This window comes from Lynx rufus, unplaced genomic scaffold (assembly GCF_022079265.1).
Source record: "Lynx rufus isolate CCGP_SWC_20201006 ecotype Redwood Valley unplaced genomic scaffold, mLynRuf1.p SCAF_1, whole genome shotgun sequence".
Classification (NCBI taxonomy): Eukaryota; Metazoa; Chordata; class Mammalia; order Carnivora; family Felidae; genus Lynx; species Lynx rufus.
The window spans coordinates 239,299,209-239,357,800 of NW_025814823.1; the positions used below are offsets into that span (position 1 = coordinate 239,299,209).

Here is a 58,592-nt window from a genome sequence, read left to right on the forward strand (position 1 = left end):
AGAGGGAGGTGGAGAGATAAGGAGTGGAAGGAAAAAGGAAAAGCAGATTATTCACAAATGGTATCATCATAGAAATTAGGGGAAAATGAACAGGATAAAGAATCAATAATAAAGACAAGACATAAAGGATAACGTGGAAACCCGGAAGCATTGTGCACACGTTACCAGAGGAAATAGCATGTAGCAAGTATGTTGGATGCAAATACGACGTACAGAATCGGCTACATCTCTGTGTCCCAGAACAAACACATGAAAACCTGTACAAATCTAACAACAGATGCGAACTTCGTGGAGACGCTGAGAAGGCTCTAGCTTCTCGGCACCACCGCACTGACGGAGCGTGAGCCTGGGCGGCTGGCGAAGACGGTGCCCGTAAGGACCAGTCAGCGCCCATGCGGTTTTGCTGCAGGACGCGGCAAGCTGCTGCAAATTCGCGGGGACGCTCGCGGCACGGGACAGCCAGACGGAGCGGGTGGGGAGCTGTCCCCGTCGGAGCCGAGACGGAGGCGCTGGTGCAGGACAGACCGGCCGACAAGGGGCGGGCGGGGAGCGAGGACAGACGCGTGATCCGACACGCAGGGACGCCGCAGAGGGCCTTCTCGGTGGACGTCTCGGGAAAATCAGCCATGGCTTAAGAAAAGAGTCTCGCGTCCGGGCAGAAATGCTGGGTAGAAGACGTACAGGAGCAAGCACCTAGGTCCCTAGGGGAGCAGGGCTTTCTGAAACAAGCCAGAAAAGGCAGAAAGCGTCAAGGCAGAGGCTGGCCGTGAACTGAAGAATGCGCACTCATCGAGACACACGCAGGCTGCAGAGACCAGGCGTGGGGCCGGGACGAAGCGCTCACGTTCAGATGACGTCAAGGACGCCGAGCCGTCAATGAGGAAAACACCAAGGGCCCGGGAGCACGCGCCGTTGAGCCTCATCGGTAACGACGGCCCCCAGGAGCAAGTCAGGACACAGGCAGTGTCACTCCCTACGGAGACCGAAGTCAGCAAAAACCAAGCGACTTCTTGCTCGGGGTCGTGGTACGAACAGCGGTATCGTCAGAGGGAGAGGGAGGAGCGGACCAGACCGAGGCTCGGCGGGAGCTGCCCCTCGAGCTGCCGGGGCACTTTCTTCCAGACCCTGAAGAACCAGCAGAGCCTCGCGTGGACCAGCGTGGCTTCCGCCTCCTGTAGTGAAGTCACCTCCCTGCGGTGCGTACCCACAAGTGCGGAACCGGACCCGTGGCCCCAGAAAACCGTTTCTCTTCCTTCTCGGTTAGGCCCGTCCTCGGGAAGAGTAAGGTACCGTCCCCAGACTCCATTCCTGCCCCTCTGACTACACACGGGCTGCCCGCAGGGCCCTCGGAGGCCGGAGTCCGGAGCCGCCTGTGCTCCCAGCGCCCCCAGTGGAGAGACCCAGCGCGGGTTGTGAGAACTGTACCCCTTACCTCCTGATACCCTCGGCCGGCCTCTGCAGCCTGCGTGTGTCACCGGCCCCCGGTTGACCGTGGAGAGATGGGGCTACTTCCTTGTGGATCGGAGCGTCCCCTTCTCTGTGGGGCAAGTCGCGGGGAGGTGGATCTTAGGGTGGTGGGCACCCCAGCGGGCCGGGGCCTCGGGTGCTCCTGGGGAGCAGGCAGTGGACCACTCGCTGGGTGGGGCCGGGCCAGGGGGGCCGGGCGCTCTCCCATCTCCCCCCTGCACCGTGGGGCTGGGCTCATCGCGGTCCCTAAGGCCCGAGCCCTCCGACGGGCTAAGGCCGCGCGTCGTCAGGACAGAGGAAACAAACACGCCAGCCCACGTGCTCCTCCCTCCACCCGTGTCTACACGGCGGCCTGCCCTGCCCCCACTGCACCCCAGCACGGCCTCGCGCAGCCAGGCCTGCACCGCTCCGGCCCCCGGAGCCACCCGGCAGAGGCCCCAGCCGCCGGCACCCTCCCAGGCAGCCGGCAGGGCAGCCCCCACTAGGGCCCGTGGCACACCATGCCAAGCCGCCTCCGGATGGGCGGTGGCTGTGCTCACTGCCGTCTGCCCCCCCTCCCCTCCCCCCAGCGCAGGTAGCTCCGCCGGGGCCTGGCCCTGAGCAGCTGTACGAGTCCAGGAGGGAGTGCGGCCAGCCTCTCCTCTCTGCGAGGAGCACCGGTCTGGGGGTCTGGCCTTGCCTGCTCCCCTCACTCCACGGATCCAGCTAACCGTCAGGAGCAGGTTAGTTTGAGTCCGTTTGCTGTGCGGTTGGTGTTTCTGTCTTAGACGTACTCTGGAGAGGTGGGCCTCTGCTCCTTGCACAAGAGTGTTTCTTTATTTTTTTAAAGTTTATTTGTTTTGAGAGAGAGAGAGAGTGTGTGTGTGGGAGGGGGGAGAGAGAGAGCACAAGCGCACACAGCAGGGGAGGGGCAGAGGGAGAGACAGAACCCCAAGCAGGCCCCGTGCCGTCAGCACAGAGCCCAACGTGGGGCTCGATCTCACAACCATGAGATCGTGACCTGAACTGATATCAAGGGTTGGACGCTTAGCCGACTGAGCCACCCAGGTGCCCCAAAAAGTATGCTTTTTGATGCCCGGGTCTGCCGCACCACGTGCGAAGCCACGAACACAAACCCGTGAGCCGGCAAGACGGGCGCGCTGCTCTCCGGGACCTGCCAGCCTTCACCCAACAGGGTGCCCCTCAAGGGCGGCCCTCAGGGCCTCCAGGGCTGACAGCCTGTCCAGTGCCCATCTTCCTAGAGCCTCGGGAGGGGACCCCCTAGTGGGGCCGTGGGCCTTCTCCCCCACCCACCGCAAGCGGCGTGCAGGGCTTGGGGGCGGCCCCTGGCCACGGGGTCGGCTCTCGGGGAGGCCTCACTGTGTCTCCGCAGCGTGGACCCTCCACTTCTCTGCCTGCACCTGGACGTGTGTGCGCGTGTCCGTCCACCTGTGGGCCAAGGCTGCCTGTATGTGCAACTTCTTACCTAAGACTGTAATGTTTATTATTTAGTGAACTGGTACCATGAGCCTTTCCAGGCAGGACCACAAAATTAGCAAAGTCCTTTGCATTATCTTCCTCCAAAAACTTTATTCATAAATCAAAGGCGCAAGGATTCATCACCCAGATGGTTCTGTCAGGACTAGCCCATCCAAGAGAATGCACCGCAAGACATATATAAAACTGGATTTTCTAATAGTCACATAAAAACAAAAACAAAAACAAAAACAAAAACAAAAACAAAAACGAGCGCCTGGGTGGCTCGGTTGAGTGTCCGACTTCAGCTCAGGTCATGATCTCATGGTCCAGGAGTTCAAGACCCACGTTGGGCTCTGTGCTGACAGGTCAGAGCCCGGAGCCTGCTTCTCATTCTGTGTCTCCCTCTCTCTCTCTGCCCCTCCCCTGCTGGCGCTCTGTCTCCCTCTCTTTCTCTCAAAAATAAACATAAAAATAAATAAAAGCCCAAAAAGAAACAGATGTCGTTAACTTTAATAATATGTCATTTAAGCCAACGTACCCCAAATATAATTTTGGCCAAAATGTAACCGAAATGTAAAGTTGTTGCCAAGATGCTCTGCGTCCCTTGCCCTGCGCTGTGACCTTCCACATGTCTGTGGAGGGCAGGTTTCAGGGGCCCCACAGGCCCGGCGGTTGGCGGCCACCAGCTGGACACCCAGGCCCAGACTTGCCATGTCACAGTCAGGTGCTGCCTTGCCCAAGTCAGCCCACGTCTGTCCTATATGGCCCTGGGTTGCAGGATGTGTGGGGTCCAGGGGCAGGGGGGTATTGGGAGAGGGAAGGACACCTCAGGTCCCTGCACGTCTCCTGGGGGCCGAGTCCCTGACGTGCCTGAAAACCCGTGTGCCCTCCAGCCCCACCTGCAGTTGGAGGGGAAGCCGTGAGGGGGACAGGAGGTAGAAGGGTCACCACAGGATAGGGCGGGCACAGAAGGTAGGACCAGCCTGTCCTTCGGGAGCAAAGTCTCTGGCCCCCAGGTAACGGCAGAACCACCCCGGCTTCTCCCCAGACAGGGGTGGTGGGGGGGGTCCCGCGTCCTGGACCCTGTGAGGATGGTCCTCACACTGTCCTCGTCCACACCAGAGGACTGAGGTCACAGGGAAACAGCCACTTTGAGTCTACGGAGACAGAGGGTCACTGGCACCCAGAAACTGGCAGAAACACCTGACGGTCATTTTCACGAGTTGACGAAGGCTGAGCAAGGACAGACTCCACATCTTCACGGTTTTGCCTCCAGGAACCACACCAGGTTCTCCTGGTGAGGATGCAAACACCTCCACCTGAGAGGAGGGCTCGGTCCCCACGGTGACTGGTCCCCATCAGGGCAGGCCTGGGCTGAGTGTGGGACGCTGTGCCCTGGAGGAAAGGTCCCAGACGCTCCGTCCCGCACGTGTGGCCGCCTGCAGACACAGGGACGCCCAGAGCCAGAAGGGGAGACGACACGGCCTCTGAGCCCTGGTGCCGAGGCCACCAGCAAGCGCAGCCTGTCTCTGGCCAAAAGAACACAAAGCCCATCAGAAAGGCCTGCGTCGCTCATGCCACTTACCCCGCACAAGTGTCCGGCTTTCAACGTGAGCCACAAGACACACCGCCGTCTGGGAAACGCCATCACCAGAAGAGACTCTACGAGACACAGCAGGGATTTTAGAATTTGGGGACTGGGATTTACTTTTTGTTACTTTCAGTTTTTAACAGTTTGGCAGAGAGAGGGAGAGAGAGAGAATCCCAAGCAGGCTCCGATCTGTCAGTGCAGAGCCCTGCTCGGGGATCCATCCCGCGAACCGTGAGATCGTGACCCGAGCCAGAATCAAGAGCCGGACATTGAACTGATGGAGCCACCCAGGTGCCCCTGGGGCCTGGGATTTAAGATGCCAGTGATGAGCGTGTGAGGGGCTCCAGTGGGAAAAGTAGACGGAATCGGTGGCCTGGAGCAGGGAAGCCCCGGGACACCATGGACCCACACACGTGCAGCTAGGAATTCCAGGAGGAGGAGGGAGGAAGGGAGAGGACCCATTTGCCGTGAAAGTGCCTGGAATCTTCCAGAGTTAATGAGACTCAAACCACAAACCAGGAAGCTCGGGGCACCACCAGCAGAATGAACCCCCCCAGACAGACACCTCAGCAAATCCTACTCCAGCTGGAGAACGGGAGGCGGGGAGGACGCGTGCGGAGCCGTCGGACGAACATGCCAGCTTCCCTCCAGAAGCCAGGGTGGGGACCCTGGCTCACCTCCCGAGCCCGTGGCTCCAGGCCTTCACGGAGGGACCTCGCACACGTCCCAGAGCCCTCCTTGAGGACAACGGGGTCGGGAAACCACGACCAGAGGAGCCTGGGGAGACATGGCAGTAGGCCTGTGTCTGTTCGTGTGTGTCCGTCAGTCTGTCCGTGTCTCTGTGTCCGTTTCTACGTGCGTCTGTCCGTGCCTGTATCTGTCTGTGTGTCTGTCCACGTCCACGTCCACGTCCGTGTGCGAGCCTCCCAGGAGGTGGAGGGCGTCTAGTCTGAAGGGCCCTCTTGCAGCCTTGGTTCAGAGGTTCAATTGTATGTTCAATTGTATGTAAGACCATACAATTGACGCAGGAACCATTTCCATTAAAACAATTTCCACGATACGTGGACAGAGCAAGGTCACGTCCAGGGTCATGCGGAGGCGCGCTCAGGTGCACGCGCTCCCGGTCGGGTCTGTGTCTGCTGTGCTTATGGCCTCCAAACAGCGTGTCTCCCCAAGCGAGCACTGGTGCTAAGTAGGCGAGGTGGGTGCGTGCACTGGCCGCTTACCCCCGCTCCCCCTTCAGGTGCCCTCCCCCCCACCGCTCCCCCTTCAGGCGCCCCCCTTCCCCCCCCCCCCCGCAGGCATCCTCCTCACTGCACAGGAGAGCGCTGGAGTGCCACCGGAGGCGCTCCCTGTGGTTGCACTTGACTTAAAGCTCCGAGTCGGTCTGCCCGGTCTCTCCCTGCGATGAATCACTGAATCACGGGCCGCCAGACACAGTCACACCCGCCCTGACAGCCCCATGTGGAAGCAGGCCTGGGGCCAAGTGGCTTAATGCTTAACGTCTGGGCTCCGATGCAGCCTTGCAGGCGAGCGGTCTTGCCGGTGGCCTGGGGCGCTCGGGCGGGACCGGGCCCACCCCACTTCCCTGCAGGCTGATGAGGCTACGTGGCCCACGTCCTCAGATGACCCCTGCCTCAGCCACCAGCCGTGCTGTCCTCCCTCCCCCGCCCCCCGACCACTTTCTGGCCTCAAATCCCTGAGGGGCATCTTGGTGATGGATAGATGGAGGCGTCATGACCTCAGCACGAGCAGCAGAGAAAACCCTAAGCAGGCGAATGAACCTGAACAAACGGAGACTTCGAACAAAAGGCAAAAGTGTCTGGACTCCAGGAGGTGTCACCCCCAAGCGGCCGCTGGAGCACTTGTCCGAGGGGAGCTTCCAAGCTGACGATTAAGAGCGTGATGAGGACAGTAACCAAGCTCCGAGACGAGGGAGAGTGGCTACGGAGAACGAGTGGGACACATAGGGAGAAAACAAAACACACGGTGGCTGGAATACAGAGTGCGACGCGGGCCAGGGCCACCTGGAGGCCGTGGAGGCGGCGCCTGGGAGGGACGGGGGCCCAGGGGAGCACTCACAGCCATGGGGTGTGTGGGGGCGAGTCGGCGCCCACACCTGGGGCCACGGGACAGAGCAGACCAGCAAATGGAAAACAAGTTCAGAGTTTCCAGAATTACAGAATGACGAGACCGTCCCTGCCTGCGGCCACCATCCTAAAGTCTGAGGCCACAGACCAGCGAGGAGGTCCAGATGACCAGGAGGGGTGCTCAGGCGGCCATGTCTCTGAGCCCCACGTTCGGGGTCACAGAGCCCCTGTCTGAGAGCGCGTGGTGGGAGGGGGCGCAGGCGGTGACAAGTTCAGAGTCGGCAGGAAGAGTCAGGGCAACAGGAAGGACAAAGAACTTGCAGACCAGCCCACGGAAATGCACTCGAGGCAGGGGACAGCACAGAGACGAAGGGAGGAAAGACACAGGGACACGTGTGGAAGTGGAAGGCGGAGCAGACACTGGACTTGGACACGGAGTAGGGCTGCACACCTCCTCCGGGGGCGGTTTTAGACACGTCTGCCAGGAGAGGGGACAGGAAAGGGTGCCGCTCCTTCCGTTGTCGCTCAAAACTCCTCAGCGCAAGGGACACTGGAAACGCTGGCTGGGAACCGGAGGTTTCGAGGGTCGCGGCCAGAGGGTGGCTGGCATGGGCAAAGAGGCGCCGCTCCGTGGGCTGCGCCCCCCACTGGCCTGAGACCCTCGCTGGGTCACTCCGTGTCTGTCACTCACTAGCAAGAGATGACACGGAGGTATGTGAGTGGGGTTTGTGTGGGGAATAAAAGGACACAAAGAGAGGACATGGTCGGCAAGGAGCCCATGTTAGGGTGTTCTTTCTGAAATATCCCATTGTGACCATCCTCGAGGCCACTGTCCCCTCGTTTGGATGATGCATTTGGGCTCAGCCACAGGAACAGAGACTCGCCGCACCAGCCAGAGGGGGGCCAGATGGGGCCATACAGGGGTCAGACATGGGTCAGATGGGGGTCAGGCGGAGACCAGACAGGGGTCAGGTAGGGGCCATCCGGGGGCTGGTGGGGGTCAGACAGGGGTTAAGCAGGCGCCAGATAGGGGCCATGCAGAGGCTGGTGGGGGTGAGACGGGGGCTGAGGGATCGAGTGGGGGCCAGGTGGGGGTCAGATGGGGACAGGGGTCAGACAGGGGCCAGATGGGGGCCAGACGGGCTGGTGGGGGTGAGACGGGGGTCAGACTAGGCCGGACCGTCGGGATGTGCACAGATCCCAGGACCCTTGGTCTGTCCCTGAGGGTCTGGGAGCACTGACTGCCTAAGGTTCTAGGCGACTAACGGGCTTGTGCCGAGCAAACCAGGCGTCAACTCCAATTTCTCACGGTGACGAGACAGGGTCGTTACCCACACACGACCGACAGCTCGTCACCCGCTGAGGTTGAAGTGGCGGGTGCCATACTTACTTGTCACACTAAATAAATGTGCAGCCACCGGTTTCCCAACAGAGGAAACTGGAAAAAACACCAACCCTGGGTTGATTTTGGAACAAAAAGAGGGCCGGACCCGGTGTCGTGCTCCACTGTTCCTGCTAAAAGTCCGTCTCTTCGATCAGAATGTGGGCATAGTTTCCCCATCTGTGCATCCCACTTAAGCAACAGGTCCTCCCTCCCTTTCATTCCAAAAATTAGGCCAAATAAAAACTAGCCAGAGTATGGGGCGCCTGGGTGGCGCAGTCGGCTGAGCGTCCGACTTCAGCCAGGTCACGATCTCGCGGTCCGCGGGTTCGAGCCCCGCGTCGGGCTCTGGGCTGACGGCTCTGGGCTGATGGCTCTGGGCTGACGGCTCGGAGCCTGGAGCCTGTTTCCGATTCTGTGTCTGCCTCTCTCTCTGCCCCTCCCCCGTTCATGCTCTGCCTCTCTCTGTCCCAAAAACAAATAAAAAACGTTGAAAAAAAATTAAAAAACAAAAAAACAAAACTAGCCAGAGTGCCAGTTGTTCTCCAAAAGGGAAATAAAAGAAGTCATGTGTCAGCAGAAAATATAATAAATAATATATAAATATAATATAATATATATAATATACAATATGTAAATATAATAAATAATACATAAAATATAATAACTGTTATAGGCCAGTGGGTGGGGCAGGATCCCACCCCTACATCGTGTCCCACACCCAAGGTGTTAGCGGCAGGTGCCCAAAGCCCAGGGTAAGACAAACTAGGCCCTAGGGCCCTGGGTGGCTCAGGGGTTCGGCATCCCACTTCAGCTCAGGTCACGATCTCTCTGTTTGTGAGTTTAAGCCCCACGTCGGGCTCGCTGCTGTCAGTGCGGGGCCCACTTCAGATCTTCTGTCCCCTCTCTCTCTGCCCCTCCCCTACTCGCTCGCTCTCGCGAAAATAAACAAAAAACTAGGCCCTGCCAGGTGCTCGGCTTTAGCTCACTTTGTTGCAGCCACTTAAAGAACGTGTTCCTTCCCCAATCCCAGGTGGACGTGCTCACAGGTGAGTAAGACCACGGGTGGATACAGCTATCGATGGAAGTGCTCACAGGGGAGGGTCTGTGTCGTCCGGCTCCCTGGGCACCGGGAGGAAGCGTGATGTGCAGACATGAAATTGGGGTGGCCTTGACGAGAGTGAGCACCCGCGGATGAAACAAACGCAAGCTCCAACTCCACACGCAGAGCTAACTCAGGATGTCGCTGATATTCGTCTCTTTCTAGCCCCAAACACAGATGGTTCTGCTGACATGGGCATAAATTACATGGGTCAGGATGGCAGGAGAAATTAAGATAGCCCAAAGCAGGTGCTTGGCTTAAGCACAGGCCTTTAAAATTCAAATCAATGTAAAATAACGTCCGCTTTGAAAGACTCACCATGGTGGCTAAACCAGGCCAGCTCCGGGAGAAGTGAGGCTCCAGCTCCGGGAAAGGAAACACGGGGGAGGGGACACCGCAGGGACAGAAGTGGGGGAGAGGCGGACACCGGCAGCACCACCTGAGAGCCAGTGAGGGCTGCTCTGTGCCTGAGGCCACGCTGTCCCCGGTTCCCCGGGCTCTGTGGCCACACCAGAGGGAGGCGGGGGAGGGAGTGGGTGGCCGCGGGGTCGACGGCTGGCATCCCCTCCAGATGTCCCTCGCCTTCGTCATGGAGTCGCGTGCAGCGGCCAAGGCCAGAGACCAGGGGCAGCGCGCCGGCACACGCTGCCTCTTCGAGCACAGGTGCGTCCTCTCCCTGGGCCTCGGTGGCCCCCCAGCCGGGCGAAGGGCCAAGCCAACACCCGTCTCAGGGAACCGAATCCAGCATGCCTTTTGCAGGCGGTTCCAAGTGAAGGTGTCACCTAATTTCCATTCCAGGTGCCAGCAGCCTGGTTTTGCCTTTCACAGGGCTGCTTAGCGGCTCCGGGCAACTGGGAGCGAACGGGTCAGCCCGGCCGCCAGGACTCCCTGAGTCAGGATCACAGGCCTACGTGTGGACGAGGAGCTGCTGGCCTACGCGGTCTCTCGGGGACCGGCCGGCGACGCCGCAGCAGGGTCCTTGTGCTGCTGGGCTTGTCTCCCCGCCACCCCTCCGCCAGCACAGGGAGAGCGAGGGGTCACACGTGCCCAGGACCCGGGCCGAGTGGAGCGGCGGCGTCCAGCTGTAGGCACCTCGGCAAGCCGACAGCAAGCGCCAGCCAATGGCCCTCATTTTCTGAAAAGCTCAAAAAGAACAAAAAACAAAACTACCTTAGAGCAATTGCTAATCCCAACCCCAGCGGTTGAAAGCAGGCCTCCTTTCCTGTACCGTCTCGGGGAGACTAAAGAAATCTCTGGAACAAGTCCGACTCGGCGGCACAACCGAGCAACATCTCGCACAGCCCTCTGCCAGTCTGGCGGGGAAACGCTCACAGTGATCTTCCCGGGTGACTGCAAAGAAAAGTGAAGCGGGAAAGACAAGTCTGTGCCTCAAACCAGCAACAGAGACTAGGTCAGGACCCGCGGATTCACAGATGCCATCCCACACGCTCTCTTTCCCAGGAAACCACCGCCGAGTGAAGAAAACCACTAAGAAGAAAACAAGGTGTGCAGGACAGAGGCTCTGGGACACAGGTGTGCACAAAGCAGAACTTAGGACGTAGAAGACGGGTTCCAACCGTCAGTGGCAAGTCAGGGGGCACAGGAGTACTTTCTTCCACGTGCGCCATGTCAGGTGACAGGGAAGGACCGTTCCTGATGTGTGTGAAAACACGGGTGACGAAAGAGATCGCTGGTTGCACATGGTGACTCGGTAGATAAGGAAGGGACACTTCCAGTCAGAAATACCTCAGATGGTCGAGAAGGATAGTTCATGGTTACAAATGGTAATGAAAGTAACAGAGAAGGACTTTCTGGTCATAAATTGTGATCCAGGTGACAGGAAAGGCTCCAGTGGTAAGTGGTAAATCGGTGGACAGAGAAAGATTCCTAGTCATTAACGACAGCTTGGGGGTTAGAGAAAGATGGTTTCCGTTCATAAGTACCAACACACGTGATAGAATAATACTGTTCCAGCGATAAATGGTGGCTCAGCCAGCAGGGAGAGAAGGTTCTGGTCAAAAATGATCATTCAGTTTTGATAGAGAAAGAATGATTTCAGTCATAAATAACTCAGGTGACACAGACAGACGTTCCCAGGGATAAAGCTTCAAGGCTTTCAGCCCCAGATTAGAAGTCAGATAACGGACGGTGAGTGTTTCCAGGGACAAACCACTGGTAAGTGGCAGGTAAGTGATCAGAGGTGACGGAGTCAGAAAGACTTCCTGTCAAACATGAGAGCACAGGCGACAGGTATTGAAATTTTCCTGTCATAAGCCGTAATCCACACAACAGCAAAAGGTTTCAAGCGGTAAGTCCCGTGATGGAGAAAGTTTCTGGTCATAACCGATCATTCAGATGACAGAGGAAGGCTTCTAGTGCAAAGTAATAACTCAGCAGAGGCAAATCCGGCTTCCAGTCATCAAGTATGCCTCAAGGTGGTGACAAGAAAGACCGCCAGTCACGAGGGATAACTCGCATGACAGGGAAGGAAAGGCTTCCAGTTGTAGATGATGCGCGAGGGGTACGGGAAGGAGCCCAGGCGCTAGTCATGGCTCGGGTGGCGGAGAAACACTGACTTCATCGTAAGTGATAACTCACGTAGGGGAGAAGTGCATTGTCAACCCGAACTGTAAATTCAGCAGATACACAACGGTATTCAGGTGACAGAGAATGAGGATTTCCAGGCATAGCTGATAAATCACGGAGGAAAAAAAGGTGTCTGATCGTAAAGGATAAGCCAGGTGGTAAAGACAGATGGCAGCCAGTCATGGATCATAACTCACGCAATACTGAGAGAGGACATTCAGCCAAAAACGCCTCCCGAAGAGAGAAAAAAGTTTCCAGAAATAAACGTTCAATAAGTTGACAGGGAGGGACATGTTCCATTGTAAATGGTGACTCAAAATGGTAGACGAGGGTGGGTTTCAGTCATAAACTATAACTTAGGGGACACAGAAAGAATCCAATCTTAAATCCAATCCGAGAGCAACGGAGTTTCGCCGTAAGGGATAATTAGGAGACACAGAAGGAAGAATTCCACTCAAAAATGACAACCAGGGTCACGGAAAGTTCTCCAGTCTTAAATGGTAGTTCAGAGGGCAGCGAAGAAGGGAAGGGTTTGCGATGGTAACTGACAGCTCCCGCGATCAGCCACGAACGTTTCCCGCCGCAGGTGGTCAGTCCGGGTGCCGATATGTTTAGGAGACAGGGCGGGAGGTCCGCTGTCACAAATGACGACATACAGACACAATGCGATCCATTACTGACAACTCGTGTGGTAGAAGAGGAAGAATCCCAGTCAAAAAATAACTCACGTGACAGAGGAAACAGGTTTCTGCGAATGGTAACTCATCTAATAGAGAAAGGTTTCCAGTCCTAAGTGAGAACTCACATGATAGAGATTACATTCGTGGGAAGTTGGGTCTGGGTGTCTGTGGGGTGCAGGGACAAGAAGCACGAGGGAACGTGGCGCTCACGCCGCTCACTGTGCAGAGATGCCCTCTGCCTCTGCTTGAGTTTCCCGCCAGCATCCACGAAACGTGTCTGCTCTTAACTGACCCCTGGAATGCTTCGAGGGACCAGTCCTTTCTCCCGACAGGGGGCTCCACCAATAGGCCGTCTTTGCTCCAGTGGCCTGGTTGGCTGATAGAGTCCAAACTGTTGGGTCTGCTCGGCCCTCTGAAGGCTCCCAGGCCCAATCCTGCTTCCTCTCTGGTTGGGGCCCCTACCGCCTGGCGGGGAAGGTGCTCAGGCGGCAGGGACCGAGGAGGCTGACCGTCACTGCACCCGAGCTGTGGGGGTGTGCCGGCCAGAGAGGTACGTGAAGTGCTCGGGGGAATGACAAATGCAAGGACGGTGGCACTGGGTGGTTGTTACTATGATGTGAGGACGTCCTGCAGAAAAGGAAAAGCTGAGGCCAGCGGACGATGCGTGGAGAGGAGCGTGAGGGCCAGAGAGGCTCCAGACACTCAGAGAAACACAGCTGATGCAGCAGAAAAGCGGAGAGTTCGGTGGTCCAGCACCCGGACACAAGGTGGTCGAGTGCCCCCAGGGGATCCCGGACCACAACCCAGGCATAGGACACCTGTGTGAATGGGTCGCGAATCTAACTCCCCAGACCCGCTGGACCTTCTGAACCCGCAGCAGTGGCCCCCGAACTAGGGCTAAATAGCACAACCTACCTGGGGGCCTGCCGGGTCCCCAGGACTGAGCTGTAGAGGGAACACCAGGGCCACACCCCAGGGTGTCACCGAGGGAGCTGGAGGGGAAGATCTGTGAGCGTTCAGGACTTCGGGCGCTTTCTTGGGACACGGGGTCAGATTTCCCGGCCAAGACCCAAGGGATGAGTAAACTGGCCACTCAGGGGCCCTTGGAGGCCTAAAGACAGATGTGGCCACGTGGGGCCATGGCAGCCAAGGAAGGGGTGGCTGGGTCGGCAGGCCTGTGACGGCAGGGGCCAGGCAGCCGTGGGGGAGAGCTCACCAGAGCCACCTGCTTTTCCCTGCTGTGTGCGTTGGGAATGAAGCAACACGCTTAACATCGGGTCCCTGCCTAGTGGTGAGAGCAGGGGGCAATCTTGGAACTGACCCCCCATGACGGTTTCCCCAAACCAACACCAGGTGGGAAAGGGTTCAGGGGTGTGCCCTTCCCACCTCTGCTCACTCTCCGCCTGGTCCCGTGGAAACCGGGACGCAGTGATGACCGTGGGCTCCCTCAGACATGGCTCAGAGGTGGCCCTCCTGGCCCTGGTCCCCACACCTCTGCTGCTGAGGCACGGTCTCGTGGCTACAGCGGTCCGTGGCTCATGCCCGCTGATTTGGAGGACTCAGAAAAGGGGCCCAGAAGGCGGTCACACACACACACTGCCCTGCCTACAGGTGACCTCTCTCTCAGTTTCATCTCACGGCCCCTCCGGGCTTCCGGGGACAGCGCTCGGCGTTTCGCCCATGAGGAGTGGGCTGCCCACCCCAGGAACGCAGCTCTGCTTGCCCCTCGGACCCGCCCCTTGTGGGCAGGACGGCCCTGAGCCAGCGGGGTGTCTAGCGATGCCCGGCGACGTGCACCTGGGAGGTTTTGGCTGCTACCCACACAGTGCCCCTGACACAGCCCGTACCAGGGGACGAGCCCAGGACCTGTGTCCTCTGTCTCGGGGCCCATGTATGACCCCCTCCTCACACTTTGGCCCCCCCATCTCCAGCAGGCCCCTCCGGATGGCCAAGTGGGTGCGATGGCCCACGTCCTTTCTCCTGCACACGCCTAGTGAACTAGGTTCGGAGGAGGAATGAGAAGCTGGGAACACTCACGCCCCGCCGCCCCCTCCCCTGCACGAAGTTCATACTCACGCACAGCCCCAGGCTCAGACATGCACATGGACACATGCGGCACGTGGGGAAGACAGAAGGGACCGCAGAGCCTAAGAGGGACACGTGGCAGGGTTGGTGGCCTTCGCTGACCACGCTGTCCACCCCAGGGTGCCGGCTGAGCCCCGGCACCCCCTCCTGTGCCACCACCCGGGGCAGCGCCACCCTCCAGGGGCCCTTGGGTGGATGCATCAGATGCACCCACAGAACCTCTGGAACCCACCTTCTGGGAAACGGGTCTTGGTCTGGTGGCCTCCAGCGCTTAGATCTCGTTTTCTGCCCGCAGGGTCTGGCTCTGGAGCCCCCGCCCCTGCCCCTGCCGTCCCCAGTCCCTCGGGCTTCCCTTCCCCCTGCCTGTCTCCCTTACCCTGTCTTTCCCCCCATCTGCCCCAGCCCAGCCCCTGTCTCCTTCCTTCCATCCAGGCACCTGGACACCAGGCATTTCAGCAAAGTCGAGATGAAGTTGTCTCAGGGTCCCCCACTCCTGGAGCACGGTGCGCCCCTCTTCTGACCCCGGTGCCCACAGACACTGCCTTTACCCCCACTTCAGGGCTCGAGGAGGCCAGAGCCAGGCTCCAGGTTCCAGATGTGGCTCTTGGTGTCATTCCCATAAATGGTCACAGTCCCTTTTGACACCTCAAGGCACGAAACAGGCTAATAGCTACATAGTCACGGGAATGTCTCAATAGAATCCACATCGTCGGAGTGGAGACTCAACATGAAAAGTTCTGGTGGAATACGCTTTAATACTTAAAAAGCTCTGTAACAAAAGCCAACGTGGTCTTCAAAACGTGTACAAAACATGAGCGTGAAATTGATTTGAGCGTCGGGTAAGCGCAAAGCACATCCTGTGAGGTGCGCCAAGTTCCAGCCAGCTTGCCGTACGCGGGTGACGTGCCACCGCGCGCAGCCGCAACGCTGCTGCAAAACGACGGGCGGGAAACCGTGCGACGCCGCCTGTCCTGGGGCCGAGCTGCGTGGCACACACTCACCCGATCCCCAAACTGCACCTTTCTCACAAATAGCACCTTTGTGCGAAGCCCACTCTTCCAGAATTGTTTTCTCCATTTCTAGAACATAGGAATAGGTTTTTTTTTTTACTCATTAGTCTCTGAACCGATTGCACCAAATAAATGAGGCTCAGGTCAGAGAGCAAAGGCCACGTCATATTTCAGTGACCCAGATGTTTTTAACGCTGGGATTACATTCTTATTTAAGACAACGTAGTTTTTTCTTTTGCTTCTTAAAGCCTGTGTTCATGGCCTATTTTAAACCAATTTTGTCAGCATTTTGCATCTGACTGTCTAGAGGCAGGATGGAGTGAGGACACCTAGACGGCAGAACTTGAATCATCTTTTGAAACAGTGAAAATGACAGGCCGATTCGTCTTAAAAACACGTCACATACGACACACTTCTTTGAACACCACTCAGCCTTGTGGGCTTCCGGCCCGGGCAGAGCGTTCGGAGACTTCTGGGCAGCGACGTCACCTGCCGACTGTGCCCACGATCACGGCGGGGTCCGGATCAGACGCAAGACGAGAGCTGCTTCTTCTCTTCGAACTGCTTGTCCACTGCCAGAGACAGGGCTCGAAGGAAGCCCTCGATGGTGACAGTGGGGGCCTGGAAACAGACACGGGTATATGGGCCGGTCATGTCCCTGGTGGGGCTGCTGGCCGGCACCCCCAGTATGGGGCAGGGCGGGGGACTCCGAGGCCCTGCTCCGCGCGAGTCCATGGAGGGCCCAGTGTGAGCAGAGGTGTGTGAGACGCCCGCAGGCCACCTCCTCGCTTCAGAGGCACCGAGGCCCTCCCGCCCAGAAGCCCATCGCTTAGGCATGGAGGTGAGTCAGATCCGTAACGGTGTTATGTGCAACTCCCCGCGAGGCCAGGCCCCGCCACACAGAGTGGTGGTGGGGGGCACACAGTGGCAGTGGGGGGCACAGAGCACTCAGAGGCAGGGGTGGCCATGGCGGACTCACCTGGACATACAGCGCATGAGCCAGAAAAGGGAGCTTTCTCAGGACGCGGCCGCTGAGACCCTCGCTCTTCCTGTGAACAGAACCGCGCTTGGGGACGGTTTCCCTCATCTCCGAAAGTCCCCTCCCCTATAGCTGGCCTCAAGGTGGGCTGGTGGCCCCCGGTCCTCAGCTCCTGCCCCAGGCGGGACAGGATGCTTGCCGCCCTGAGCTGTTAGCTGCCCAGGAGAGGCACACACGACATGGTGGGCACGCGGCCAGTGGCACGGATCCCGAGGAAACCAGGCTGGTCCCCATCAACTATTTTTGTCCAAGTGTCAGAACTGCCCTCTTCTGCCTCATCTTGACCAGTTTCGATTTCTTCAAGAGATAACCCGAAATGTAGTTTCTTCAGGCTATCCCTTTGTTCAAAAGCTTCCACAAGCCTCACGGCTTCAGGATGAAGTTCAGACTCTGGTCACGACGTGGCCTCTGGGCCGCCAGCACCACCACCCGATCTCTGCCGTACAGCTCGCCGCAAGTCCCCCACGGCCTTCCCCAGTTCTCTCCAGTTTGTCCAAATTCTAACTGTCCTTCACTCCACTGCAACTGTGCTCCACTCCATCTCCCCACCTTCCCTTCCTGCCACCCCTGGTCACAGAGCCATGTGGGAGGTCGACCACGCTGCCAGCCACAGGCCCCCAGCACGTGTGCAGCCACTGGCGCTCAGGGGCCGAGCGCTCCCTCCTGACGCCTAGGGCTGCCGGGCCGCGTGCTTTCTCTGACTTCCCGAAGCACCAAACACAGACCCCTGCCGCTGTGTCCTCTGCTTACTCAGACAGAAGCTTCCACTTTTTCCTTCTCATCGATTTGTAAAAATTTAACAAATGCCGTTTTTTAAGAAATCAGGACTACGTCACGAGAGCCTCATCTGGATATCTATCTTTTCAGAGACAAACACAGCACTGCTTTTTACTTTCTAACGGTGCCTGTGGGAGGGTGGCGGACCTCTACGCTCTGGCCCAGGCGCCTGGGGCCAGGGCGGTCGGGTGCTCTCAAAGCTCTCCCAGCGCCTGTGTGACAGACGCCTCGGGGTCCCAGTCCCTGTCCTCTGACCCCAAACCACGACCCCAGGCTGCTGCAGTCAGCTACAACCGCCCATGACCACAACAAATGCACTTTTCTAGGTTATAAAGATGGAGGCAATGCACACCTTGAAATTTCACTCAAAAGGAGACTCAACCTTGACACGTTGTTTTCAATGAAGCCAATCATCTCCAGCTCCCGGAGGGTCAGCAGCTGCTGGCGAGGGTATATGATCTGACACTGGAGACAGACACAGGGCGTCACGGCGCGGTTCACGGGCAGAGTGCACACTGTCGGCCACGGGACAGCAGCCCGTTTCTCAGAAACATCGCCTCCCCCAGAAAGGCAAGCACGGCCACGCCAGGACGCAGGCCGCTCCCCTCTCGCTCACACGCACGTCCCCGCTCCTTCAAACGCAGGTGAGAATACGGGTGACGGGACACGTCTCGGAGACTAGCGGGGACCCAGCCTCTTCTGTGCTTTTGATCAAGACGTGTCTTCACTACGTGTCAGGGCAGAGAGGGACTCGGAGGGGCTGAGGCCAGCCCGGTAGTGGGTTTCAAAGGCGTATCACAACCCAGGGAAGCAGAGTCGAGCTCAGGAGTCAGGACTTGGCCTGCCTTTCAAGGAGGGTCTCCATTTTTTTTTTTTTTAGTTATTTATTTGAGGGAGAGGGAGAGGGAGAGGGAGAGGGAGAGGGAGAGGGAGAGGGAGAGGGAGAGAGAGAGGGAGAGGGAGAGAGAGAGACAGACAGACACACAGAATCCAAAGGAGGCTCCGGGCTCCAAGCTGACGGCATAGAGCCCGACGCGGGGCTCAAACCCACAAACCATGAGATCATGACCTGAGCCGCGCAGGCGCCCCTTCATTTGTTGTTTTTAAGACAAGACCGTTGCGTGGCAGGTGGCACAGCCTGACCCTGGATCTGGACTTCATTCCCTTGTGAGCCACGTGGCTGTACACGGGAGGCACTCTGCCAAGAAGCGGCACCTGACAGGGCGCCCAGGGACCAGCACTGAACAACTTCTAACGTGAACTGCTCTGACTTGGGGACCAGGAGAGAACGGAGAACAAACAGCTTTGTCCGCACGTTTTGGCGGTCTGGTGAAGGCTGTGAGTAAATTTAAGCAACAGGGTTTATGCCAGGAGTGTTCTCACCTTCCTGAGCCTCCCTGGGTCCCTGAAGCCTCCCCGGGACTGCCCCCCGCTGCCCCTCCAGGTGCACGCGACAACCGCGGGCTCCTGACGGAGTGGGCCAGGCACAGGCCAACAGCCTTCAGGACTGGCCAAATTTCCACTCCGTCATCGGAATGGCTTAACTTCCTGCAAACCGGTTGAGAACCCCTGTCCCACATGCTCAGCTTCTAGAAAAGTTCGTACGTTAACTGGCGAAACATCTCCCGGATACGCAGCACAAGTAGGAGCGTGACCACTGTCGGGATCCCATCACGCTGACTTCTCGGCACCAACACTTTCCAGAGCTCACCTGGGACCTCAGGTCAAGGCTCCCCGGGGCCGCCACTTTCTCCGTGCCGCAGCAAAGTGGGACAGGGTGCACACGCCAGACCAGCCCTCCCATCCCTGTCAGGGGCTGTGTGATCCCCGCCGAAGCTCTGTGGCGCCGGGCTGGGGGTCGATCCCACCCCCGCCATCCTGTTACGACAACGTCATGCCAACGATCACCACGTAAATCCCCGTCCGTCGGTTGGCTCGGTTACTGCGTATCTCCCAGAATCAGGGTTCAGGAACGCCCCCCTGGGGGAAGGGACTGCCTGCCTCGGGCCTGCTGTGCCCAGTGCCCTGGACTCCTAGCACCCAGGTTCTGCCTAGAGTGGTTTACACCAGGCCCACTGGGAGCGCGCTACCTCGCCCACTGCTGTTGTGCTCACTGCTCGCTAGAACACGGGACTGAAGGGACATTAATGCCGTAGCTAATGATACACTGTGAACGGCAACCCAGTCAGATGACCCTTCTGTGAACTGTGACCTCCAGTCAGATGACAGCCCTGTGACCTGTGGCCTCCAGTCAGGTCTCCCTATGAACTAGGACATGTCTGGCAGGTTTCCACGCCCCTCCCGGCAGATCGATAGATCACATGATCATAATCATCATTTTGCGCTAAAAGAGCAAAAATATAAAGTCGGTGGCCATAATTTCTTTTTTTTTTAATTTTTTTTTTACATTTATTTATTTTTGAGAAACAGAGACAAAGCGTGAGAGGAGGAGGGGCAGAGAGAGAAGGAGACACAGAATCTGAAGCAGGCTCCAGGCTCTGAGCAAGCAGTCAGCACAGAGCCTGATGCGGGGCTCGAACCCACGAACCGTGAGATCATGACCTGAGCCCAAGTCAGACGCTCAACCGACTGAGCCACCCAGGCACCCCAATAATTTCAACTATCAGCTCAACCTACGAAACACACCAACTGCAGTTTTCGACCTAAGATGGTTAACACCACGTTCAAGTAACTCATCCCATCTCGGAATTGGCGACTTTAACCTGTGTCAGGGAACTAAGGACACACGAGAAGCCCGGTTGGAAGCAAAAACGCCCCGTACCTTCATCAGTTCTTCCAGACAGGAGAGGTAGATTTTGAAGATGGCTGCTGCAGAGGGCGGTCCGATGTACTGCCTGATGTCAGCCCTGTCCACGAAGGCCACGTCGATCCTCTCCGTGATGTTGGAAGTGGTCAGAATCACCACGTTGCAGTGCCTGGAGGCAGAGGAGTGAGCGCCAGTCGGCCGGCGCCTCAGTGATTCCATCACACCCCCCCACCCCCGTCCTCGAAGGTTCAGAATTCAGCCAGCGTCTCAGCCGCCTGCACCCCACGTCCCAAACCCGGCCTAGGAGGCCTCCTGAGGCCCACACCTGAGTGCCTGCCGGGCCCCCAACTCCCACCAGGCTCTCTTGGCTGCAACACAGTGCGCTAAGGAGGTGTTGCTCCTGTCTTCCAGCAAGTTGTCTCAGACCCCCACTTGACTGTTCCCTCTCTTCCGTCAACTGTGGCATGACAAAACTCTCGTTTTTTCTTTTTTCTTCCTTCCCCCCCCCCCATTTTACTTTTATCTCTAGAGACAGGAAAAGTGTGTATGTGCAGGGCGGGGGGGGGGGGGGGAGGGAGGGAGGGAGAGAGAGAAAGAGAGAGAGAGAGAGAGAAAGAGAGAGAGAGAGAGAGAGAGAGAGAGAGAGAAAATCCCAAGCAGGCTCCATGCTCAGCTTGGAGCCCAGTGCAGGGCTTGATCCCACAACCTGAGCCAGTATCAAAAGTCAGACACTTAACCGCCTGAGCCACCCAAGCACCCCCGGAGCTCTCCCTTTGTGTGCAGCGCCCTGAGCACCCCATCGACCTGCCAGGGCACAGCCAGCTGAGCACTCGACACGCAGCTCTCGGGACTCCCACACGCCGTGGAGCCGAGGTATTTATCCTGTTTACGGGCTGCTTCCCCTTTAGCTTCCAAAGGACAAGAGAGCCCCGTGGTCCAGTCTGTCGGCCAGCGTGGCCAGCACACGGCAGGCACAAGGCATCCCACAAGCACGCTTCCCAGGCCACTGGGCTCGGTGTGGGGGATGTGGCGATGCTCCCCCGGGGCCCGAGTCAACACACAGGCCGGGCCGCAGGAAGCGTGTGGCCTGGGGAGCCCCCAGGAAGGCCAGCTTCACCCGGTGCCTGGAAACAGGTGTGTAGTGCGGGGTGAGCAAGGGTGAGCCACTGAGGGTTAGGGGCAGGGAGTGTGCGGGTCACAGGAGTCCGGGCGGAGGGATGACACGGCTGGGATTCTTGTCTGGGGACGGGCTTTGTCCCAAAGAGTCAGACCCACACAAAGGAAGGCCTGGAAAGGTGGTCTAGAGGGGCCTGAACAGGAAGCGTGAAGTTAAGGGCACAGGAAGGGGTGAGGGCAACCGGAAACCCGTGCGTCTCCATTCCCTCCTGAGCCCCCACACCTGCCAGCGACAGGAGGGGCACTGGGACCCCACCTTCTGGCTCGAGCAGGGGCTGCACAGGGAGGACATCGGGTCAATGGGAACCCTGGAGGCAGGAGCCGCAGGGCTGAGTGAGCGCCCCGGGAGTGTCCGACGCCCAGTCTAGGTGGACCCGCAGGCCCGTGAGGGGTAACCAACAGAAGAGGGAAGGAGGCTGACAGCAGAAACTAGGCGGTCTGGAGAGTGGAGGCAGGGGAAGGGTGGCTGGAGGTCTGACGGTGCGGAAAATTCCAGGGAGGGCAGATGGCTCTCAGGTAAGGGAGGGGCAGAAACCAGACTGAGGAGCAGGGGCGGGGCTGGGAGCAGAGCCCAGGGAGGAAGGAGGAGCGGCGACAGGGGCACATGGCTGGCCCCGAGCAGGATGGAAGCAAGCAGGCCAGCAACAGCTGCGGCTCAGGAAATTACAGCCCCTCACAGCAGGTCGCAGGTCGTAAACCGTAAATGTACTGCGGGAGGCCCGGGAAACAGCCCACGGCACGATTCGGTTCCCCACCAGTCCACGCGGACAAGCTAGCTCTGCAGCCGGGCAGCCTCCCAGTGGGAGAGCGCTCCCGGGACCCACCGAGGGCTGCGATCCGGGGTGGGGGTGGGGGCCCGGACCGAGTCAGGTTACGAGGAGTCACTCCCTAAAGCTGCACGGGCTCAGGGCACACTGACCACGGGCCCCGGACCTGCAAGGCTGGGCTGTGGAGACGTGAAATCTGGCCCCATGAAGCGCACGCGGGGGGCGCTCGCCTGTCCATCGCCAGCCCTGCAACGCCAACCAACGCTGGGCGGTGCCGGCATCGGTGCCGGAGGGCGGCCGTGTTTCACGGTCACGCGCTTCTCCGCACACTCGAGTTTCGTTTTATGTTTCCGATACCTTAGTGAAAGTACCTGTCCCCGAAGTGGTGCATTTAGCAGATACACCGCCTCAGGTGTGGGAGAAGGGCCGAAACTCAGCAGCCGTGTGTCCACTCAGAGGAGCTGAGTAACGTGTAGAGGCGTGCGGCCACCTCACACCCTCCCTGTGGCTTCTCACGTGAGACCACCGTGTCAGCATTACCTCTTAATCTGATCGATCTGGGTTAAGACAGCGTTGACCACACGGATGGCATCTGACGGCTCGGTACCTGCTCTGCAAGCGTTGCGGGCGGCCGTGAGGCTCTCCACCTGTGGGGATGGGGCGACAGGTCGGAAAGGACAGCACCCGACCCCAGGGGCAGCCATGCGCTGCATCAACCGAGCAAGCGAGGGACAAGTGAACGGGTACGCGTGAGCCCGCTATGCCAGGAGCTCGACGTGCGGGACGCCGGGGAGGAGAGGGCTGCGTGACAGGAGTGCCGGATGGAGGACGGACTCAGCCAGGGGTCCGATTTCCTTCAGTCACGGGTGTGATGTCCAGCTGTGCCTACCTCATCAATCAGCACGAACACCAGCGCATCTCTGTCATCAATCAAGTCCTGAATCTTCTGGAACATCTTCGTTACCAGCTTGCCACTCTGGAACCAAAACACTCCTTTAATGTTGACTTGTACACTTCACGCCGCCTGCTGCACACCCTTATCTGCTGTCCCTGCCCGGCCTCGTTATGACCCCAGGGGGCCCCACAAGCCCATTGTCTCCTGACGGCCCCCTGGAGAAATCCCTAAATCCAAGGAGCCAGGGCCACACGGGAGAGGCCGACCCACACGATCCCCTTGCCCCGCTCCACGTGCCAGGAAGCGCACCCGAGCCCACGCCGGCTCAGCCCTGAGCCGCCTGGCACACACAGGTGCCTGAGCGCCCTCCCTCCTTCCTTTTGCCTGCCATCCGCACCACCAGGAACAAGATGGGTCACGGATGCAAGCTAAGTGCACTCCTTACGGGTGCTCCGCGTCCTGGCTCACCACCCTCTGGAGGGATCTGTTTGCACCGGTGCCCGGGCAGAGCTCTCCTGTGCTGAGAGGCACCTGCAACATCACCTTGACCGAGCCCCACGGTTCGGACAGAGGAACACAGAGGAACGAGGCTCAGAGCCCTGAGGGCGTGCTCTCTGAGGATGCAGCCCTCTGCTGAACGCAGGTCCCGTCCTCAGGGAAAGCCGAGTGTCTGTCCCGCCCAAAGGTCTGGATGCCACCAGCAGAGGGTACTCTCGGGCCTATTTCCAAGTTACCGCTCAGTTCTGGAACTTCCCTCCGACCGCGAGTCCGCCCTACTGTCCCGTTACCTACTTCTGTCTGAAGCTCTCGGAGGAGAGTTTGCCTACTCTACGAGACAGCCGTCCAACTACATGGTCGACAATGCCGACAAGCAGAAGCGATGCTGATACTTACTTCCGAAAACCACTTAGAGAAGAGGCTGTGGCTGTTGATTTCAATTAATTGGCCGTACCGGTACCTGAGATGATAAAACAGAGTTACACGAGCGGCTCCAAATCGCTCCTACGGCACCCACAGGGGCGGCAACACTTCTGCTTCAACCCAGCATCCCTCCGCTGCCCACTAACTGGTTAAGTCACCACAGCTACCAACGAGGGCTGGTGCGGCAGCCTGCGCAAGTACTTACGACCATCTAACAACACGCAATCAGCGGTCCTAGCTGAAGCAAACTAAGGGTTTTGAACTGGAAAACATCTCTGCATCAAAACAACTTTTCATCTGCTTGGAACGGACGTCTCAGGTGCTCTAAGAAGTGTCACCAGCAGTAACGTGGTAGCAAAACAAAACGTAACCGTCAGACGTTTTCTGGCCAGAGCTGAACGTGGTTTCCTCCCTCCATAAACCCGACGAGTGGACATTCCCAGCAAAAACTCACTTCCTGTGGACCCCAGGGCCATGGGGCACCCGGAGGCCCCGATGTCAACCTCAGTATATACTGACAGACTGCAATCTAGCACTGGTCCTCTGTGCACACGGGACACCTGGATGCACTTAGTTCTAACTAAAATCAAACAGGGAGCGAGACGGGGGCAGAAGGGAAGCCGAGCCCCGTCCCCGATGCCTCGGAAGTCCACATGAGAAAGACAACCCCTTTCAAAAAATTGCAACTGGCTATCCGCTAATTCTGTTTACCAAAGAGGGGAGAGACAGACAACCGAATGGAATAAAGACTGGGTTGAATACTGAACAAAATTAACCCTAAGGCATTTCGATCAGGTGAGCAACAAAGGCTTGCCAAGGTTTCTCTCTGGCATTTCTAAGCCACAAAATAAATGCGTATTTCCAGACGGTTGTACTGCAGGAAGTTTTCTTTCTTGCGGTAACATCTTCAGCGTCCAGTGTTTCAGGTAACGGCTCCAAGAGATCTGCAAGGCACAGATGCACCTCGGCAGGTCAAGACAAAACCAAGTTGCTCACACAGAATAAAAGGTAGAAAAAGAGCAACTTCCCTACGCAAAAATACTCACGGGACATTTTTGAAAGGGAAGAAAATAAAGTATCCGTCCTAGGATACACGCTGGAGTAACAAGTCTCAGATCAATCCCCTGAATTAACCGGAAAAGGAGACGAAATCATCGCAACAGCATCTGTGAATGGCGCCAGACAGCAGGCGTCAGGACTGTCACCCAGACAGGAACGAGGGAGCCCGCAAGCGCTCTGGCTCTCTGCCTACAGCGCCTTCCGACCGCGACCCTGGAGGGGACCCAAGACGTGCACAGCCACTGCGCTGACTTGGACACAGAGGTCAGAGTTCGAGGAGCCTGAGGCAGCTGTAGGCTGCAGAGCAGAGTTCCAGAGGGGAGGTAGACACGCAGGAGTAAAGCTCCGGGAATCATCACGGGGTCCCTCTGGGTCTTTGCTGACACTCGGGCGTGTGTGAATACGGAAATCCCAATCGGCTGGAGAGCCGTGAGGGGCACGGCTCCTGGTGCTCACAGGCTGGGAAGCTCAAGTTCCCAATGGCCAACGTGCACAGTACCCGCTATCACTCAGGGTGCCCAAGTGAGATCCCAGAAGGGCCTCACTTCACTATTAAGTCTGGACTCCTTTCCAGTAAAGCTTAAAAACAAACCTCAAAAGCGTTGCCCTAAATCACAAATGCAATGCCAGCAGAACAAAACCCGACAAAAACAATGTCTGCATTCGACCGAAACTTACCTGACGGCACAAGCAGAAACGGACCCCAAACCAGGAGAAACACCAGTCAACAGAAAGACCCAGAACTGACAACAAGGATGGACTTAGCAGGGAAAGGTGTGAAATGGTGACCACACACCGGCTCAAACATTTTAACAAGAGGATAATGCGGAGAGAATTGAAAAGTATAAAAGGAACCAAGTGGAACAGCCAGAAAAGAAAAATATGCAAACAGAAATGAAAATGTCACTGAATTAAAAGCAGATCTGACATCTTAGAAAACTGCCCAAAATGCAACACAGAAAATTCTAAAATCCTCAAAGGAAAAAAGCCACATTGGTGGCCCAGGGGAGAATATCAAACAGCCGAACATGCAAATAAATGGGTCTGTTCCTAGAAAGTGAGTGTGTGTAGGGGGAATTCGTTGAGAAAATAACGGCCGAATGGTGTCTAAACGCAAGGACATCATAAGCCCCGAGAGAGACAGAACTCAAGGAGAAACAGACAAACCCACCCCTGGCTTGGCCATGCCTCTCTCAGGCAACAGGATGGGAGACCATCAGCGAGAGCAGCAAGCATCCGGCCCTGAGAGCGGACTGCATTCCGACATACACGTGGGACAGTCACCCAAAGAGCACGTGCTGATCGTTAAAGGAAGCACCGTAAACGTAAAAGACTGAGACTCTTAACTCAGAACAGTGCTCAGTACGGGAGTGAATTTGCTCTGAGAGAGAGGGATCTACTAGTAAAGGAAAATTATGAAGAGACAAACAGCTTCCATGTCACACATGAAAAGCAAGCGACCCGGTCCTGCTGCTTCCCTTTCTCGAATTACCAGAAGTTACCTGCTCGAAAGTCTGATAGTCAATTTCTGGGCTAGTGCCTTACACAGGGATGTTTTTCCAGTTCCCGGAGGACCTGTAACAAAACCCAAGCAGATGTGTTTTTAAGTCAGCGCGGTAACAAATCCCTTAAAACAACGGGAGCTGCATTATCCCCGGCACACACAGCAAGGAGCGGGGCTCAGAGCTCCGAATGCTGTTACCCCAAGTACCGCCGGGCAGCCCACAAAGAAGTCGGCTAGCAGCGTGCGTGCTGCAAAATATTAACACGCTTCTCAAGGCTTTCCCTTTTTCTCCTTGTCTGACCTCGGCCTGTGTTTCTACTCTTGGCTTCCGTGTCCCCAACACAGCATCGCCTCCCGGCCCGTGCGTCCCCTCAGCATCCAGAGCGAGCACATCTCCCGGTCGGTCTCCAACTTCGCCGACACCCTCCTTGTCCCCACACGTCCTCTAGAAAACCCACTCGCTAAGTCACCTCGCGAAAGGTCAAACACCTTTCACGACAAGCATCTGGATCCTTACGGCGCCGCTGTTTGTCACTCCTGCAGCCCACGGCACCCCCGTCTTCCACGGCAGCCCGCACTAAACCAGAAGAGCAGCAGGCGAAGCCCCGCTCGTACAGCTTCTCGCCCCGTGTGCCACCGAGCAGGAGGCCTGGCAGCAGCTGAGACGCCAACGCAGAGGGACAAACGCGTCTACCAGAAGATGCAGACGCTTTCAAATCTGATCTGCGTGCATTCTTGATAATTAAAGAAGAAACATAGAGCCGATTCCAAACGGGAAATACTTGATTTCACTAATCCAAATACCCACGGATGGTCTGCTCAGAACCCAGTATCAGGACAATATGCTAGATCACCTGCGGTTTAAAAGGCCCCATGTTGGGGGTGCCTGGGTGGTTCGGTTAAGCATCTGAACCTTGATTTCGGCTCAGGCCAAGATCTCACAGTTTGTGAGACTGCACCCCGAGTTGGGCTCTGTGCTGACAGCGTGGAGCCTTTTCGGGATTCTCTCTCCCTCTCTCTCTGCCCTTCCCCCACTCGTGCGCTCTGTCTCAAAACAAATAAATACAATCTTAGAAGAAAATAAAAGATTTTTAAGACTCCACAGAAGCATATGGTCTTAACTGGTCTCAGAAGCTAATCACCCCCACCTCACTATTATTTGGGCATTCTCTCGATTTCTTTCTAACCAGGAACATCAAGAAAAAATCCAACGTTCTCCTCTGAGAAGATTCAGACAGAATTTCAGTGAAGCAGGGCTGTTGCGGTTTATGGTCACAAAGCGAAGCCCTGGGAATACTACAAAAACGTGAGGCAGTTCCTGCCCTAAGGACGGTACGATCACTTGGGGGAATTAGGCAGTTATATGAAAAGTTTAATAGTAACATAGGAGAGTCACAAGGCAGAGACCAGGCAGCTGCCGAGTGAAGGGTCAGGTGACACATGCCCAGGGTAATGTGAGCTAGAGTGGCTTCTCAGGGAGGGGACATTCGAGGACAGCTCTGGCTGCATCAGAAAACAGAACTGTAACCCCTTGAAGGTCAGCGGGACAAGTAAAAAAGCCTGACTTCACACGGTTTACCTGGTTAAATAAAGAAAACCCCGCACGCTCTTACCGTGAAGCAGCACCACCCGGTTCCAGGCGATGAGATTGCTGTCGACGTTCTTGTCTGAAAACAGCAAGGTTGTCATCACGTAATCGAGGAGCTGAGCGAAGAAAGGTAAAATGCACATGGAGGTGTGGACAAGGCAAAGGTTCCCACCAGATGTGCCGCCGGAGCTCGTGCCCGAGGAGAGGGGCCGGGCGCCAGACCACCCCTCGGCGACTGCTGGCGCCGAGTGCCGGATGCTTCACAGGCTTTCGTTTTGGAAGAAACTCCAAACGTACGAGACCAGGTTGGCTGCTGCTACTCTAAGTATGCAGACAAACACAGGGGTCCCGCCAAAGGACAAGACTTAGCAAGTGACGAGTGGGCTCCTACCTCTGGGACAACACAGCAGCGGGCAAGCCACAGCACATTCACTTAGGACAACAGCCAGGACTGTGGCCGCGTAGCCCGGGTGATGTGGGGGATGGACTTCTAGTGTCCCCCACGGCATGCAGGACCCTTCCCCTTGAAGGGGGCTCAGACGAGCTGGCGCTTGCTCCGACCTGCCGACCTGCTCTGTCTGCCCCTTGGCCCTGCCTCCTCAGTCCCAGTGTGTTAAGAGCACAATCCGGTGAAAGCTGTCTTTACATTCTGCACCCTCCTCTTCCTCCCCCATGGGACAGACACCCGGGACACGGGCTGCCAGGAGCCATAAATTCCCAAAAGCCTATTTGAGTCACGGGGCTCCAAGATGCTGGAGGGCAACACAATATTGATCCCAACTCAAACAGCCGGGACTTCCTGCAAAATTAGCACAGCAACTTACATGAGATTTGACTTCCACATCATATACCAGGCTGTCCCAAAGCCCATGGAATTCAGCTGGGAGAGAGGAAAACAAAAACCTAATTTTAGGAAAACAAGCACCACAATGACCAGTGAGGTCTGCCCCGAGTCACTGACGCTCTCCATCACGCCACACACCACAGGCTGAGAGTCTCATTACCGGGAAGTTAAATTTTTGAATTGTTTCTTAAAAGTTTAATTTTTCTTTACAGATGCAAAATCACTGCCAGTCACTCAGCTTTCAACAGACAACCGAATGGAGTACGGAGTTACTTTTTCATCACGTGACCACGCGCAATTATCTCTTTTGGACCTGAGCTCTCCCACAAGCACATAGACTGCCCCACCGTCCTCCCCAGCAGCCAGCACTTGGGTGGGGCAGAGGCAGGTCTGGGCCGGCTGTCACGACACCACACGTAAACGCTGAGGACTCCACCGGCTAGAACCAAGGCAAAGTCCACAGGGAAGCCCGGAGAAGGCAGGAGGAAGGAAGGGGCCGGCAGGTGACCAACCGGGAAGGAAAGAGCACCTCCGGATTCTCAGCACCATCTCTGAGGGACCCGCCTGCAGGAACACAGCCTCACAATGGAGACCCCTGCTTTTATCTTCTGTGATGTGCTCTCTGTTCCACAAGAAAAAAACACCCCGAAAGCCTACAAAACAGATGGATGAACCTCCTCAGCTAACTGCCTTGGAGAGAGCAGGCCACATGCCGACCCCTGACTTCGTGTCCCAGGTGCGTACTGCCCGGCGCCAGTGCTCACGCACCTGCGGGCAGGACCCAGTGACTCGCGGCAGTTATGTTCTCGGTCTCCTCCTCCAGAGTCTCACTGCTGGGGCCGCCCTCATTCAGCTGGAAGACGTGAAGTGAAATCGTGCAGGCACCCAAGTCGATGGGCTGTGATGAGAGGGAGAGCAATCAACCCACACAGACTGAACTCCCTTCCCAATTCTAGCCATGACAATTACCCGGTAACGTCCAAAAATAAAAATTGAATATGCAGAACGTTAGAAACTCGTTCGTAGATTAGGAAAAAAGCCTATCATATTCAGATTCGGTATCAACTCTTTAAGATGTTTCTCTCTCCCCTTTTGACTAAAAAACGACTTTATCGTTCTTCGTAATCATGAAAATTGCGTGGTTGGTGAAAACATACAAACAATACACAATGAAGTTTGTCAAAGTCGCCCATCCAACCTCACACACGCCATGGTCTATCACACAGCCACATGTACTTGACCAAAAACGGATTCAACCACACAGTTTTCTAACCGTGCCTTTCCCGCTTCTTTTTCACAGCTATGTCGTATTTACTGTGATCGTATCATCTGCTTAGCCAACCTCTAACCGACGGATAACCAAGATATTTCGAGTTGTCAGCTACTATTAACAACATATAGAAAGTCGCCCTTGCGCTTCTACAAAATCACATAATTACGTCTGAAGATGAATTTCTCTAGGTGAACAGGCAGAGCCAAAGATGAGAACGTTAAAACGTCTAATCGCTGGCCCCAGCACCCTCCACTGAGGCTGCGTTAACCTGTCCTCCCTCAGTAGCATGGAGAGCGCCTCTGTGTCCTCCAAGCTGTCCAAAATCAAGTATGATGGGTAAAAGTCACAAAGCCACGGGGCACCTGGGTGGCTCAGTCGGTTGAGCGTCCGACTTCGGCTCAGGTCATGATCTCACCATTCGGGGGTTCGAGCCCGGGGTCGGGCTGTGTGCTGACTACTCAGAGCCTAGAGCCTGCTTCGGATTCTGGGTCTCCCCCTCTCTCGGCCCCTCCCCTGCTCACGCTCTGTCTCTCAAAAATAAACATTAAAATTTTTTTTTAAAAAACCCCAAAACTGACAAAGACACAAACGTTAGTCCCAGTATAAGAAAGGAGAGGTCCACCTTCTAAGCAAACTTTTGGGGCCAAACCAATGCTTCCCAACTGATTCTAAGACACGAGCCATGCGGATAGAGGGGATGTATCAGACACTGGGTTGTTTGTATGGTGACAAAAAGGTCCCAACACACCCACCCTCTCCCACAAAGATGGTGGGCGAGGCCGTCCGCATGCCAGACTAGACGAAGCCCTTCTCCACGGAAGGCCCATCTGATCCCTCAGCCCCCATGCCTCCTACAGTCTATGCCGGCGGAGCGGTCCATGGACATCTGCTGCCTGGAAGGACAGAGAGCAGGGACGGAGGCCTCATCAGCACAGCCCATTCCACAGCGCTGCGTTCTGCTTTCCCAATGGTCCCCCTACTGTGCTGTGAGCATTCTGACCCCGGGGCCAGCCCACTCCCAGCACCTGGCTCTTCCCAGACAAAGCAACAGATAGACGAACCACTTTCTGACAACACACCACCAAAGCAGCGAGCAGACATCCGTGATACTGACGTTGTTTTTTTTTTTTTTTTTAAGGTAAACTCAACACCCGACGTGGGGCTTGAACCTATGAACCCAGGATCAAGATCGCATGATCTGCTAAATGAGCCAGCCTGGTGCCCCCATGACACTGACTTTGTATTCGACTACGGATTAGCGATTTCTCGACAATATGAGTTAGTCACCTGTGGGTCTTTAACCTTCAACTCGGTGTCAACAATAGACACAGACTGCACGTTTCTGCTCAGAAAAGGATCATCAAACTCGGTCCACGTGTAGTCACCAAACACAATGTTATGTCTGTTGAGCAGCTTTCTAACGCTCAGCTTTATATCTTCTTTTTTGGCAGTGCTGGGAACACAAGACACAGAGGTCAGGATGGTAACAAGTGCCTTCTACAAAAGCAGGGCCTTTCAGAGCACAGCGGTGGGCTCGCCTGGGGGGTCAGCCCCAAGCCAAGCCCTGCCCTCCATCCGCCAAGAGGCCACAGCAACAGCTCCTGCCACCCGGGGCTGCCCCAACGGAAGATCAGCCCGGAGACACAGGCCTGGCGTGAGCCGCGAGCTCTCGCTAGTGCTGCTACTGTTAGGAACCAAGGCGCAAAGCTCCCACAGCCGTGGGGTTGCAGCCCGAGTCCGCGTTTTAACAAAAGCCCGAGGCCTGTGATTCACGTGGGAAAACTCTGACACTTTCGGACTGGCATTCAAGGCTTCAAGGACGCCGACCGGTTCTGGACCATACCTGCCTCCGCCCCACCTCCCACACTGCCCCAGCCGGCCTCCCCCTCGGGCTCCCCCTCAGCGGCAGGCAGGCCCCCGGGAGGGTCCACCCTCCCCGGCGCCTGCCCCACGCAAGCCACACCCAGACCCTTCTGAAAGCTGCGCACCACGGGGGTTCGCCTGGGGTCCTGAGAGATCAGGTGGTGGGCGGCTGGGGTGACCGAACGGCCCGACAAACGCCAGGTCCGAGGATAACGTGCACACGCGCCCCTTCCTCCCCGGGCCCGTCCGGCTCCGCTTGGGTGCGGCGCCCGGGCTCACCTGCCGCTCCGCTGGTGCACCTCCACGTGGACGGTCGGCGCCTCGGCCACGCAGGGCAGCGCCTGCTTCAGGTCGCCCACGGCCTCGTCCATGGCGCCGCCTGGGGCAGCGGGGACCCGGCCGGAGCGTGGCCGCCGCCGCCTCGCGCCCCGAGCCGCCGCCGCCGCCGCCACAGCCCGGGCCGCCACCGCCCGGGCCTCTCCAGCCGTCCGCCCTCCCGCCCGCGCTTGAAAGTGCCGCGCGCGCGGCGCACCGCCCTCTGACCCGGAAGCGCTGGGCGCCGGCGGGGCGAGACGGCCCGACTTCCGGCGCCTGCTTCCGGCGGGGCCCGGCGACCTCCGCGGGGCCAGGCGGGTGGCGAGTCAGGGCCGCGGCGGCGGCGGCGTCCACGCTGCGGCCGCGCTTGCTTGCAGCCCTCAGCCCCGCGCCCCGGCCCCGCGCCGCCATGGGCAAGAAGCACAAGAAGCACAAGACCGAGTGGCGCTCGTCCTACGAGGGTGAGGCGGCGGGCGCGCTTTGTGACGTCGGGCCGGCCGGCGGGCGGGGGGCGGGGTCCCGGGCGGGGGTCCCGGGCAGAGATCCCGGGCTCGCGGGCTCGGGCCCCGAGGGAGAATCCCCGGCTCGCCTGCGGGTGGGGGAGGGGGGTCTCGGCGGGGGGAAGATTCGCGGGAAGGTGTCCTGGGCGAGGATTCTGGGATCGCGGGCGGCGGTTCCGGGCCAGGGCGCCAGGGCTGTCGGGCGTCTGGTCCGCCTCCTGCATCTGTGTTGGCTTGTCTGGTCTTGGAGAAGTTCGTCCCTGTTTGTCACCCGCGTCCCGCCTGCGCGTTCCTGCAGCCTCGGTCCTGTGTCTGCTGCAGGACAGACGGGCGTGAGCGCAGGCCAGGAGCTTAGGGAAGGGGGCGGGGAGGGACCAGGCTCCTGGGCTCCCCTGCCTCCTTGTTCCTCGCCAGACAGAGCAGCTCGAACTGTGTCCCTGAGGGTGATGCAGCACCAAGGGGGGCGGGACTGGCAGCCCTGGGGTTTGCTTCCCCATCTTTCCCTGATGGTGTTGCCTTCTGGGGCCTGGGCGTCCTCTCTGTTCCCCCTGCACGTCGGGCCCCTGGTGCCACTACACACCCGAGCACACCCCGAAGCTGCGGTCTCTGCTTACAGATTATGCAGACAAGCCTTTGGAGAAGCCCCTGAAGCTGGTTCTCAAGGTTGGAGGAAGTGAAGTGACTGAGCTGTCGGGGTCTGGGCACGACTCCAGTTATTACGATGACAGGTCAGACCACGAGCGAGAGCGGCACAAGGAAAAAAAGAAGAAGAAGAAGAAGAAATCCGAGAAGGAGAAGCACCTGGACGACGAAGAAAGAAGGAAAAGAAAGGTAGAGCAGGGCGGCGGCTGGCCGGTGGAGGCCCCCAGCCCCCCGGAGGGCAGATCACAAGGGCCGTGGGGTCTTAGGAAAGGGCTGTCCTGTTTGTAGCAAAAGGCCCACGGGCCCAGGGGGTGGTCGTTGGGGGGGGGAGGGGGGATCTGAAGGAGAAGCGTCTCTGGAGGGAGGTTTGCTCGCTCAGCTTTGTGTTGCAGGAGATTATTTAAAACTGCTTGCCTTGCTCTCGCTGCCCTGACTCTGCCTCGCAGGAAGAGAAGAAGCGGAAACGGGAAAAGGAGCATGGCGACTCGGAGGGAGAGGCCGACGACTTTGATCCCGGCAAGAAGGTGGAGGTGGAGCCGCCCCCCGACAGGCCCGTGCGAGCGTGCCGGACACAGCCAGGCGAGTGGAAGGAACGTGTTTGGAGGCTCTCCTGGAGCGCGACAGCTCGTCTCTGTGACACAGTGGTTGGCGTCGTGCTTTTCTGCCTCTTGGGGATGTGTGCGGGAAGGAGGGAACAGTGCTTTCTCTTCCAGGGCTCGACATGAAGCGTAGCTGGACCTGAGGTCTTAGTGTCAACTTGAACCTGTAGAGCAGGGTTCAGTCAACTGCCGCTCCTGTGCCCCCCCCCCCTTTGTTCTTTTTAAACTCACGAGCTCATCACGGGGAGAAGGGAACTAGTGCTCAAATCAGTTGTTACTGAGGCTGTCAGGCACCACGAGGGCTGTGCCAGCCTCACCGGAGGAGAGAACACTCGGGGCTCTCTAATCTGTGAGTGGTCACTTTCCTCAGGGGCTTTCAAATGGTCAGGAGGTACTGAAGTGGAGGCAGTTTTCCTTCGAGCATTTCTCTTCTTGACGTTGGGTTTGACTGCCTGTGATTCGGGAGAGAAGGAAGCGGGGTCGTATGGCAGTCGTTGCCGAGGGTGTGGTTTTCTGGCAATAGCCGTCCCCGTGCAAGTCATTGCCACGGTGAACAGGTAGGACCCGGGGCCACGGGGCACAGTGGGCAGGAGAGAAGGTCAGGCATGAGACGGTTCGCTAGGTGAACGTGCTCGCGAAGCGCGTACAGTCGTCGGTCCCTGCCGGCTTGGTCTGATCAGCTGATTGAGGTCACGCGTGCAGTGCTTCCCTTCCGTGTACCCGAAGGGGTGATGTTCACACTTGCTCTGGTCACTGTCACTATCGGGACCCACTCGTGGTCTGCAGGCCTGTTTGCTTCAGCCCTGGAACCAGCTATTTCTCCAAGGAGCCCTGGTTCCTTAGTGCATTCAGATGCTGAGGTCTGGGGGCTGGGCGCGGCCGGCAGTGGATGCTCTAGGTAAGAGCACTTGTGTTCTTATGGCTTAGGGAACAGAACCTAGGCCGCCACGTGTGCTTACTACGTTCACCAGAAACCACGGTTCCACACCGTGGGCCAAGAGATGTAGTTAGTGGCCGTCCTCACGAGGACCCCCGTGCGGTTGCATTCGTACCCGTTTTACAGAGGAGGAGCAGCAGAGGTGCGGCCAGAGGTTCTGGACTGCCAAGTAAAGTGTTAGTCGGTGAAGCTCGGCCTCTGTGTCCTGGCCGTCTTCGTACCGTGTCTGGAACGTACCGGGCCCGGTCGTGACAGGGGACTCATACAGACTGACAAGTGACAGCTCCCTGTTGTCGTCTGAAGGATCTTGGCACTTTCTAAGGGGTTTGGGGGACTGATGCTGTGGTGGATGCCCCTCCCACCCAGCTGAGTTTTTTGGGGCCAAGACCGGGTCTGGGTCATCCTTGTACCCAGTTCTTGTTGGAGTCTGAAACACTGAAACGTGCCGTGGAGTGGGAGCTCTCTAGTGACACAGTATCAAGATGTTTTGACTCATCGTTATCCTGTACTCTTTAAATTGTCAGCCGAGAACGAGAGCACACCGATTCAGCAGTTACTAGAGCATTTTCTCCGCCAGCTCCAGAGGTAAACAGTTTCTCAAGAACTTGAGGTTGGGAACCTTCAGGGTGTCTTTCCTTGCGACGGGTTCTTCCCTCACCTCCCACACCCGTGAAGCAGACCCTTCGCCCTCCCTGGGTGACGCCCAGTCTAGTGGGGGGTGGGCCGGCGTGGGGAGAGCGCCGTGTGCCCGGTCCGTGCAGGGCAGGGGTGTTGGTGGGGGGCGGTCAGGACCTCCACGATGCAGATGTCACGGGTCCAGCCAGGAGGGTAATTTTGGAATTTTTAATCATCAAAAACATCTACTACGCTTCTACAGAGTGTAAATTTTATTTGTTATTTTAAGGAACAAAACTTGGTGAATTGTATCATGTTTTTACCGTGAAACGTTTTGTATCGTTTGGAAATCTACACTTAGGGTTTTCCTGTTTAAGTAATGATGTTCTTGTTTTCAGAAAAGATCCTCATGGATTTTTTGCTTTTCCTGTCACGGATGCAATTGCTCCCGGATACTCCATGATAATAAAACATCCCATGGACTTTGGTACAATGAAAGACAAGATTGTAGCCAACGAATACAAATCAGTCACAGAATTTAAGGTAAACTAATTTCGGTTTCTGAAATAATTGCTGCAAAGCTCTCTGTGTGTTTATGTCCAGTAAGCACTCTGTCCGTATCAGCTGGTTTCTAGTTGCGAGTGTTCATGGGGGCCTGAGCCTTCGGGCCAAGGTCTCCCAAAGGTTGCATCAGGGAAACCGGTATCTTGTCTGGAAGCTGTAGAGATACGTGAGGTCAAGCAAAAGTGTGTCTGATTTGGTCTGACTCCAGAATTGGTATTTTTAGAATTACAGTTTTTCCTAGTTTTTTGTTTTATAGTAACTGGGAGTTTAATTTTTTTTTTAACGATAGATTTCTATGACTCTCTAGTGTGTAGTTCTGAACTCTGTTTCTTGGTACAACCGCGAGGCAGGAATTGCTTGTTGGCTTTGATCCCAGGGGCGGATCAAGATGAGTGCTTGACGCTTTGGTAATGATGTCATGTAGGAAAAGGCATCGGGTTTCTTTCTTAGTTTCTATTCAATTTGGAAGGCTTAGCTCTATCCCATTCATTTGCTGGTGACATGACTGAGCGTGTTTGCTGAGCCTCAGAGGCTGTGCCACGTGAAAGGGTACGGGGGCGGACGGCCCTCAGTCCTCCACCTTCCTTGTCGGGCCCTGGTTTGCTCTGCTGCCCAGTGACGGTCCTGGATGTGAGCAGTGTCCCCCCTCTGCCTTGTCCTCAAGACTGCTACATCAGGGCCCACAGAGGAGGGGGACTTGAGGGCCACAGGCCCAGCCCTGGGGACCTTGGCCGTGGGGCCAGTGCTGGGGCTCGGTCGGGGTCTGGCTGGCTTCAGCTGTCCTTATGCGTCCTCATGGCCGGCACAGCACACAGTGACAGGTGTGTGTGCGGTCTGTAATTTGGTTGGGGTGATGATATATCGAGACGTCCAATAGCTTGCTTTTAACGTAAGCTGTTCAGCAAGATTTCCCTTATTTTACAGAAAGCCTTTTTGCTGATGCTATTAGAGTAATTGGCGATAGACCAAGTTTTGAATTCCGTGGCAAAATCCCAGAGAGGGGACGCGAATGTGCTCAGCTGTCGGCTCATTCCTCAGCTTTTACTTAAAAGGACCTGGCTGTCACTTTTCATTCCTGCTTACATCTGATTTCTCCCAAAGCGGGGGAGCTGGAGATGGAGAGAGGGAGCCGCGATGTTCTTAGAACGCGCACGTGCTGGGGCAGCTGGGAGGCTCCGTCGGTTAAGCGTCCAATTCTTGGTTTCGGCTTAGGTCATGATCTCATGGTTCGCGAGTTCAGGCCCCACGTCAGGCTCTGTGATGACAGCGTGGAGCCTGCTTGGGATTCTGTCTCTCCCCTGCTCACACACACATTCTCTTTCTCAGAATAAAAAAACAGAAACAGAAGCCACGCGTGTCGCGCTCAGGAGGAAGCTCCAGGTTTGGCAGGTCTGAAACTTCCCTCAAAGAGTCGTTAAAAGCCATTTGTTAAGCTGAAGAGCCTGGTTTAGTTGCTTGCCACTCAGTTTTAGCCTCTTGACAGGAATCCGGTTTTTGCCGGCATCTCAGTGGTTCAAACTCGACAGATTCTATTTTTTTCCCTTTCAGGCGGATTTCAAACTGATGTGTGATAACGCGATGACCTACAACAGACCAGACACCGTGTACTACAAGTTAGCTAAGAAGATCCTTCACGCAGGCTTTAAGATGATGAGCAAAGTAAGAAGCCCGCGGCGGCAAGGAGCCACAGAGACGAGAGTTCCCCTCTGTCTCGATGCCTACACAGAGCCCCACCCCCACTGACTGACATGCTTCCACCCGTCCATCACTGGCCGTGGTGCAGAGCCTCTGTACACATCCCAGGCCACCCTCCCCGCCAGGCGCGCTCTCTCTCTCTCTCTCTCTCTCTGCTCCTGCGCCAGCTGGAACGTCTCCTTTAGGGTTGGTGGAAAGTGCTGGATCTGTTGATCTAAGTGTGGGTGTCTGATGGATTGCAGCCAGCCTGTGATCTGTTTTACGTGGCTGCCTCACTGAGTCCAGACAGGACGTCTTGGCCGTCCGGAGTGGCTTCCCAGATCTGTCCCATGAGCCAGGTTGCATGCGTCACGCATCTAGGACCAGTGCCTTGTGCCTGACCGGCCTGTAGGTGAGGTGCGGGCCCCTGTGCCCTCTGGCCCGTCCCCCTCTGCCAGCCCCGAGTGCTCCCAGCCAGTCGGCCGCGCCTGTGGTGCTGACTCCCACCTGCACCTGCCGCGGGAGCGCCATGGGAGCCCGCTGTTAGGCCAGGCGAGGCTGCGGCCATCCCCATCCCACCCATCGCCATGGCGCCTCGGCTGTGAGGCAGAGGTAAAGGCCTGCTGCTCTGTCCTTTTTGATTCTAGGAGCGGCTGTTAGCTCTGAAGCGCAGCATGTCGTTTATGCAGGACATGGATTTTTCTCAGCAGGCAGCTCTTCTGGGCAACGAAGACACAGCTGTTGAGGAGCCCGTTCCTGAAGCGGCACCTGTACAAGTAGAAACTGCCAAGAAATCCAAAAGGCCGAGTAGAGAAGTTATCAGGTAACGGGAAACGCACCTCAGGATTGTGAGTGAGGGTGAGCCTGTGCTGGCGCCCGTGTCCGCGGAGTAGCTCGCGGACCCCCACCTGCTGGAAGGAGCCCGGTCCCCGGCGGCCGCGTGTGAGCTCTGGTCTCAGGTGTTTCCAGGCAGCTGGCCGGCAACCTGGGCCAGCCGGGCCTCGTCACGCTAACGGACCTGGGGGCACAAGGGCAGGACAGCCCCTGCCAGCCACACGCAGGCTCTGTTCCAGGTGTGACACTGCTGTTCCCATATGCGTGTTGCAGTGATTGTTGGGCCTTCGCTCTGAAGAAGTTCCCTCACGTGCAGGAGGACACTTGATGGTGGCCTAGCTTGGCTGTCCCTGTGCGGGGGACGTAGCTGTGCTGTGTTAGGCAGGTGACACGCTTTGTGGGGGGGCTTCATTCTCCTCGTACCTGACCCCCCAACTCCTGCAGCCGTCCACCCTGGGCCAGAGGCGGGGCCTTCTTGCAGGCTTGGGGTCCGCAGGCAGAGTTTGCTCCTGCAGCTCCTTGGATGGAGTCGGTCCATATGCTTCTGGAACCTTCCACAGGAGAGGCCACATCCCTTGGGCGCTGCACCCAGTGACCCTCGGCTGTTCGAATAAAGCTCTTCTCTGTGTGGGGTCTGAGCCCGCCTGCCGAAGGCTCGGGACGCCCCTTTTGCCTCACGACCTGTGCTCCCAGCTCACCCTTGTTTCTGGCGTCTCCACGCTCCACGGAGCTTTGCCTCTTTTTCCAACGGTGCCTCGAATGACATCGTGAGTAGCGAGGTTGCCGTCAGGTTGCTCTTAGATCAACTCAGGTGTGCAGCTGAGACACGAGACACCTCCAGCGGCCATTTGGGGCTCCCTCGCTGTTTGTGGAGGCCTTGCATATTGCTGCAGTTACAGCCACGAGGACAGGGTCGAGGAGTGCTCCGTGCCCTTGCTCCCGGCCCGTGGTGACCTTGGGGAGCGGTAGGGACTGACCGTGGTGAGGTGGGAGCAGCACGTGCCCCGGTGACGTGTGTGGTGTTCCTGCCTCGCAGCTGCACGTTTGAGCCGGAAGGAAATGCCTGCAGCCTGACTGACAGCACGGCAGAGGAGCACGTGCTGGCCTTGGTGGAGCACGCAGCTGACGAGGCTCGGGACAGGATCAGCCGGCTCCTCCCAGGGGGCAAGGTAGCGTCAGGGGTGTCTGGGCAGAGCTCGTGTCCCGCAGGCTCGCTTTGGGTCCCGTCACCGGCTCCATCCCTGGGGTGGGCGGGGGCCTCCAGGGGTGCCTCGCGGGCAGGAGCCTCCCAGAAGCGGTGTGTGATGCGGGGACGCTGCAGCAGGCTCGCCCCGTAGTGGGGATGTTGCCCGCCGGCGGATGGACGTCAGGCCTGCCAGGCGTCTGCGCTGCAGCCTCCCTCTTCTCCTGGTGTGCTTGCGTCTCTGTGTGCCTCTGCGGCGCCCGTGGGTCCCATCTGACCCGGGCCTGGCCTGTGGGGGCCTCCCTGCTGTGCTTGGAGCACCCCGCTGCCGGGAGAGCAGCCCGGCACCTCCGGTAGAAACGGTGTGGCTCTTGCGTGCACTTTTAAACCCGCTAGTCACGGTAACGAGGACAGAGGCGACGTTAATCCCGGCACGTTTACTTGACCTGGTGCATCCACAGTCTCGTCTGTGCACGTGGTCCATGTGAAGAACTCTTAGAACTTCACATCCCTGTCTCAGACACGCGTTTTCAAAACGCGCGTGGAGTGTTACGTCAAGGATTTTGAACAGTGACGTTTTGCATACGCCGGGTTACGTGCAGCATACGGAGATGAATCTTTTACTTACCTTAAGCTTCCCTGGTGGAAAGTTTGCGGTTCCCTGTGTAGCTGATGTTGATCTGCTGGACCCGCTGGTCTGCACGCCTGTAGTGCTTCAGCCGTGGAATGTCCCGGGCACTGGGCACGGCCCTCAGTGGCGCTGGGAAAGAGCCCTGCGGACTGTAGCTCGGTGAGGGAGGGCCATGCTGAGCTGCGTGTATTCATCAGAGGCACGTGTCCACACCCGAACCCCCATTGCTCCCAGTGCTGGGCCTGTTTCCTTTTTCTCCCTTTTTGGGTTGTAATTCCACAGCGAGAAACCTGACTCCTGTTCCCCTTAGTGCATTCACGTGGTCAGTGCTCACGTGATCAGCACTTACATGGTCAGCGCTCACGTGGCCGGTGCTCACGTGGTCGGCGCTCACGTGGTCAGTACATCCATAGTCAGCACTCGCATGGTCAGTGCTCACATGGTGAGTACTTACATGGTTAGTACTCCCATGCTCACCGCTCACATGGTCAGCACTTATGTGGTCAGTGCTCACGCGGTCAGTATGTGTGGTCGTTGCTTGTGGTCAGTACTGACACGGTTAGTGCTCACGTGGTCAGCGCTTACATGGTCAGCGCTTACGTGGTCAGTATTTATGTGGTCAGCGCTCACGTGATCAGTACTGACACAGCGCTCACATGGTCAGTGCTCATATGGTGAGTACTTACATGGTTAGTACTCCCATGCTCACCGCTCACATGGTCAGCACTTATGTGGTCAGTGCTCACGTGGTCAGTATGTGTGGTCGTCGCTCGCGGTCAGTACTGACATGGTTAGCGCTCACGTGGTCAGTATTTACGTGGTCAGCGCTTACACGGTCAGCGCTTACGTGGTCAGTATTTATGTGGTCAGCGCTCACGTGATCAGTACTGACACAGTTAGCGCTCACATGGTCAGTGCTCACATGGTGAGTACTTGTATGGTTAGTACTCACACACTCAGCGCTCACATGGTCAGTACTTATGTGGCCAGTGCTCACATGGTCAGCAGTGACGGGTCTCCTGTCCTCCCCGCCCTGTATTCAGGCACTCAGGCCAAGGGTCCCCCTCTTCTCTTCCCCCACTCCCATGTGCAGGCGCCCCTCCTGGACCTTCCTGGGGGCCTTCAGAGGAAGAGGGCTTTTGTTCAGTGGTTTTCTGTAAGCGGAACTAAGTCCCTTGTGTTAGAGATGGAGCCTCTAGTGCCCGTTGATATGGCATTTGGTGACCAGGGTCCTGTTCTGGGTCATTTGGCTCAGGTTCTGACATCCTGTAAGAGGGCAGTTTCTGGGGTAAGCTTCCTGTTTCCGTATCTCCTTTAGAAGAATCAGGAACTAGTCTTAATCCTTACAGTACACATGGGTGTGAAGTCAAGTTCGGGGAGGTATGAGAGAGGTCTCTGTGGTCTTTTCCATGGGGAAACCAACTGCCCCGTGACCTGTTGGGATTTGTGCACGTTAGGCCGTGCTCGTACGCCTTAGCTCTGTTGGCGTTGCGGCAGAGCACGTAGGGCCGGCCCTCAGGTGTGCTTCCTTGCAGATGGGCTATCTGAAGAAGGACAGTGACGGCAGCTTGCTCTACAGCGTGGTCAACACGGCCGAGCCGGATGCCGACGGTGCGTGGCCCCGAGCAGGGCTGGGGTTAGTCTCCGCAGCGCCAGGGAGTTTCGGCTTCGTAGCCCGTTTGAGGTCACGGTTGCCCGTGCAGAGCAGGCCCCAGTCGCATGGCGTAGACGAATCCCATCCGGTGTTACTCCCCTGTCCTCCCCCTCCTGTGTATGATACGCAGCCTGCGTATGATACGTGGACAGGGGGCAGTCATCCAACGGGGGCAGGGGTGCTGCTCAGACCTTTTCTGCCCCAGGGTCTAGCATAGGCAGCCAGTGTAGAGCTGTGCTCCCGCAGGGCTGCGGTTCTACAAGTCCTCATGGCCTGACTTCCAGATACCATCATGAGGATAGACTCACACCCTTGTCAGGGCTCCCTGGGAGGAGCCAGAGTGCACAACTCCGTCGCACTCGCGGAGCTTGGAAGGGGCCCAGACGTGGGCTTAGAGGGGATGCCCTGTGTGATCATCGTGTTGAGGACCTTGAGGGGGGCACAGATGCTGGATCTGCTCACCCGTGGGGAAGCCCTTATGTACTCCGTCTCTTTGAAAAGTATCTCGAGTTGATCAACTCGTAGCTTAGACAGAGTTAAGGTTTGAGAATTGTAGCGGCTACTTTTTTTTTTTTAAGTGCTTATTTATTTTGAGAGAGAGAGAGAAAGAAAGAGAAAGAATCCCAAGTAGGTCCCAGGCAGTGCAGAGCCTGAGGCGGGGCTCGAACTCACAAACCGTGAGATCGACCTGAGCTGAAATCAAGAGTCGGATGTTTAACCGACTGAGCCACCCAGGCACCTAAGAATTTTAGTGGTTTCTGTAAATTTGATTTTAGCTGGTCTTTCTAGAGAGCCCCCCATGCCTTCCCCAAGTGCACTCTGTGAGCCACTGCGGGAGCTGGGAACTCCCCGAGCCACCTGTTCACAGCCCGGTCCCTTTGCAGAGGAGGAGACCCACCCTGTGGACCTGAGCTCGCTCTCCAGCAAGCTGCTCCCCGGCTTTACCACACTGGGCTTCAAGGATGAGAGAAGGGGCAAAGGTGAGTGTGGGGTGGGCAGGTAGGGGCACGGGATGAGGGAAATCACAGGAGAGGTGTGGACCCAGAGTCCTCCCGCCATCTTCGTGGCTCACCTGTTCTTAGTACTGTGTCCAGATTCTGGCTCTGAAACTAACAATGAGATGAAATTAAGGTCCTGTCGAGTGAGGGGAATAAACATTTCACCGGGCACGCTCCTCTTTGCCGTCCACTCGTACCGGTCTGTGGGTCTCAGCCCCGTGCCGACCGTGGGTAGGGGTGTATGCCCGGGTGTCTGCCGAATGATGGTGGGCAAGTGTGGGAGATGGAAGGTTGGATGGGTGTGGCGGTGGAGGGAGGGAGGGGACTGGTGTGCTGGCCGCACTTGTGTGTGTGGCCGAGTGACCGAGTGACATCTGTGGCTGGTTTGCTAGATTTGGAGTGTGTCGGTGTGCAGCAGTTTTGTTCCCCGGGGGACAGCTGGTGGCGTCTGGGGACGTTGTGATGGTCACATCGTGGTGCTACTGGAGTCTAGTGGGGGGGAGGGGCATGTCTGAGACGCATTGCTCTTGAGCTCTGACGTCATTCATGTGGGGACGCCAGCCGTGATGCCCCCACAGCCCCTTGAGGGATCCAGCCTCGTCCTGTGGGCTCGGTTCCCAGCAGGGCCTGGGTCGGCACGAAGCCCTTCTACTAGCGCGCACTCGCCTTGCATCGCGTAAACTGTCCTCTGCACCTGCTGCAGAGCCTGAAGTGCTGGTTCGGCCCGGAAGCTGCCACCGCTTCGGGTCGCTGGGGAGCAGCAATGTCATGGGGGAGGGGGCTGGGAGCGGGGGCGGGGGCGCCGCCCGCGGGACCGAGCGCGTCTCGTGCGGGCGTGCGTCTCACGTCTTGTGCTCTCCCTCTCCTGCCCTCAGTCACTTTTCTCTCCAGCACCACCACCGCGCTTTCAATGCACAGCAATTCCGTGTTCGGCGACTTAAAGTCGGAGGAGATAGACCTGCTGTATTCTGCCTACGGGGATGAGACGGGTGTGCAGTGTGCGCTGAGGTGAGCAGGGTCGGCACGGTCTGGAAGGTTCTCGCTTGCCGTGCGGGAGGAGCCGTTTCCCTGGTGGGTGGTTGGCGGGAGACGGCCGACGGCAGCGGGTCTGCACGGCAGAGGTTTTCGAGTTCTTTTCCGTAAACCACTGGTTTGCCACGGGTTGGTCTTGAAGTTTGGGTAACTCAGCTGCGCCTTACAAAGGTGACGATCCGGGCTGTAGTTTAAAAAAGAACGTGTGTGTGCATGTAACCAACCACGTGTTTGGAGCTTGTTTCGTGATTTTGTTGGAACCTGGCTCGGTGGCTGTGTTCGTCTGCTGGGGCCACCGGAACCGTGCACCCCAGCCTGAGGGGCTGAAGTGACAGGCATTTGTCGTCTGGCGGGGCCGGAGGCTGGGAGTCCGAGACCCGGGTGTGGGCAGGGCTGCTTTCTCCTGCGGCCTCTGTGCTTAGCGCGTAGACGGCCCTGGTCTCCCTGTGTCCTCACCTGCACGCCCGTCTCTAAGTCTGTGTCCCGGTCTCCGTTTCCTTCAGAGACACCAATCGTAACGCGTTAGGGCCCCCTAAAGACTCCGCTCAAACTTCATCACCTTTGGGGGGCCACATCTCCAAATAATACGTTCTGAGGTACTGGGGTTGGAGCTTCAGCAGAAGAATTTTGGGACACGCTTCAGTCCCCAATGGTGACTGGGATGTGGTACTGAAACCGCAGACGTGGTGCCGTGTTTCTGTGGAACTGCTGTGTTCTGTGCACCAATAGAAGTAGGTCACACCTGTGGAATTTTAGTAATTCTCCAGGAGGAAAGGCAAGTTTGGCTAACCTCTAAGAAATGGATCTTTCCGTATTAGATCTTTAATTCCAAACAGAACACGGGACGTATTTTAAAAACGAACAAAAGGAAATCAGCCCTTAATACGATTTTTATGAGCCCAGAGAAGCAGAAGTGGAACACCAAGGAGGAAATCTGGTGAGCGAGGACAGTGTCACAAGTGGTGCCCCCCCCCCCCTTTTGCCCCACTGCCCTGTCACAGCCTTTAAGGGACGGCAGTCACCTTTGGTTCAGGGGGCACGGTGTTCCCAGACGGTGGTCGCCTTCCCCCGCGCCCACCCCCGAAACACGGATGGACTCTGGGCGCGTGAGCAGCGCACGGTGGCCGCAGTCCACGCTCCTCCCGGGCGTCCCGCGTCACCTCGCCACGCGCTCTGTTCCAGACCATGCCACGAGTGTTCCGGTGTCCCTGCTCCCGTTACACGCTCACGGTGGTGGCGTCTCCTGAAACCCTCCCGGAGAGACTCGTGTGCCGTCACGGTCTCACTCCCAGATCGGTGGCCCTCCTCGCTCAGTGTGACGGTCTGGCCTCTGGGGAGCCCTTCTGAGCCTTTGCCCCAGGGCTTAGAGGCCAGGACCCGGCCTTTGTCCCCCGCCTCCTTTTACAGCGCCTTCCACTCACTTCTTTTTTAGTTTGTAGTATTCACGGAGTCCGAAAACCAGGACGACACTCTAGGGTGCGGTGCCCGCGGAGTCTCGTTCCCGCACGAGCTCCCTCTCCCCGCTGCTGTGGAGCATCTCTCCTCGGTCTCCTTTCGTTAAGTCAGAACGGAAACAAAAATGAAAACAGCACCGGGTACGGCCGTGCCCCTCCCGCGGGAGCCCGCGTCTCCCCGTTGACCCCGAGCCGCGCGCTGGCGGTTGTGCGGGGCTACCTACCCGCGGCTTTTCTCGGTTGGTAGAGGACGGCGTCGCGGTCGGGTTTTCTCGGGATATTCTTCGTAACGTGCTCCTCCTGGCGTGTCTCGTGCGGGGTGTGGTGTGCAGTGCGTGTGACGTGCGAGAGCCGCGCTCGTCAGCTCGCGTTCTCAGAAAGGCTTCCGGTCAGCAGACTGCGAGTGGTTCGGTCTTTGGCGAGACAGAAGTGATGCGTGGATTTGCAACTTGCGGGGTTGGCGCCCCCGATCCCTGCCGTTGTTCAAGAGTTCACCGTATGTGCCCGGACTCTCGTTAGCCTTGTCTTTTTTTAAGTGATCTTCTCGAGATGGTTTTTAAGTTTTAGCACCTGTTTTTTAAGATCTCTTTTGTTTGTTGTTTAGTTTATATTGAGGGAGAGCGCACGTGCACGTGAATGGGGGAGGGGCGGGGGGGAGGGGGGAGAACCCCAAGCAGCCTCCGCGCTCAGCTCAGAGCCTGATGTGCGTCTAGAACTCCCAAAGTGTGAGATCGCGACTCGAGCCCAAGTCGAGAGTCACGTGCTTGACGAGCCCCCCGGGCGCCCCTTGAGTTGCTCTTCACCTTTCTGGATCATGGGCCACCCTGAGTATCCGACGAAGACGGCTGCTGCCACCCCCCAGATTACACGTGGGAGGTTTGCGGCTCTCGGCGAGACCCTCTCGCGGAGGCGCGTCCGAGGAGCCGGGTCCACGGGGCAGGCCCCGCTCCTCGGGACCGCCGGCCCCGGGGAAGGCGCCTGGGAGACGAGAGCGTGCGGCGCGGGGCCTTCCGGCGGCATCATGCCCTCTCTCGGCCTTCCAGCCTGCAGGAGTTCGTGAAGGATGCTGGGAGCTACAGCAAGAAGATGGTGGACGACCTCCTGGACCAGATCACCGGCGGGGACCACTCGCGGATGCTGTTCCAGCTGAGGCAGGTGGGCGTGCATGTGCCGCGTTTGTGGGGCCGCGCCTGTGGAAAGAGCCTGTCCGGATGGACACCGTCCTAGGGAATCGCTGGCTCGTCTCCCCTCATTCACGTTTTAAGTTTTTACTTCAGGCAGTCAGTTTTCTTTCAGAGGAACTGAAAAGTTTAAGAAGTCCCGCTTGCCACCCCCCCTTCCCAACCCCCCCCCCCCCCCCCCCGCCGTCTCTGGGGCTCTGTGACTTTATACCCAGATCACTGTCACGTGCCGTCCATTCCCTTTGCTCTGAAGACTCTTTTTGGCTATTTCTTTGAGTGTAGACTTGCTGACGGGGAATTTACTCCGCTTTTTTTTTGGTCTGAAAGAAGTTATTTTATCTGTATTTATGGAATTCCTCTTCCCTGGGTCTGGAATCGTGGAATCATAGGCTGCTTTTCTCCTATTTTGAGAGACCTCTGACCACACCGTTTCTGAAGCGTCGCCGTCGTAGGCGTCTGTGTCTTCTGTCGCGCGTCTTCTTGGCAAAGCGCACGCGTCGGCCGACGGGCTTCGAGTGGGCTTTTCCTTTTTTCAAGGTTGTAGGAAAAGACCGGAAGAGGTCTGTGCTATACAGACCTCCGTTCCAGGAGGCCTCAGATACTCGCTCCTTTGTCCTTTGCAGGAAATGGACTGTTTGCTGCTCTACGTGCTTCTGAAGTTTAATCTTTGTAACTGATTTTCAGTAATTCGTCTCTGATGTGTTTCAGCGTTCTTTTCTCTGTGTTTATCCTGCTTAACGTTTGTCGGGCTCCTCGGGCCCGTCATTTAGAAGATTTTCATCCGTCGTCTTTTCAGATGTCGTGTCTGCCCCCACCCCACACTCGTCGCTTCTCCAGGACTCTGACACGCGGCTGGCATCCTGGCCTGTCCTGAGTGCCGGTGATGCTCAGCTCCTTTCTCAGTGTCTCGTCCCTCCCTCAGGGGCGAATGCTGTCTGTTGCCGTGGCTTCAAGTCGAGTGATCTGTTTTTGTGCCGCAGCCACATTTGCTGTTAAGCTCAGCCAGTGAAGGTTTCCTTTGAGACGCCGTGTTGTAGGTCTAGGCTCTGTTTTCTTCCTTCTTAGGCCTTCCCTTTCACGTTACGTTCATGCTTTCCTTTAAATTTTTGGACCTATTTCTCATATCTCCCACAGCTGCTTTGAAAGTCCTTATCCACCAATTCTGTCATCTCTGCCATTCCTGGATTTGCCTTTTGGTAGATTTCCCTCTGCTTACTGTGCACAGTTGGCTGCTTTATTGTTTGATTGGGCCCCGGGCATTACATTGTCGAGTCTCTGCTGTCTGGACTGTGCTATCACTGCCGCCAGCAGTCATAAGTGACTGGCGGAAATATGACTGTGGTTAGTCTGAATTAGATACGATGAGATTGTGAGCTGCGGACCAGAATTTTAGAGACTGGTGCGAAAAAAGAAACGTAAAACTATTTCATTATTTTGTCTGGATCTCACGTTAAAATAAAAAATGTTTTCAATACGTTGGGTTAAGTGAAACGTGTCATCGTCGACTACGTGTTAAGATTAATCTTAAGCAGGCTACTGGAAGGTTAGGTAGGTATGTGCTCACGTTACATTACTCCTGGGCGAGGCTGGCCTGATTTTACTGTGTTCTTTTCAGAACGTTGATGTTCATTTTGGCAGAGTTCTTAGGAGTCATCTGATTTCTTGGGATTTGTTTTTAATTTGGTAGGGTGGGTTTCAGCGGCCTTTATGTTGGGTGAATTTGGCCCTGATCCTGAGGAATGGCCTTTCAGGGTCTCTTCTGGTGGCCCAGGTTTCAGTGAGGTCTTGGCTGGGTGGAGTTGGTTGTGTCTCCTCACGTGTACCTGGCCCCATGGTGTTCGTCTGTGTGTGCACAGGTCAGTGTGCTCCGGGTTCAGCCCTCCTGGACTTGTGGAGCTCCTGCTGTGAGCTATATCCTCCTCTCCAGACTTTGCCACTCTTCAGTTCCGTGTGGCCGCTGTGCCCCGGCTGCCGTTCTCTGCACCGTGGTCTGAAAGTTTTCCTCCTGGTGTCCCCCGGGCACAGTGTGTGAGGCTGTGTCTTTATAGAGCAGGAACTCCTGAGATGTCCTGGCCACTTGGTTTCCTTTCTAAATTCCAGCGGGATCGCTTTTCTGAAAGTGAGCTTGCATTACAGGAGTCACGTAATTCCCAACGTGCTGTGGCGTTAGGTGACGTTTGATGCTAAAACGTATACGTTAGTGGAGGCGTGCGTATGCGTGTGGAACTGGACGTTACGATAGCGGAGAAGTTAATTTTCTACTAAAACTTATAAAAGCCTTAGCACAGGTGAATCTCTAGAACGTTGTCGCAAACAAAAGATCTCAGATGCAAAAGCATGTGAGCTGAGTGACTGTTTTGAAGGTGAAGACCCTGCCAGATTGCAGGACGGTGGCTCAGTAGCATTTAGGCTTGTGATCTCCACATGTGGTCACATGTGGCTGGGCGTCCCGTTCAGAATGTAGTCACACAGTAGCTGTCTTGGGTGACTCTGGGTCCCGCACAGGCTGTGGTCACGCAGTAGTGGTCAAGTGTAAGCCTCTTGTGGACACTGCAGCCCGAGGAGAAGATGCGTGGCCCCACAGTGCAGCCCAGCGGAGGGCAGGGGACCCTCCTCACCTAGCAGGTGGTTTCCTGAGCTGCCCCTGAGACGCAGGTACAATGTCAGACGTTTGCCTTCTGTTTGAAGCCGTCCAGGGCTGCGGAAACGCATCGGGTGCCCTCTCCTTCACGTCCGTCCCTCCCAGGGTGCCATCAGGGCACTCGGCCTCCCAGGGTCTTGGCCGGGCCTGCATGAATCGGGCCCTCTGTGGGGAGTTGGCTGTCTGTCTGATGCCGCACCAGCTCTGATTCACAGGGTGGTGTGAATACCGCGAGGACAACCCCAGCAAGACTGAATGGGCTGCTTTAATTTACGTCTGTGTACACGATATGAGCGAATCATTCTGTATAAAACCGTTTCGAAAACTGGCTTCTCCCGTTTTGATTTGCAGAGGAGAAATGTTCCCGTGAAGCCTCCAGAGGAAGCGAAGGTGAGTTGCACGGACGTGTAAGCGAAAACCTGATGATTAGCGTTCTCGCGGGGAACGGTCGTGTTCAGCCTGTGAAATGGGGTCATTGAGAAGAGGGTGTTGTTTTGTTGGGAAACTGGTTAAGTGGTAGTCTCCCTGCCCCTGAGTTTTAGTGACAGGGGTGAGGGGCAGGAAGCCACGGCACTTCTCTTCCAGTCCCGGCACGGGAGCCGCAGAGCAGTGGTTGTGCGGGGGGGCCCTGTCTTCTCACGTGGCAAGTGTGCACGGCCGGCCGGTGGGGAAGCAGGCGCTGGACCGGATTCCTGTAGGGGAGCCGCGGGGCACTCTAGCCTCTGGGGTGCTCCCTCGGCTGTGTGTGGGGCCTCGGCCCTGGGAGGTCTCTAGGGAGATCTGCGTGTCTGCTCTTTGGCTGGTGTGAGAAGTCGTGAGTAAACCAGCTGTCTTCAAGTCGCTTTTACGAGTTCCAAGTTGCAGGCGAATCTGTAACAACTTGGAAAACCGCAGCTGTGGCATGATTGCCCCAGCCACGTAGGGAGAAGGGCCCCGTGCTGGGCCCTGGGTAGGATCATGAGTAGCACTGAGCCTCGGTCTCTGGTTGCAAAGTAGAGCGGTAACAGTGGGGTCGTTGTAGGACTCTCGGTGGCACTCTCCCCTGAGATCTGGCTACCGCCGTACTCCATAAACACGAGCTCAGCCCCGGCCCGGCGTGTCGATGGCCCAGAGTGATCCCTGTAACATTTCCTCTTGAGAGAGGTTTATCAGAGCACAGAGCAAAGTGGCTTTTCTGAAAGTCAAGTGAAAGAAGCAAATTCACAGATCACCCAGACGAGACAGACCGATGGCAAGGGTTCATACCCAGACAGGACGACAGGAGAGGGCTCAGACCCAGAGGGGACAGGCCGATGTGAGAGGGTTCACACCAGAGGGCACGGCCCAACGGGAGAGGGCTCACACCCACAGGGGACAGGCCGACGGGAGAGGGTTCACACCAGAGGGCACGGCCTGATGTGACAGGGCTCACACCCACAGGGGACAGGCCAATGGGAGAGGGTTCATACCAGAGGGCGGGGCCCAACAGGAGAGGGCTCACACCCACAGGGGACAGGCCGACGGGAGAGGGTTCACACCAGAGGGCACGGCCTGATGTGACAGGGCTCACACCCACAGGGGATAGGCCGATGGGAGAGGGTTCACACCAGAGGGCGGGGCCCAACAGGAGAGGGCTCACACCCACAGGGGACAGGCCGGTGGGAGAGGGCTCACACCAGAGGGCACGACCTGACGGGAGAGGGCTCACAGGCCCTGTGCCCCTTGCCTGGTTAGCAGGGTCTCATCTTCCTCCTTCGCCAGGTCCCTGTGTGTGGCCGGATGTAGGTGGGTGCCTGTCCCTACTCTCTGGGCTGGAGGGGACCCTGTGTGAGCCTTCGAGCTGCAGGGCGGGCTGAGGGTGTTTGAGGGCACGTGACGTGCACCTGCGCAACCAGGTCCACAGGCTCTGAGCGTCTGCTGCAATGTGGACCTTTAGTTGAACTATTTGGTGAAGAAACGGTCCCTCCAGGCCGTGTGTCAGGAAGGGCGTGGTCATCGGACAGTAACTTATCCCACAGTGACTGAGGATCCGATCTCCAAAGTGAGGGTGGGATTTGGTAGTATTTGAAGGCCTTAGGGTCTTACTTATAGTACATTTCCCTTAAAGCACCAGAGGTGGCTCTCAGTGTTCATTTTAAAAAGGGCCATACATTAGCTGTTACCTCCTAACGTTTACGAGCCACAGGCCGCCGTGGAAGGTTTGCGTGGTGGGAGCGTCTCGGGGAACGCTGGGCTGTTTCCTTACAGTGCAGAGAGGGCTAGGAGGGTGTGGGGCGGCCACAGAAGGAGAGAGAACACGCTTGGCTTGGAATCTGCCGTGTTTTTACGTGTAGTCTCTGCAAGGTAGCCGTGAGCCCCTCAGGTCCCCTGTGTCCCCCTGTGCCGCCGCCCCCCTCCCCCCCGTTACAGGGACCTGTTTATCTCCGAGAGCCAGCGGCCTTTGGCTGTGGGGTTTGGTCTCGGCAGTGGCAGCCGCCTCTGGGAGCGCTCCTGGTGGTCGTGGCTGCAGTGAGGACCAGACGCAGCGTGGTCTTCCCGCTCCCTGGGTGTGGACGTGGCGGAGCCGGCCTGTCCTTGGGGGGGGGGGGGGCACTGCCGCTCCTGTGAGTTCAACAGCTGGTGTTAACTGCCCGCTCAGTGACCTCTTTCCTTTTCTGCTCGGTACCTACCCGTCTCCTGCAGGCTGGGGACTCGCTGGGCGACAGCAACTCCGTCCTGGACTTCATGTCGACAAAGTCCTACTCGGACGCCTCCCTGGACATCTCCATGCTTGGTTCTCTAGGTAGGTCGTGCCGGGCGTGCTCACATCCTCAGGCTCCGCTGGAAGAGGACGCTGTGTTCTCATCCCCGGTGCCGTGTCGGTCTGCGAGGTGGTCCCCGGGGCACGAGGCTGGTGTGCCGAGGCCTGTCCCCTTTCTAGGAATATGGCCACTGTGCTCGGGGTCCCTCCCTGATGGCCCCAGAGTGGGCTTGCCCAGGTCTCCTTTTTGACGTCAGGGTCCCTCGAGCCTGTCGGTCGTGCAGGGACGAGCTGCCTGCCTCGTGGCCTGCCATCGATGTGTCTGCGCGCACGTACCCACCAGGCTGTGCCCTCGTCGGCAGCTGAGCCCGACCCTGCCACGTGAGATGCCCTCTGCGGTCCGCATGGCACCCAGGGTTTTGGAATCTCTTTGGCCGTCCGGCTCCCTGTTGACTCGATGCTCTCGGGGTGCATTCTCCTCCTCTCCTTTCCTTTGGGCCGACCTGACCATTACCACGGGGCTTCTCGCGGACGGTGGCCTCCCTCGTTGCGTGTGGCCGTGCCCGTGGTGCTTCCGGCGTCAAGGGGTGGAGGCCAGACATGCCGCTAAACATCCCGAGGCACAGGGAGCGGCCCCCCAAGAATGACCCGGCCCCGGAGGCCACCGCGGCCGGGGGTGAGAAATCCTGCCTGCGTCAGAAGTGGTTTCTGTCAGCGGCTCGGAGCGCATGAGGCCGGCTCTCGCTTTGTCATCAGCCCCGCGGTCTCTGCCTTGGGTTAGGCTATTTGTACTTAGCGTGGTAACCCAGACCTGATTGAGATCTGCTGTCTTGCTCCTTGTCTGTTATTTTCCCAATTGTTTGGGGGTCCCACGCCTACCGCTGGGTTAGGTGGTTCCCTAGGAGTCTTGGGACTCGTGGCTCTGGTTTGATACAGCAAAGGGGGACAGATCGGGACCCACAGAGGGAAGGGGTACATGGGGTGAGTCTGGGGGAGACCAGGCAGCGCTCCAGAGCCGCCCCATGGGGTCCCACGGACACACCTGACTCCCAGCATCGAGTTGGGGCAATGCAGGCACTCTCTCCCTGGCACATCTGCAAATTCCAGGCTCCTGGAAGGAGAGCAGGTGTTCAGTGGAAACCACATCAGTTGCGTGGACAGTCGAGGTCCAGGGAGCCCCTCTGTCACTCGGGTGGTGGCGACCCTCCCGGGATCCAAGTTCACCAGCCAAGGGCCAACTTGGTCTTCTGGGCTTGCAGTCGGAGGCTGCTGTGTTAACGTTAGCCTTGCCAACTCTTCTTTTCCTCTGTGTTTAAGGTTTTTTCCTCATTACTGGTTTTTGGTAGTTTGAGTGTAAGGTGCCTTGATTTGCTTTTGTTTGGATTTATCCGTTGGGTTATGTTCGACCTGTGGACTCGGGGGGACCTCTGGACTCGGGGGTCTGTGGATTTTCAGCTGGGCTCCCGATTCTGCCATTTGTTGCTGAGTGTCTTTGCTTCATGTCTGGCCGTCTGTTCCGCCGCAGCTGACCTGCTGTTGTCCTTCCCAGCGTGGGGTGGCGGGTTGCCGCAGACGCTGCTCTTTTCCTGTGCTGGAGCCCAATTCGGCTTTTCCAGACTCTCCCCTTCTCCCCTCACCTCCCTCTTCCTCTGCTTTTTGAGGAGCGAGTGCCTAGTCGCGAATTTAAGGCCCCTCTTGTTCACAACTTTCCTCCCGTGTTTGGTGGGTCTGTTTCCCTGCCCTCTGCCCACCCGGTAGTGGTTTCTCATGGGCCAGACTGCAGTTACGCCTTTGGGTGCTGGTTAGCTCGCGTGCCTTGATGCTGCGCTTGGTCACGTTCTGACGGGCCGTTACCGATGTGTAGGCGTCGGACCCTGTCCAGGTGTGGCTGTGAGGTGCTCTAAGGGCGGCCCTGAGCCACATTTAGTGTAGGGGGGGACACCGTCCCGCCGGTGGACCGCACCCTTCTTCAGGCTTGGGCCACCGGTTGTCGGAGACACGTGAGTTCTTGAACTGCCTGGAGGGGTCGTGTGCTCCCACACACGCAGGGCCCCTCCTGGCCCAGACCCGGGAGCTCTCCCGGCAGCCCACTGCCCAGGGCCCCCTGCCCCCGCTCTGGCGTGTTCTCCGTCCTGGCGTCTGTGGGCCTCCGTTGCACATGCTGTCCTGCTTCCTGTGTGTTTACACCAGAGGGCAAGCCCTCTTCGTGACTGGCTCAGATCTGACGTGGCACCCGCCCTCCAAGCTTGCCTGTCCTCTCCCCACCCCCCCCCAGTTTTCCGCACGGTGGGTGTTGTCCCAAGCGTTCGTAGCGGCGAGGGAGAGACCGGGGGTGCGGCCCAGGCGTCTGGGTGTCTGACGTCTGACGGCCCCGTGTCTGTGCAGGGAAAGTGAGGAAGGAGCCTGACGCAGACGACAGCCACCTGAACCTGGATGAGACGGCGAAGCTCCTGCAGGACCTGCACGAGGCACAGGCAGAGCGCGGGGGCTCCCGGCCGTCCTCCAACCTCAGCTCCCTGTCCAACACCTCCCCCTCCGATAGGGACCAGCACCACCTGGGTAAGGTGGCCCCCGGGACCGTGCGGGCTGCTCCCTCTGCAGGGTGTCCCTACCCCTGGGGCGCTGAGACCGCCCTATAGTCGGGCAGCTGCCCGGGGCGGAAACGTGTGAGTGGAAGTCACTTGGCGTTAGGAATCGTGGGGAGTGGCCGTGAGACGTGGCCGGCCCTGCGTCAGGAGGAGCCCCGGCTGGCTACACCCCAGGGCCCTTGGAAGGGGCAGAACGAGCCTCAGACGCTGAGTTCAACTCGGGGAACGTTTGTTTCTTTCTGCCATTGCCGTGTTTAGTCCTAACACAGAGTGTCAAGGAGTGTGTCGATCCTCCGGGGCCCTGAGGGGAGAGCAGGTGGCCTGGGGCCTTCTGTGTTTACTGAGACAGAGCGGGCAGGTGTGTGGGCCCCACCGGGATTTCAGTCCCACCAGGAAGGGAACCAAACGCTTCCTGCTCCTTGAATTTACTCCCTTACCTGCCCATGCTGCTGCCGTAGTTCCCAGATAGAAGGTCGGGCTCGCGGAATACGTCTTGACGTTGTGGCCTCAGGGGTGCTCGTCCGCGGTGGAGGTTTGGCTGCATAACAAGCGGGCTCTGTGGCTGAGTTGTGGTCTCACTAACCGCCGTCACTGGGACACGTTTTCGGCCCGGTGTGAACCGTGACGTGTGCGTGGGTCTGCTGTGTGAACACCTGTCTTTCCCACAATTGCAGGAAGTCCTTCTCGCCTCAGCGTCGGGGAACAGCCAGAGGTGACCCACGACCCGTACGAATTTCTTCAGTCTCCAGAGCCTGCAGCCTCTGCAAAGAGCTAGCCTTGTAGATGGACTTCCGTTAGTTTTTATTTTTTTATTTGTGTGTACAGAGTTTTTGTCGTGAGACAGAGACTTCCGTTTTGTCCCCTCTGGCGTGCGGGAAGCAGCCCCGGGAGGTGGGGAGGTGTCTCTGGCATCGTGTCAGCCACACGCGGATCCCGTGTTTCTGTGGGTCGCCCCGTGAATGCTGGACAGCGGACAGCACACATACAGGTGTGTGACCGGGCGGGGTCGAGCCGTTGTGCTTTGTCTCTTGAGCTTTGAGGGGTCTGTAAAGCTCCTCCCTGTGGCCGGCCGGGACACGCCGTCCTGCCCCAGCATCCTTCCCGAGCACCCCTCGGGAGGCAAGAGATGCCCACGCTGGGGGTCCCGTGTGCTGTTTGCCCTGCCCGCCCTCCCCGCCGTCCCCACGTTCCCGAAGCAGGTCGTGGTGGGGCTGCAACCCTCCTGGCCTGGGACAGGCTCTGTGCTGGGCGAGGCCTGCCTTCTGCTGGAAGCTGACACCGCCCCCTGGCGACAGTGGTGTGCTGTGTCCGTAGACTTTTTTAATCTGGATGTGTTTACTGGATGCCTGTTTACATTTGCAAAACGTAGAGATCTCAATAAAATACAGAGCGATTGCGTGTAATTGTTTGCAGCCCCGTAGGTGTCCGCTTGTTTGTTGTTTTCTTAATTTTCTTCAACGTTTATATTTGAGAGAGAGCGCAAGAGAGGGAGGGGCCGAGAGAGAGGGAGACGCAGAAACGGAAGCAGCTCCGGGCTCCGAGCTGCCAGCACAGAGCCCGACGTGGGGCTGGAACTTACAAACCGTGGGATCATGACCTGAGCCGCAGTCGGACGCTCAACCACCCTGAGCCCCCAGGCGCCCCTGTGGGTGTCCACTTCCGAGTGACTTTTCGGCGAGAACCTTTGTCACAGGAGGTCAGCGGCGTCCGTTCCGGCCGCTCACCCTCCCGCGTTTACTCTGCGTCTGGCCCCGTTCTCCGCCCGCAGCGTGTCTGTCCTTCTTACCCACCCTGCACAACTTCCAGGTGGCTTCCTTTTTGAAAACAGAATTGGAAGGGCGCCTGGGCGGCTCCGACGTTTAAGCGTCCCACTCTTGATCTTGGCTCGGGTCATCATCTCCCGGTTCGTGGGTTCAAGCCCCATGTGGGGCTCTGTGCTGACGGTGCGGAGCCTGCTTGGGAGTCTCTCTTTCCCCCTCTCTGCTCCTCCCCTACTTGTACGCACGTGCGCACACTTCTCTCTCTCTCAAAATGAACTTCAAAATATTAAAACAAAACAAGATTGGAGCTTCTGTCACCTCACAGGGCAGAGTGAATCCCGGGGGAAAGGGGTTTGTGTGACGGAGGCAGTGGACAGCATGACCCTGACCCACAAGTGCCACGGGGTGGGCCAGCCCTGCTGGCCACTGCCTGCTGTGCTGGTAGGGCCCCTTGGGAACCTCAGGAGAAGGGGAGCAAAACACTGCATAGCCGAGGCGTCAGGAAGCCGTGGCAGGTGCCGGCAAAGGAGCAAGTCCCCAGGAGGGACAGACCCCACGGTCAGGCTGCTCCTTCCTGGGTGTGTCACAGCCGTGAAGGGGGGACCTGGGGCTTGGGGCGCCTCCCTGGGCCTGCTGCCCCAGGAAGCTGGCAGGATCCAGGTCCTAACCCACAGGTGCTCTCGGTGGTCAGAATCGCTGGGGACAGGTGGCCAGAGAGGGGGAGTGTCCCTCAGAGCCACACTGGCCACGTGTCAGCCACGGATGCACGGGAGCGCCACAGCACCTCAGCCATGCTGTTGACTCTCCGGGGAGAGGCTGTCTGGGCAGACAGTGCCAGGTGACGGGGGTTCATCTTGCTGCCTTTTCTGTGGGAAGCCACACTCCAAACAAGACCAGTGAGGGGGAGAGTGTGCACATGTGTGAGTGCGCATGCTTGTGCAGTCTCGTATGTGCGTCTGCGTGCACATGACTACGTGTGACATGTGAGCATATGTGTGAGCACGCGTGTGCACATGTTTATTCTGGTGCACGAGTGTGCATGTGCACATTGTGTTAGTGCACGTGTGAGCACGTGTGAGCGTGTGTGTGAGTCTATGTCCGTACACGTGTGAGCGCATGTGTTGGCGTGTGTGTGTTGGTGCCTGTGTGTGTGCACGTGAGTGCCAGCGCCTACCTGTCCCGCGCTCCACCTCGCTCCTCCGCCATCCCTGCCCTCGGCCCCAGTGCTGACCCTTTGGGGGTTGGGTGCTTAGGTGTGTGCGCAGCGGGATTGCAGCCGGCCTGTAACAGAGCTTGTGAATGACCTTCCTGTCAGGGGGGTTGAGGATCACACTCGGTGGAGTGCTCTGTGCGCCCTAAAAATAGGGGCGAGTCTGTGTTGAGGGAAGGGGACACTGGGCTGCAGCAGAGGGGACAAGAGTGGGTTGCAGAGTGGGGCCCACGGCACGCCTGTCCCATTAGAAGTTCAGGGCATGCAGTTGTGCATGGGAAGAGTCCTGGTTGTCCCGGACGGGGGTCATGGCTCTGGGTTTAGGTCTGTTTCTTAGTGTTGTAGCTTCTGGAGTTTTTCTCATGGAGCGAAGATGTCTCTTTCGGAGGCACATTTCTCATAGGTGTGAGTGGCTGAGGTCACCGTGGCTCCAGGTCAGCCGGGAGGCCCGACCGTCTGCAGACTCGGGGGACCCCTGGGGTAGTGCCTCCCCTGCCCCACTCCCCGGTGCCTCTTTCAGGGTCTGCCGAGTCGAGGGGTTGAGGTCACAGGCCCCAGAAAAAAAACCCAGCGAGGGGCCAGCAGCCTGCACACAGGCATATCTGGGGAAGCACGTTCTGTGCAGAAGGCCGAAAAGCACTTTCAAGCGCTGTAAAGACTACACTTTGCCGCAGCTTGAGCTCTGCCAGTGGGAGTGGTGGCCTCACAGCCGACACTCACATGCCGTGTCAGACCTGGCCGTTCAAAAGTGAGCGCACTGTGGGAGGCCTGCACTCTGGCGGGTGCCCTGCCCTGAACTTGAACTGTGTTCAGTTACTGGCATCTCCCACCATCCGCGGCCTCTGCCATGCGGATGGCTGGGCTCTTGGGGGTCTGAGACCCTGGTCAGGCAGCCTGTCGTCTGCCCTGGGTCTCTGGTGGCATGTTGGCCTGGCCCG

At 57.6% G+C, this 58,592-nt stretch overlaps 2 protein-coding genes and 1 non-coding gene across 7 annotated transcripts; 1 reads left to right on the forward strand and 2 right to left on the reverse strand.

Annotated features, from left to right (window-relative positions):
• Nucleotides 1-15,185: 15,185 nt before the first annotated feature.
• TRIP13 (thyroid hormone receptor interactor 13) lies at nucleotides 15,186-32,303 on the reverse strand. The gene is made up of 13 exons (XM_047094399.1): nucleotides 32,203-32,303; nucleotides 31,348-31,513; nucleotides 29,556-29,685; nucleotides 28,768-28,823; nucleotides 27,969-28,059; nucleotides 26,354-26,426; nucleotides 23,766-23,829; nucleotides 22,866-22,952; nucleotides 22,517-22,623; nucleotides 20,049-20,202; nucleotides 17,619-17,731; nucleotides 16,430-16,499; nucleotides 15,186-16,071 (listed from the first exon to the last, which is right to left on the reverse strand). Exons 1-13 carry the CDS (start codon nucleotides 32,292-32,294, stop codon nucleotides 15,976-15,978), a joined length of 1,299 nt encoding a protein of 432 aa, XP_046950355.1. The 5' UTR covers nucleotides 32,295-32,303; the 3' UTR covers nucleotides 15,186-15,975.
• On the reverse strand, nucleotides 19,786-19,870 carry TRNAP-UGG (transfer RNA proline (anticodon UGG)). Its single transcript has one exon. It is a non-coding gene; the product is annotated as a tRNA-Pro (tRNA).
• Nucleotides 32,304-32,557: 254 nt separating the features above from the next.
• BRD9 (bromodomain containing 9) lies at nucleotides 32,558-56,087 on the forward strand. Of its 5 annotated transcripts, none has more exons than XM_047094411.1 (16): nucleotides 32,558-32,699; nucleotides 33,355-33,569; nucleotides 33,827-33,959; nucleotides 35,441-35,501; nucleotides 35,930-36,074; nucleotides 37,644-37,754; nucleotides 38,417-38,592; nucleotides 39,640-39,772; nucleotides 41,953-42,028; nucleotides 42,956-43,051; nucleotides 43,945-44,077; nucleotides 46,599-46,710; nucleotides 49,729-49,767; nucleotides 52,039-52,138; nucleotides 54,482-54,655; nucleotides 55,359-56,087. In XM_047094411.1, the coding sequence occupies exons 1-16, from the start codon at nucleotides 32,648-32,650 to the stop codon at nucleotides 55,457-55,459; spliced, it is 1,857 nt and encodes a 618-aa protein (XP_046950367.1). In that variant the 5' UTR covers nucleotides 32,558-32,647; the 3' UTR covers nucleotides 55,460-56,087. The 5 variants fall into 5 exon arrangements, with proteins under 5 accessions (XP_046950367.1, XP_046950376.1, XP_046950383.1 ...); XM_047094420.1 differs by having other exon boundaries at nucleotides 38,477-38,592; XM_047094427.1 differs by having other exon boundaries at nucleotides 38,480-38,592.
• Nucleotides 56,088-58,592: the final 2,505 nt, after the last annotated feature.

Bases quoted from the DNA above. Each gene is read 5' to 3' on its own strand.
- BRD9 (XM_047094411.1), top strand. From the start codon at position 32,648: ATGGGCAAGAAGCACAAGAAGCACAAGACCGAGTGGCGCTCGTCCTAC. The intron at 36,075-37,643 runs GTAAACTAATTT...TTTCCCTTTCAG, and splicing joins AATCAGTCACAGAATTTAAG to GCGGATTTCAAACTGATGTG. The intron at 54,656-55,358 runs GTAAGGTGGCCC...CCACAATTGCAG, and splicing joins TAGGGACCAGCACCACCTGG to GAAGTCCTTCTCGCCTCAGC.
- TRIP13 (XM_047094399.1), bottom strand. From the start codon at position 32,294: ATGGACGAGGCCGTGGGCGACCTGAAGCAGGCGCTGCCCTGCGTGGCC. The intron at 22,953-23,765 runs GTAAGTATCAGC...TTTTGGTTCCAG, and splicing joins TCTCTAAGTGGTTTTCGGAA to AGTGGCAAGCTGGTAACGAA. The intron at 16,072-16,429 runs GTGAGTCCGCCA...GTCTGTTTCCAG, and splicing joins CTCATGCGCTGTATGTCCAG to GCCCCCACTGTCACCATCGA.